Source organism: Sus scrofa, chromosome 6 (assembly GCF_054392235.1).
Source record: "Sus scrofa isolate SSC_HxYL_T2T_F1_AM1 chromosome 6, Sscrofa_HxYL_maternal_Yorkshire_Landrace_v2.0, whole genome shotgun sequence".
NCBI classification, from domain to species: Eukaryota; Metazoa; Chordata; class Mammalia; order Artiodactyla; family Suidae; genus Sus; species Sus scrofa.
The window spans coordinates 53,055,101-53,124,811 of NC_139388.1; the positions used below are offsets into that span (position 1 = coordinate 53,055,101).

Below are 69,711 nucleotides of genomic sequence, written 5' to 3' on the forward strand. Positions count from 1 at the left end.
TGGTTAAGACCATGTGTTCCGGAGGCAGATTACGTCTGTAAAAGGAAGATGATAAGACCACCTGCCAATTGGCCTTTTTGTAAACGATTAAATAAACTGAAAGGTCTAAATTGCTTAGAACGTTGTTTGACACATAGGGGTCTCTCAGCCCACATTTGTTGCTGTTTGCCCTGCAGCCACTGGCAGTTTTCAGCCTCTTTGTGAGCTGATCTCCTCTGTGGCTGAGAAGGCAGTAATGATTGCCATTCCCTTTTCGCCAAATAGAAAACTATTTTTCACAGAAGGGCCTAAGTTTTTTTTTTTTTTTTTTTTTTTGTCTTTTGTCCTTTCAGGGCCGCACCCCTGGCATATGGAGGTTCCCAGGCTAGGGGTCAAATCGGAGCTGTAGCCGCTGGCCTACACCACAGCCACAGCAACACTGGATCCGAGCCGCGTCTGCATCCTACACCACAGCTCACGGCAACGCGGGATCCTTAACCCACTGAGTGAGGCCAAGGATGGAACCTCCAACCTCATGGTTCCTAGTTGAAGTTGTTTCCGCTGGGCCTGAATGGGAACTCCCTGTTCTTTTTTTAAAAATTGCTTTTTATTATAGTTGATTTATAATGCCTGTTAAAGTTTTAAAAATCCTCTTAAATTGACCTGTACATGGATGGATAAGGTTGATTCTGACACTGGGTTTTTTTTTTTAATTTATTTTTTGTTTTATTGAAGTGTCATTGATTTACAATGTTAATTTCTGCATACAGCAAAATGATTCAGTTAAACATATATATATATGTGTGTGTATATATATTCTTTTTCATTTTCTTTTCCGTTACGGTTTATCACAGGATTCTGACTACAGTTCCCTGTGCTATACAGTAAGAACTTGCTGTTTATCCATCCTATGTATAATAGTTTGCCTCTGCTAATCCCAAACTCCCAGTCCTTCCCTCCCTTCCCCTTGGCAACCACAGGTCTGTTCCAACTGTAATTCTGCTTCTGTTTCTGGTTTCTGGGTTTTTTTTGTTTTTTTTTTTTTGTTTTTTTTTGTTTTTTTTTTTTTTGTTTTTAGGGCCGCACCTGCGGCACCTGGAAGTTCCCAGGCTGGGGTGGAATCGGAGCTGTAACTGCCGGCTTACACCACAGCCACAGCAACCCAAGATCCAAGACAGCATCTGTGACCTACACCATGGCTCACAGCAGCACCAGGTCCTTAACCCACTGAGTGGGGCCAGGGATTGAAGCCTCATCCTCATGGATACTAGTCAGGTTCGATAACCGCTGAGCCACGAAGGGAACTCCTTGTTTCTGTTTTGTAGCTATAAGTATTTGTGATACTGGGTTGTTAGTGTGTTTGTAATAAAGAATATGACCCTATGGATCCTTGTCCTCCTCCAGTGAGCAGGTGGTAGCCCATTCATGGAACCCAAGTCGCCGAACACAGATAATGGGAATGGAGAAACTTGAGAATCACAGCCTGTTATGAAACATGCAGGGTTCAAAAGACCAGATTTCCTCTTATTTGATCTCAATCAATTCTCCTTCATGCGGGGCCAGTACTGCGGGGGCAGTATCTGTGAAGCATTTAGGTGTAAAGTTAGTTTTTTTTTGGGGGGGGTGGCCTTTTTAAGGCTGCACCAGCAGAATATGGAAGTTCCTAGGCTAGGGGTCGAATCGGAGCTGTAGCCTCCGGCCTACACCACAGCCACAGCAATGCTGGCTCCTTAACCTACTGAGTGAGGCCAGGGATCGAACCCGCATTCTCGTGGATACTAGTTGGAGTCCTTACTGCTGAGCCACAAAGGGAACTCCCTAAGCTCAGATCAAAATCTAGATTGAATACAGAAATCTAAGCCTGATATGTATGAAAGTTCAGATTGTGCAGTGCTGAAGGATGCCACTTCTGTGATTTATTTATTTATTGTCATTTTAGGGCCTCACCTGCAGCATATGGAGATTCCCAGGCTAGGGGTCGAATCGGAGCTGTAGCTGCTGGCGTATGCCTCAGCCATAGCAACACCAGATCCAAGCCGCATCTGTGACCTACACCATAGCTCGTGGCAACACTGGATCCTTAACCCACTGAGCAAGGCCAGGGATCGAACCTGCATCCTTATGGATGCTGGTCAGATTTGTTTCCACTAAGCCATGATGTGAACTCCTTATTTATTTATTTAATTTATTTATTTTGTCTTTTTGCTATTTCTTGGGCCTCTCCCGCCGCATATGGAGGTTCCCAGGCTAGGGGTCTAATCGGAGCCATAGCCACCAGCCTACGACCGAGCCACAGCAACGCGGGATCCGAGCCATGTCTGCAACCTACACCACAGCTCACGGCAACGCCAGATCCTCAACCCACTGAGCAAGGCCAGGGACTGAACCTGCAACCTTATGGTTCTTAGTCGGATTCGTTAACCACTGCGCCACGACGGGAACTCCCTTATTTATTTTTTTAAATTTAAAAAAGATTTAGAACTTTTGGCTGAGCCTGAGGTGTGTGGATTTTCCTGGGCTAGGGACTGAATCCAGGCCATAGCAGGGACAATGCTGGATCCGTAACCCGCGGAGCCACCAGGGAACTTCTGAAGGGTGCCATTTCTAAGGGACATACACTAACTTATCTGAGAATAAGCAAGTGACTCAGAGACTCTCCGCAGGGTCGCGCTGCAGACCCCATCCACCAGAGAGAGCCCCGCCTTAAGAATTTCGTAGGAATTACATGTTCCTGCATAGGCTCAGGAGAATATGCCATCATACCTGCATGCCTGCAAGTATGCTGCACAGACTTGGCTGTGCTGTGACCAAACTTCTCCCTGCGCTCTGAAAATTTCCTCCCTCCCACTCGTTTCATTAAGAGCCTGCCTCTGATCGCACATCTTAGCCTTATCTGCTGGTGGGCAGGAAATATGCCCTGGCCTCCAAAGTGTGCCCGAGGGGGCAAGAGCCAGTGTGTAGCGAAGCCAGGTCAGCTGCCTGTCAGGGCGCTGGCAAAATGCCCTGGACAGAGAGCTGCTCAGGCTGCGGAATGAGATAAGACGTTGTGTTTTCATTCTGAGGAAGGGGTGCCTAACTTTAAGAAGCTCCCCAAAGGACTGTGGACTAAGTATAGCCATCCTTGGGCAGATCTGTGTTCACCTACTTGCCGAGTCCGAGCTTGTGTTCTGTGGGGCCTCGGATAGAGACCTAAACTTTGTGAGCCTCGTCTTTGTCACCTGTAAAATGGGCATGAACGCTGCTCCCCGTCACTTAGGTTTGGGAGTGTTAAGTGAGATGAGTGTGTGACGCTTTTAGCATAGAGCTGAACACAGTGCTTGCTCAGGAAAAAAACGTGTTATTGTTATTACTCCAAGCATCGTCTTAAAAAGAAGAAAAGTCTTCTTTCCCTCCCGCCGGGCCTCGGAAGACTCCATTTCTAGTAAAGTGAACAGCTCCTCCGTTCTGTTCCTTCCTCCTCTCCTCTCCACCCTTCCCCCTGGGTCCCCCATCCCCTGGCGTTAGCCCCGCCCCCTCCCCGCCCCCGCCCCCTCGCTCCTCCCCCGAGCCCTGCCCTGGCACAGCCCGGGCTCAGCGGGGCTGGAAGCTCATGGTGTAGGTCGGGGGGATGGTGGCGAAGCCCACGTGTTTGGGGGACACGTCGATGTCCTGGGGCAGCTGCGGAGACTTGAGGTGGAAGTTCTGCAGGATGTTGGTGAGGAAGAGGAAGAGCTCCATTCTAGCCAGACCTTCTCCGAAACAGTACCGCTTTCCTGAAGGCACAGCGTGGGAGGGGCAGAGGTGAGACCTCTTCTCACAGCTGCTTCGCCCCCAGACCCGACCCCCCCCCCCGCGTTTCTAGAGCATGGGAGGGGGTGCGCCATCCCAGGCTGGGGTAACGGGGCCTTCCGATGCCCCTTCCCCCGACATGCGCGCTCAAACACGGCTGCTGGGCTCTCCCTGCCTTGCTAGGAAGCCGAAGCACTTAAGGGACCCTGGGCAAGTCTCGGTTCAGTCTGGGCCTTGATTTTCCCCGTCTCTGAAGTGGGTACAGTCATCCTGTTTCTTTTTGTCTTTGGCCTGGGCCCACGTTCTTGGTGGTTATGGGGGTTGCAGCTGGCTGGTTGCAGGGTGGAGGGTAAGAGGGCTCCCAAGGTGGAGACAGACGCTGGGCTCCGCGTCAGAGATGAAGGCGGCCGCCGTTGGTGAGAAGGGCGGCTTGGCAGTGGTCTCTTACCGATGGAGAAGGGCACAAAAGCATCATTCTTCTTAAACTGCCCGTTCTCATCCAGGAAGTGCTGGGGGTTGAAGCCTCGGGGGTTGGAGAAGAACTTGGGGTCTCTCAGCACAGAGCCCAGCATAGGGAACACCTCAGTGCCCTGCGGAGAGGAGGGAAGGGACTTTGGGGGTGGGGTGGGGGATGGGTGCGCTGAAAGCCCATAGCAGGGGAGGGGGATTTGGGGGCCCTCGGTGAAGAGAAATGGGGGGCACGGGAGTTGGGGGTCCTCTGAGGGAGGAGCTCTGGGGGATATGAGATTCAGGTCCCTGAGATAGGAAGCCTGGCAGACTGGGGTTCACGTCCCCTGAGGTGGGACGTTTGTGTCCCCTGAGGCAGAGGGGTTTTTGGGAGGACATGCAGTTCATGTCCCCCAAGGCAGGAGGACAGGGGGGACGGGGCGGGGGCGGGGTCCTGTTGCCTGAGACAGGATGTTTGGGAGCTCTGGTGTTTGTGTCCCTCTAGGCAGGATGTCGGGCGGCGGGGGGGGGGGGGCACGAGAAGCAGAAGGTCTCAGGGAAGTGGGGCTCAGGTCTCTAGAGACGGGAAGTGTGGGGGACACAGGGTTCCTATTCCCTGAGGCAAGAGGTCTGGGAAGAGGCTGGATTCTGGAGTCTGTGAGTGGGAAGGTGGGAGGGACACGGGTGGCTGGGAGAGTCTTTGAAGGAGGGACACAAGCTTGGAAGGGAAGCTTCGAATGGGGGCGGGAGGCAGGGTCACAGGGAGGGGCTTGGAGTCCTCCCAGGTCAGGTGGGGAGGCACCTTGGGGAGGAGGAAGTCCCGAAACTTGGTATCCTTGGTGACTCTTCGGGCCAGGCCCATGGGGATCATGTCTCCGAATCTCTGGATCTCGTGGATCACGGCCTCCGTGTAGGGCATCTTGGCCCGGTCCTCGAACTTGGCCTGGCGGTTCCTGCCGATCACGCGGTCAATCTCCTCGTGGACTTTGGCTGCGGGAGGGGAGGAGAGGTGTTTAGGCATCGAGGGGTTGCAGGGCAGGGGCTAGAGCCCAACATGTGCAACTGCATGTATGCCAGGCACGATGTCCACGTGTGACAGGGATATTGACCATTTGAGTCAGATGCCGGCCACGGGCACTGTTGGCACAGGGTCCTGTTGACCTGATCCTGCCAGAACCACAGGGCAGGCGCAAGGGAAGAGTCTTGGGGGACGGTCTGGAGGAGCAGGCGGTGGGCACTTGGTAGTTTGGCACAGGAACCACGGGCCGGTCAATTCAGGGAGTTTCGGTACTTGAACAGCTAGTGACCCTCGGCTGGGGCCACTCAGCCCAATACCACCTCGTCTCTGGATAACAGGCCACGTCCTTGGCCCCTCTGGCCTTACCCTCCACATCCGGGTGCTTCATGAGCAGCAGGAAGCCGTAGCGCATCGTTGTGCTGACCGTCTCGGTGCCCGCGAAGAAGAGGTTCAGTGTGGTCAGAACCAGGTTCTTCCAATAGAACTCGGTGTCAGGATTCTTCTTCTCCTGCAAGGAAAGAGGGCTTCAGGGCTTCAGGCCAGGCCACTCCCGCATCCTCTCGGGGGGCCCTTCGTGGGGAGGGGGGTGCCATCTGGACCTGCCTCTTTTAGAGGCAGACCCAAGGTGGGAAGAGGGGCTCGAGTTCTGCCGGCTCTCCCAGGCCTCTGCCCAGGCTGCAGGCTTTGCCCCAGATGCCCTCCTCACACCCTGCCAGCTGAGCCCTTTTCTGATCAGCTTAGTTGTTGCTCTTTATTTATTTTTTTTAATTTCTTTTATTTTTTTTAAATGACCACACTTGGGGCACATGGAGGTTCCCAGGCTAGGGGTGGAATCGGAGGTGCAGCTGCCAGCCTGGACCGCAGCCACAGCAACTCGGGATCCAAGCCTCGCCTGCAACTTACGCTGCCACTCGAGGCAATGTCAGATCCGTAACTCACTGAGTGAGGCCAGGGATGGAACCCACATCCTCATGGACACTAGTAGGGTTCTTCACCCGCTGAGCCACACTTTTCAATGGCAGAGAGAATTAGAAAGAGGACAGAGAGAGGCAGTGAGTGAGAAAGAACGACAGGGACGGCATGACAGAATGAAGCAGAGAGCGGTAGAGAGAGTTTCTGAGACGCAGATGCAGAATTTTAAGCAACAGCATCCTACTCCTTCACTGAAAACCGGGCAGCCCGCTGTGCAGGAATCCCTCCTGCCCTTGAGCCTTTTGCCTTGAACCTCACTCTCCATAAAGCCCTGTCTCCTTTCATCCTGGAAGGGAGACTGACCATCCAGGTGAGGGTAGGGACCCTCCAGTGTCACACAGTAAAGCCAGGTGGCCTGTGGGGACCAAAAGGGAAGGGTGCCCGGTAGCTCAGGGCACCAGCTTCGAGTCCGAGAGACTGGGGTTTGAGCTAGCGTCCACGGCTTCCTCGCCGTGTCACCTCAGGCAGGCCCTCGAACTGGGGTCATAACAGAGAGCCGACTGCAACGGCCTGTGAGTGCTGTGAGGTCAATACCATAGAGCAGAGAACTCAGGGCCTGGTGCACAACAGGCACAGAAGTGCTTGCTGTGATGGGTCCTTGCACGAGTCCTGCCTCTGGGCCAGGGCTCAGTGGATGGAACAGGAACGGTTAATGACAGCAGGGATTGTGAGGGCGATTAGGATGGGGGATTGTTTGGATGGGCCCGACTTCCCTCTGCCTGACTTTGGACCTCTCGGTCCCGGCTGCTGGGGTGTACCTCCTGCATGCGGATGAGGAAGGAGTCGATGAAGTCTCGCGGGGAGTTGGGATCCAGCGTGCGCTGGTTGTGTTCCACCTTCCTGGCTATGAAGTCCTCCAGCCCCTGCAGGTCCTTAAATGCCTGTTGCTGCGGCCCTGGCAGGTGTTTCATCACCGAGTAGAACATCTCATAGAGCTGAGGGCGGGGAGGGAGGAAGGGACGGGAGGGACAGCTGTCAGTGAGCAGGACCCGATGGGCGTGGGACCTGTCTCAGGGCACGGAGGGCACTGGGTTAAAGGCACCTGTCTAGATGTTCGGGTCTTCCTTCCTTTCTCTTCCTTCCTTCCTTCCTTTCTCTCTCTCTTTCTTCTTTAGAGGGCAGCACCTGGGCCACATGGATGTTCCCAGGCTAGGGGTCGACTCAGAGCTGCAGCTGCCAGCCTGTGCAACACTGGATCCGAGCCGCATCTGCGCCCTACACTGAAGCTTGCGGCAACGCCGCATCCTTAACCCCCTGATTGAGGCCAGGGATGGAACCCGCATCCTCATGGACACTGGGTCAGGTCCTTAACCTGCTGAGCCACAGTGGGGACTCCCAGATGTTCAGGAATGTCCATGGGGCCGCATGGAAGAGATAGCTGTGCTCACGTGAGTTCCATGTGCGGGCCCCTTCCAGGAGTCACAGTGAGATGGGCTGGGACACTTAGCCAGGTTTCAGGTGTTCAGGGGGTGCTGGACTCAAGCACACATCTGGGTGTTCATATATTCGGGTGAGGGTGGTTTGGGAGACCCCTGTCCAGGTGTTTGGCTATTCAGGTGGGACTGGTATGTGGAGGTCAAACTGTCCAGATAGTTAGAGAGTCTGGATCGGAGGCTTTTGGACAGGTGTTAAGGTATTAAAGTGGGATGTCCCTGGTGTGCTGGGATTACAGTGGGAAGATACCCGATGGGCCAACAGTGGGCACTTCTGTAGGTGCTTGGAGCGGGGTTGGGGGGCGCTTTTTTGGGTGTTTGGGGAACAATCGATCCGCGTTAGATGTTTCAGGGTCTTGGTTGGGGTACCTGTATTGGGGTGAAGGTTCAGATATTTAAGTGAGCTGGGTAGTGGGGGCACCCATCTAGCTATTCCAGTGGGCCGGTTTGGGACACCTGTGTCGATGACAAGTGATTTTGCTGGGCTGCGTTTTTCAGCACCAGGTGTTGAGGTGGTCAGGATGTGAGCTGAGGTGGTCGCTTGTCCGGGCATTAAGAAATTCAGAGGGAGGAGTTCCCGCTGTGGCACAACAGGGATCGGCCATGTCTTGGGAGCACTGGGACACGGATTCTATCCCTGGCCCTGCACAGCGGGTTACGGATCCGGTGTTGCTGCAGGTGCAGCTTAGGTCATGCCTGTGGCTCAGATCTGATTCCTGGCCTGGGAACTCCCTATGCCGAGGGGTGGCCAAAAATGGAAGAAAAAAAAAATAAAAAAGGAAATTTGGATGGAAAGATGGACTATCTTAAGAGGGAGCACCTGTCAGATGTTAATAAGCTGGGCTGAGAACACCTGCCCTGGTGAGAAAGCTGGGTTGAGGACATGTCTCTTGCCTGTAGCACCTGAGTTTGTTTGTTTGTTTTTTGGTGAGGGGAGCATCTTTTGAGGTGGCCAGGCGCCCTCGGAGGCTGGGTGCTGGGCACCTGTCCTGGGTTTTGGTGCAACTCTTCAGTTGCCCAGGAGTTGGAGGGGGGGGGCGGCGCTGGTTTGAGGGCACTGGCTCTGGAGGAGGATGCGGTTTGGGGCAGCTGTGTCTGTGTCGGGGAGCAGTTGGCAGGCTGCGGTAGCGGCATGGTAGAGCCAGGCTGGGACGGGTTACCTGTCCGGTAGAGGTAGCTGTGAACTGAAAGCTTCCCAGCATCATCCGCAGCAGTGCGAGGAACTCTTTGTCCTCATAGTCAAAGCGGTCTCCGAAGACAATGGAGCTGATGACATTGGAAACCGTTCGGCTGAGGAAGTAGGTGGGGTCGATGAACGCGCCTGGGGGACACGGTGGGGTTGAGGAGAGACAGGAGTTGGGGGAGAGCCGACCTGGTGATCCGATGCCCCTCTGAGAATTTGAGGAGGCACGCAAGTGACGAGCCGAACTTCCAGCACCAGACCCAGAGCTGGGGGCCGGGTGGCTCCCCCTAACCTAGCCCCCCCGCCCCCGCGCCAGAACGGACGCACGTGCGTCCGCGTGGGGTGTCTTCCTCCTCCTCTGGCAAGCTCCAGGGTCCCCCGCTCACCGCGCGTGCCCCGGAAGGCCTCGATGAGGTAGCCCGCCTCCTCCTGGATGCGCTCCTCGATACCCCGCTTGCCCACGCCGAAGTCCCGCAGCGTGGTGATGGAGAAGCGCCGGAGCTGCTTGGCACGCTCGCCGTTGCTGAAGGCCACGCCTGCGGAGGGAGCGGGGAAGTGGGGTGGGGGGGGAGTGACGGGGGCAAGGAGGCCCAGGCCAGGAACACCCCCCCCCCACCCCAGCCTCCCGGGGCTCCCAGGAGGTAGAAGGGCCGAGAGAGGGAGAGGGAGAAATGTTTGTAGAGCGAGGGGAGGGGGGACAGACGGGGGCGGGGAAAAAGAGACAGAGAGAGACATGCAGCTCCAAGTCGGAGACATGCCCAGAGACACAGAGACCGAGCTGCAAGAGCAGGATCGGGAGAGAGGCCAGACGGAGGCCCAGAAAACCGGGAGGGACAGACACGCCCCCAAGAGGAAGCGACGGAGGGAAGGAGGGGAGGGAGCTCTGTGGAGACGCGGAGATGCGGAGGGTCTGTGGAGATGTGAAGGACCGGACGCCTGAGCTGGAGAAGTGAGAGAAAGGGAGAGGGTCTGGGAGGAGGAGAGACTGTTACCAGGAGGTGGGGGTTTGGGGCTTTTGAGGCGGAGACTAAGGGAGGAGGGGGCGGGAGAGAAACCCGGTGAAGCACGGAGGCTGAGAAGGGCGAGAAGACACGAGGAGATAGGGGACCAGGCTTTCCAAGCAGACCTGCCAAGAGCTTCTAAGAGACCCAGAGAAGGAAGAGACGTGCAGGTGGGGGAGGCCGGGGAGATGGGGCAGAGAGAGGCGGGGAGAAATGGAGACGCAGACTCGAAGGCAAGTGCGAGACAGGCCCAGGCAGCGAAGAAGAGCAGTGGGGATGGAGAGCAGCCAGAGGACAGGTGCGGAGCAGAAGGCTGGGGCCACTGCGGCCACTGAGTCTGCCTGAGCACATCCCCGCCCCCGCCCTGCGGTCCCCCTCACCATAGCCTTTGAAGAGCCAGTCGAAAGTGGCCTGCTCGCCTCGCCCGCTGAATTCCTCAGCCTGGTCCACCAGGGCCTCCTTCACCGCGTCGTATCCACACAGCACCACTATCCGCCGGGGCCCCAGGTGGACGGTGAACACAGGGCCATAGCGCTGGCTGATCTGACGGCGGCGAGTGGGCGTGGTCAGAAGGAGCAGCCCCGCCCCCGAAGCAGCCCTGGGCCCCGGCCTCACATACTGCGGGGGAGGCGTTTCCCCACGGTTGGGACCGTCAAGGAGCTGGACATCCCAGGAAGGGGTCTTTGCTGGCTGGGACCCTGATTCTGACTCTTCAGAACGCGCCTCTGCCACGCTTCGGGTCCAGCATGGTCAGTCCCCCAGTGCAGAGCGCCAGCCAAACCGGGCAGGCCCGCACCCCCATCCCGGGCCACCCATCTCCCTGCCTTGCGACACCTTCATGAGGGAGTTGTACATCTGCTCCGTGTTCAGCTGCAGGTAGTTCCCGATGAAGGGCAGCGGGGTGGGTCCGGGGGGCAGTTTCCCCTGGAGCTTCCTCTGGCGCCAGACGGACATCAAGACCATTATGGTCAGGCAGGTCAGCAGAGCCACGAGAAGCAAGCCTGAGGCCAGCATGGTGGCACTGCGAGGGACGGTCAGTTGGTGATGGGTTGGGATGGGTGCTTTTATACCGCCTGGGAGAGAAGGGCAGACTTTGGTCCTGATTATATAACTGTCTCATTTCACCTCCCAACTACACCCCCTGTGATGCTCCCCGCCTAGCTTGGGACACAGCCAGCCAGGAAGGAGGAGGGGGACCCCAGTTCAGATTAACAGGGAGTGTGCCCTAAGATGGAATTTGTGGTCCCCCAGAAGGGGCTAGTCTTGGCTTTGGACTTTGGAGGGGGCAGTAGATAAGTTACAGAACTGAAGACTTTGGACTAGTTGTTTTGGGGTGAACCCCTGAACTTTGGATTGGGAGTCTCAGAGGGAGAACTGACTCCAAAGTTGTGGATTTTGAGGTCTCAGGAAAGAAGAATTCAAAGACCTGGATTTAAGGGTATTGGAATGAGGCAGGATGTGTGGCTGCAGATTTGGGGATCTTTCAGTGAGAACGGAGGTAGATTCAAGGGTCTTATGCCTGGGGAGGGGATTCTAGAGAATAGATTTGAGGGTGCTGCAGTGAGAAAGGACCAGAGCTGTGGATGAGGGGTTACTGGGAAGAGAGTTCAGCTGGATCAGGGCGTTAGCACCTGACCCCAGATATTGACCTGCTATTATTTTGGACACAGTGCCGCCCCTTGATCCCCGGAATTGTCATTGGAACCTCAAAGCGAGGCCAGGAGGGTGTCACAGAATTGCCCAGGTCTGGTTGGGTAAGCGGTAGAAGACCAGAGCTGCATTTCTGTCCAACCTTTGACAGAACTGGAGAAGAATAACTCATGGTCTCAGCTGGCAGAGGGACTGGCCAGGGCTTGGGGAACAGGACTAACCGCCAGCCTGATACTGAAAAATCCCAACTGTGTCAAGGATCAGAACTCACAGAGGGCCATGCTCCTTCCCTCCCCAGGTCCTTAGGGAAGCCTGCTGGGTTGATGGGACCATTTCCATCAGCAGCAGCAGCAGCAGCATCACTGTTAGGATCAATGCTTCCCATTTGACGTGTGGGTGTGCTGAGGACAGAAGACAGAGAGTGGGCAAGGGGCACACGTGTGCCCCCTGTCTCTCCTGCTTTGCACTCGCCTTCTGGGGTCGAGTTTTCCCACCATGGAAAGGGAGCATTTGGGAAGAGAAGGTTGTATTTGAGGGGGTGTCAAGTCCCCTTTAGGGGTGATTCCCGGTTTGTCGGGGCTGCTCTTTGCAGGCAGAGGGAGCTATGTTAAGAGAGAAGTGGGTGGACTCCTGTGTCAGGAACTGAGGGGTCCCTGGGATGCTGGAAGTGGGTGCAGAAAGGAGGGGGGTGGCCCTGCTGTCCTCTCCCCACCCCATGTGCTTCCTTTAGAACGATGGTTACCCCGGGAAGCACTGCCTGTGAGGACTGAGTCTACATATGCGTGGCCTTATTGAATCCTTATGACAACAGGGCAGGTCCATCATCGGCTTCATTTTGCAGTTGAGAAGAGGAGCCTCTCTAAAGCCACTTGCTGGAGGTCACGCAGGGAGCAGGTAAGCTTAGGAGCTGGGATCTGAACCCTCTCTCCTTGTTCTTCCTCCAGTGATGGGCCTGGCCCATGCTGGGGGCCAAGCAGAGATCAAGTCCAGCAGCGGGCGGGTGCGGAGACTGGTGTGAGCATTGGACACAGGGACCACAGCAGTAGGCACCGCCCTTGGCATCAGGTAGGCCTGAGGTGAGAGTGGCGTCATGTTGGCATTGAGCCTGCCCCCAGGTAGACACTAGGATGGACAATGAGCTGCCACTGAGCTTGATACCAGGAACACAGTAATAGAGTAATAGAGCTACCTCTGTTGTCAAGAGGGCTCTGAGAGTAGGCACAGGTGGCCAGTGGAGCTGCCTTCAGGAGGGCATAAGGGTGGCACCATATTGGTCCTGAGGTGGGTCCCAGCAGGTTCTGACATGAACGACACCCTGTGGGCGCTGAGATTGGACCTATGTGGGCCGCAGGGGGGCCCCAGGTGGGCAGCGCACAGGCACTGCAGTCGGACAGCCCTGCTCAGGTGCCACCTCTAACCTTGGATGAGTGCAGGTGGGTGAGGGTGAGACTTCCAGGCCTGACATCTCGCTCAGTGGGCTCACCCTCGGTGGCTGAGCTTTGAGTCCTGTGGGGAGGGGACAAAGGGCAGAGCACAAAGCAGTTGTTTGTTGGTTTTGGAGCGGGAAGAGGAGGGAAGGGGGATTAGCTCAGGATAATCTCCATCACCAGCTTGCACCTGCCCTGGCCAGAAGCCCGGCCCCTCCCCTTGCCCTTGTTCCCTGAGGAGGAGGAATGTGCAAATTTGGGGAGTTTGTTTTGCAGGGAGGTTGGTGCCAGGCAGGGCACCGAGGGTGCAGACGGGCTGCCATGAGCTGATTGGGGGCGGGGGGAGGCCAGATCAGGAGAGCGCTTGCGGTTAAGCCAAGTTGGCTTTAGCGATGACCCTGGAGCATGGAATGAGAAGTCAGCGTGTGTCATCAAGTGCCAGAGGCCGGACACATGCCAGGGTGTGGTGGCCCGGGGCTTGGCTTCTACTTCTTCGAGTGGCTGTGGGTGAACCAGGAAAACGCTCCTCGCCGGGCCTCACTTTCCTTTTCTGGACAACAGAACAGGGGTTAAGTGAAAGATTACAACATGGATTGGAATCCCTTACCCCTTTCTTGTGAAATAATTAATAGTTTTTGTTAATTATAAAGAAAATTAAACTTTTTTTTTTTTTTTTTTTGGCTGCCCCACAACATATGGAGCTCCTGGGCCAGGGATCCAATCCAAGCTGAAATTGTGATCTAAGCTGCAGCTGTGGCAACGCTGTATCCTTAACCCACTGTGGTGGGCTGGGGATAGAACCTGAGTTCCCGTGCTCCCAAGACACCTCCGATCCCATTGCACCACAGCGGGAACTCTCCCTTACTCCTTTCTCATGTGTGACCTTGACCAGGTCTGGTCACCTCCCTGAACCTTATGGGGCCAATGACGATACCTACCTCTTCATCTATTTTGGTGAGGAACCAGCAGGTTAATGTGTGGGAAGTACATGGCAGGCAGCACCCAAAAAATATCAGCTGTTCTTGGATTGCCGTCGTGGCCCAGAGGAAACAAATCCGACTAGGAACCCTAAGGTTGAGGGTTCGATGCCTGGCCTCACTCAGTGGCTTATGGATCTGGCATTGCTGTGAGCTGTGGTGTGGGTTGCAGACACGGCTCGGATCCTGCATGGCTGTGGCTGTGGCTGTGGCTGGCAGCTGTCCACTTAGACCCCTAGCCTGGGAACCTCCATCGTGCTGCGGGTACGGCCCTAAAAAGCAGAAACTAATCGAAACAAAACTGTTCTCATCATTAATCCACGGGGTGAAGGCACTGGATGAGAGGTTCTGTGGAGTAAAGTCCCAAAAGGTCTTCCTTTGGAAAAGGATGCACAGAAAGTTTTGGGGGAACCTCCCTTCCCCTTCCTTCCTCAGCACAGCAGAGCTGCACCTCCTGGAGCTGTGCCTGGGAAATTGACCTTCTAGGTGCCTCCCGGAGGGCTGGGGGGTTAGGCCGTGTCTGAGGACGCGTGGGTCAGGATTAGACCCTCCGGAGGGCACAGAGCCCTGCCCGCAGCCCTGCCCATCCCTCTGGCTCTGGCTTTTTCTCTTCTTGTCTCCACCTTTCTGCGTGTCTCGCTTTCTCCTTCCCTGCAAGTCAGCCTGCCCTGCAACCCTCTTGGGTGCTTCTGGATCTCCCTCTCTCTCTCTTTTTTTTTAGGGCCGCACCTGCCACATATAGAGGTTCCCAGGCTAGGGGTCTAATTGGAGCTACAGCTGCCAGCCTGAGCCATGACAGCAATGCAGGATCCGAGCCACAGCTGCAGCACAGCTCCTGGCAATGCCGGATCCTGAACCCACTGAGCAAGGGCAGGGATCGATCCCTCGTGCTCATGGATACTAGTCGGATTTGTTTCCGCTGAGCTATAAGGGGAACTCCGGCTCTCTTTATGTTTGTGTCCTTTTGTCCAGTGGGTTCTCCTAGGTGCCTTGGTTACGTTTCTCCTTATGGATACATCTGTATGCGTGTGTGCTTCTAGATGCATGCTTGGAGTGTCTGTGTGTGTGCATGTGTGTTTCAGCATGCCCATGTTGAGAGAAGAATGTGTGCCTCTTTGTGGAGTGTGTTTGTGCTGGAGTGAGTATCCATATTACAGCTGTGCATGCACATCTGCCGAGTACATGATGGGATGTGCGCGTGTCTGTTGCTGGTGTGCATGCCAGGCTCTGTGTCTGTCTGTGAGTGACACGGGCTTGGGGATGCGTCTGTGGGAGGATATTTACATGTGTGTCTCTGGAGCCAGCCTGCTGTGGGACTGTGTCTTCACCTCTGTGTGTGTGTGTGTCCAAGTCAGGTATGTGTCCAACTCATGTGAGTGTCTGGATGTGTTTCGCACGTGCCTTCTGGTGTAGGATGTGGGTGTGGGGGCCATGTTATAAACACGGGACCGTCTGAGATCTGCCTGTGCCTGCTTGTATTTGGTTTTCAGCAGCCCTGACCCAGCTCCACTTCCCACTAGTTTCCTGCAAGCCCACTAGTTTCCTTATTTTTCAGGGTATTGCCTCCTTCAGTTTTCAAGGGTCATACAAGGTATACAAAGTCTCTACAGGACAGGTGTGTCCTGAGAGGCTTCCGAGGTAGGTCGTTCCCACTGCCTCAATTTCTCAGAAATTTCTCTTTCCTACGGTATTATCCCCAGGCTCCCAAACCATTTAGTGGAGGCGTTCAACCAGCCTGTGCCAGCTGATGCTGAGGGCACGGGGGACCAAGACAGCCCCAGGATCCGCCCTCGCTCCAGAGGAGGAGACAGATCAGTCACTGTAGGATGACAGCTCAGGATGGGTAGTGCTGAGGATGAGGTGGTCTGGGCATAGGAGTCAGGGCAGGGGTGAGAGAGGCTCAGGTGTCTTTGGAGCAGAGTCTGGAAAGAGCACTGATTCAACCTGGTAGGTTGAGGGAGAGCCACTAGAGGGCGCAGGCGGGACTTGGTGGAGCAAGGATGAGCTCTGAGAGGGAGCAGTCAGGCAGAGGAATCAATGATCCAGAGGAATTACCAAGAGAATCAGTTATCAGAGGAATCGTTATCAAGGCCAGAGGCCCTGGAACAGGGTGAGAGCTTTAGGGCACAGAGATGAGGGGCTGTGTTCACTGATTAGTCTGGAGCCGTGAGCAGGAGTCAGACCTGGTGGACCATAAGGACTTAGGCGGGAGGGGGAGGCGCTAGCAGGGTGGGGACAACTCTGCCCTGAAGCTATGGGAATTTACAGAAGGTTTTAAAACTTCTTTTCTTTTTCTTTTCTTTTTCACGGCCTCATCTGTAGCATACGGAAGTTCCCAAGCTAGGGGTTGAATCGAAGCTGCAGCTGCCAGCTTATGCCACAGCCACAGCAACTTGGGATCCAAACCACATCTGGGATATATACAGCATCCTGCAGCAGCTCTGGATCCTTAACCCCGGGATGGAGGCCAGGGATTGAATCTGTGTCCTCGTGGATAATAGTCAGGCTCTTAATTGGTTGAGCCACAATGGAAAGTCCACACTACATCATTTTAAAATTTATTGTGTTTATTCTTCATTGTCTACCCTCCCCGTTAGAAGTTCCATGAGGGCAGGAGTTTTGTCTGTTTTGCTCACTGATACAGCCCAAGTACCTGAAGAAGGTGCTGGCACATGTTGGGTATTTGATAAACATTAGTTGAAAGCCATGAAATAGGAGGGAGGGCCTTTATCAGCTGGGCAAGTCCATGGAGTTTCGAAATGGAATAATAGAGCTGTGAATTAAAGTCTTCTTCACCATGAATCGGGGAGTATTCGGAATTGGAAATTCTGATAAGAACAACCAGGAAACCAGGTTTAGAAACTCAGATGACGGGGACATCCAGGTGGCAAACCAGCAAGATGGTGGCCCAACCAGTGGGAAATCTGTGGCGATGAGCTGCAAGAAAGGACAGTTAGTAAACAAGTCAAAAAAGCCATTTGAAATTGTTGCAGGGTCCTACCAATGTCACACACAGTACACACACTTGCTGTGGCCAACAGGCTCCAGTTCTCTGTTGCCTTATTTGAGAGCGGTGACTATGAGAATGAAAGAGAAAGGATTGTGTCTCACATTTTGGTCATAATCAGGGAAAAGTCAAAGGAACAACATAAAGACACGAGGTCAGCTACAAGAATCTGGAGCAGACAGAAACTTAGCCAGATGTGAACAAAATGAACTTAAAATCTGCAAGTTTTGCCAAAGTCTTGAACAGGACGTTTCTTTTTTACTGGATGTGGAAGATATACAGCTCCAAATTCTGGGGTGATCCCTGCGGACCTGTGTCTCATGACAGTGTAATAGTGACTTCTCTTGGGGCTATCTTGAGGATTTAGGGGGATGACGAGGGCGGGTGTCCCTGTGCACACGGAGGCGGGTGCTGGGGGCTGGGGGATGAGGTGGGGGGGCATGGGGTGGGGTGGAAGGGGAGGTGGAGAGTGGGAGGAGCTCTGTCCTCCGTCGGTTCCTTCCGCGTCCAGCAGGGGGCGCTCAGCGGGCTATGAGGCAGAGCTCATAGGTCGGGGGTATGTTGCCAAAGCCTGAGACTTGGGGCGTGATATCGATGTGGGCAGGTGGCACCAGCGAGCGGAGGGTGAAGTTCTGAAGGATGGAGGTGAAGTAGAGAAAGAGTTCCATTCGGGCCATGGCCTCGCCCAGGCAGATGCGCTTTCCTGTGGGCACAGGAGGGGGCAGGAGGGAGGGTCACAGGGGCACTGGAATAATGGGGGGCGTAGAGAGTGTTCTGGACCCACCACCCCTCTGCACCTCAGCTGCGTCCTAAGCATCTTGGGAGTCATGATAATACCGATTTTTAGCGTTCTTATAAAGATGCAGTGGATTCCCACAGTTATGCTCGGATCTTCCACTTAAAGGGGCTCAGCATGTGGAAGCTACTTCTCCCATGGCTCAAATTCCAACAGATCCCCAGATGGAATGTTTCAAAAGGACACACAAATTTGGAGATTCTGTTCATTTCCAGTTCTTAAAGGTTTATGAATTGCCTACTAGGGGCCAGACACTGGAGGAGAGGGGGAAGCTCACACTTAAAATACTGCTTGCTGTTTGTCACTCACCCTTCCAGTGGTTTGGAGAGATTATTCTCCCTTTTACAGACAGGGTGCTGAAGTAACTCATTCGTGGCCCTACCGTTTGTAAACGATGAAGTTACATTTCCTAACCACTGCCCTAACTCCACGTTCAATGCGGCTTATACTTAAATACTACCGTTCTAAGATATTGAGTTACCCATCCACTGTTCCTTGAGCAAACATTCCCTGCTGCCTGTTTTGTCTGCAAACTAAGAATCTTTAAACATTTTTAAGTGGTTAAAAAAATCAAAGGACAAATAATATTTGGGGGAGTTCCCTTGTGGCTCAGTAGGTTAAGGATCCAGTATTGTCACTACTGTGGCTCAGGTTACAGCTGTGGTGCTGGTTTGATCCCTGGCCCAGGAACTTCTAAAATGCCATGGGCGCAGCCAGGAAAAAAAAAAAAAAAAAAGGCAAAGAGAAAGAAATTAAAATGAAGGTTTTGTAACATTTGAAAATTAAATGAAATTCAAATTTTGGTGTCTCTAGCTTTTTTGGCATCGCAGACATGCACATTTATTTATGAATGCCTATGGTTGCTTTTGATTTTTGTTTTCTTGGTTTTTAGGGCCTAACCTGCAGCATATGGAAATTCCCAGGCTAGGGGTCAAATCGAAGCTGCAGCTTCCGGCCCACGCCACAGCCAGAGCAACATGGGATCTGAGCGGCATCTGTGACCTACACACAGCTCACAGCAACACCGGATCCTGAACCCACTGAGCCAGGCCAGGGATTGAACCCTTGTCCTTATGGCTACTAGTTGAGTTCATTACCGCTGAGCCACCGTGGGGACTCCTATGGTTGCTTTCATAGCACAGTGGTGGAGGTGAGTAGTTCAGACTGCATAGTTCAGATGGAGACCATCAAAACCTACTGGGTCCTTAAAAAGTTGCAGATCCCCATCTAGGGTTATGACTTTTCTCATCATCAGATCAGTGGTTCTAATAGTCCATCGTTGTGGAATTCTGGACTTCTAGGATTTTGTGACTCTATGAACTAGCACTCAACTTCACATTCAAAGCCGAATGTCAAATACAGACCACTGGCTGGGGGACATATCTAGCATGTTCCTGGGGTGGGGGAGGGGACTCAGTCCATGGACACCTACCAGAGGAAAAAGGCACAAAGGCTTCATTCTTCTTGAAGCGGCCCTGCTCATCCAGGAAATGCTGGGGGTAGAAGGCATCTGGGTATCGGAAGTATTTGGGGTCTTTGAGGACGGAGCCAAGCAGAGGAAACACGTCGGTGCCCTGGGGGGAGGGGGCAGTTCGATGAACTCAGTGCTGGAGTATAAGTATGGAGGGAGTGCGGTAGGGAACCAGCAGGAGAGAGGGGTGGCGGACAGAGGAGTGACCATGAAGGCAAAGCTCTACCTTGGGCAGAAGGTAGCCTCGGAAATGAGTGTCCCGGATGACGTTATGGGGGACACCCATGGGCACGATATCTGTCAGTCTCTGTATCTCATGGATCACGGCATCTGTGTAGGGCATCTTGACCCGGTCATCTACACGTGGGATTCTATGCGGTCCAATCACCTGGTCAATCTCTTCGTGGATCTTGGCTGGAAAAGACCAGAAAACATCACAGGCAATGAAGCAGGAGGTGATTCTGGAGGCCAGGGTTGGGCCATGGGTTTGGATCTTCCGCACCTGTGGCCCCAAGGGACCAGGTCATTTGCATGTGGACTATCCCTTGGTGAGGCTAATAAACACTCCTCGGACCTTTGGGAGGCACCCAGCCTGGTGCCTGGAACGTCAGCTGGGATGTACTCCTCCCTATCAGAACCCCCTTCCGCCTACAGCCCTTTGAGGGCTGAGTTGAAGGGCACCATGGCCCGCCCCCACCCCCAACCCCCCAGCTCCCTGCTGTTCTCCTTGTGAAAACAAGAGCAGGGACAGGACTGCCTTAGAAATAATTTGGGGAGTTCCTGTTGTGGCACAAATGGGATGGGTGGCATCTTGGGAGCGCTGGAAGTCAGGTTCAATCTCTGGCCTGGCACAACGGGTTAAGGATTTGGCGTTGCTGCAGCTGCAGTGTAGGTCACAACCACAGCTTGGATCTGATCCCTGGACCGGGAACGCCACATGCCAAGGAGTGGCCAAAAATGGAAAAATTGAAAAAAAAAAAAGAATGAATGAATGAATGAATGAATTTAGGGTCTGCCCAAGCCCTGGAAGAAGACTGCAATGGAAGATGACAGGGCTTTCAAACCTTGACTTGACTTGGCGAAGTGGCCAGATGGTGCCATCTCTGATCTGGCATTGCCTGTTTGCCTGCTCTGCCTTTGATTTGATCAATTTTGGCAGAAAAGGGCTTCTGGAAGACTCAACTTCAGCTCTTATCCTTGACAGCTTGGTTCTTCTCTATACTTTCCTGCCACTCTGAATTGTTGAGCAGCTGTGAGGAGGCCGAGCAGGTGGAAAGCTCCAGTCAACAGTGTCTGATTTCATCAAACCTCTTTATGGGGAGTCCTGTAAAGCCATGCTTGGGAGTTTTTTGTTTTGTTTTATTTTTTTCAATGGTACATCCATATCACCACTTACAGAAAAATGAGAAAGGTCATTTTGGCAAATGTTTACACAGAGATTTTTGACAGGATGGCAAATAGGTAGCAAGGACAGGATTGAAGCAAGTGGCAGCAATCATGTGGCAGTGCTTGAGGACACCATTTGTGGAGTTCCCGTTGTGGGTCAGTGGGTTACGAACCCCACTCGTATCCATGAGGATGCAGGTTTGCTGGATCAGCGTGGCTGAGCTGTGTGGTATAGATCACAGACACGGCTTGGATCCCATGTGGCTGTGGCGCAGGATGGCAACTGCAGCTCTGATTCAACCTCTAGCCCAGGAACTTCCATATGCTTCAGGTGTGGCCCTAAAAAAAAAAAAATAAGAAGAAGAAAGAAGGAACACTGTTGATGCAGTTACTCCTCTCTGCACTTCCGGGATGAGCAGCCTTGGGGCAAATGACTTTACCTTCTGAGCCTGTTGCTTCATCTTCCAAATGGATGTTATATTCTACCAAGCTCCTAGAGTTGGTAGTAGCTTTCACATCAAATTCATCAGGCAAGCGATTAGGCTGGTGCCTAGCACATAGAAGGTGTCCATTAAATATTTGGTTTAGATTAGTAAAGCAGCTCAGACAGTGAAGGAGAGACTGACTCCATGAGTTTGAGTGGAAACCATTTAGTCTCTCCCTGTAACAAGAACAGTTGGTTGGCTCGGTTTGAACTGCGCTAGAAGGGAGAGAGGCCAAAAGTGGGGATTATCTTTAAGTGAGTAATGAGTTCCTCATTATGGGAGTTACCTAGCCAGACCAGATTGCAGTTTACTGGTGATGGATTGGACTCGATTCCGGCACTCTAGTCGGCTAAATCATGCATATCAAAGTTATCATCTCTTAATCCATCCCTGAACCTGTGAATGTTAGCTTACATGAAAAGGGCACGTTGCAGATATCATTAAGGATTTTGAGATGGGGAGATTATACTGGATAATCCAGGCTGGCCCTAAAGGTAGTCACAAGTGGCTGTATAAGTAGAGGCAAAAGGGTCAGAGTCGGAGAAGGAGATGTGACAGTGGAAGCAAAGAGAGACTTTGTTTTGTTTTGTTTCTGTTTTTTGGGGAGGCTGTACCCACAGCAGACGGAGGTTCCCAGGCTAGGTGTTGAATGGGAGCTGCAGCTGCCAGCCTTCACCACAGGCACAGCAACATGGGATCTGAGCTGCATCTGTGACCCACACCACAGCTCATGGCAATCCTGGATCCTTAACCCACTAAGCGAGGCCAGGAATCAAACCTGCATCCTCATGGATACTAGTAGGGTGTGTTACCGCTGTACCACAATGGGAACTCCACAAAGAGAGATTTGAAGATGCTGTGCTGCTGGCTTTGGAGATGGAAGGAGGATCGTGAGCCTGGGAAAGCAATAAAGACAGGTCTGGAAGCCGGAAAAGGCCAGGGATCAGATCTACCTTGGTTCGATCCAGTGAAAGCCTATTTGAACGTCTGAACTCCAAAACTGTAAGATAATAGATTTGGGGTTTTTTCTTTCTTTCTTTTTTTTTTTTTTGCTTTTTAGGGCCGCGCCTGTGGCATATGGAAGTTCCCAGGTTAGGGGTCAAATGAGAGCTGCAGCTGCCAGCCTGTATCATAGCCATAGCCGTAGCCATATCCACGCGGGATCCGAGCTGTGTCTGCCACCCACATCACAGCTCACAGCAACGCCGATCCTTAACCCACTGAACAAGGCCAGGGATCGAACTAGCATACTAGTTGGGTTCATAACCCCCTGAGCCACAACAGGAATTCCCAAGATAATAGATTTTTGCTGTTTCCTTTTTTCCGCTTTTATTTATTTATTTATTTTGGCCTTGCCCACAGCATGTGAAAGTTCCCAGGGCAGGGACTGAACCTACACCAAAGCAGTAACCAGAGTTACAGCAGGGACAACGTCATGTCTTGAACCTGCTGAGTCACCAGGGAACTTTGGTTTTTGTTGTTTTAAGCTATGAAATTTCTCGTAATTTATTACAGCAACTCTAAGAAACTATTACAGGCACCAAGCAGAAGATTAAATTAAATGGCCTGCCAAGCCAGAGATTCTGATTGTTGTTGTCATTGTCTTTTTTGTCTTTCGAGGGGCTGTACCCGAGGCATATGGAGGTTCCCAGGCTGGGCGTCACATGGGAGCTGTAGCCTCCAGCCCACGCCACAGCCACAGCAACGTGGGATCCAAGCCATGTCTGTGACCTACACCACAGCTCACAGCAAGGCTGGATCCTCAACCCACGGAGCGAGGCCAGGGATCGAACCCACCTCCTTGTGGAGGCTGTTCAGGTTTGCGAACTGCTGAGCCACGACGGGAACTCCAAAGCCAGAGATTCTGAGATTCCACATCCTGAGGGTCTCAGGTGTGAAGAGTCTAGAGCTGGCTTCTTTCCTTTGGGGGGAGGACCCCCAGGTAAGCAGCCCAGGGGGACACTCACCTTCCACCTCAGGGTGTTTCATCATTAGCAGCAGCCCGTAGCGCAGGGTGGAGCTCACAGTCTCTGTGCCAGCAAAAAAGAGGTTGAGAGTGGTGAGGACCAAATTCTTGAGGTTGAATTCCGTGTGGGGATTATCTTTATCCTGCAAACAAGAGGCATAATGCAGAGAATTACCCTCCCCTGCCTTTATCTTATTTTCTCCCTGTGTTTAAGGCTGGCCTTCTTGAAAACATGACACAGGGGTGAACCAGGTGGGTCTCTGGGCGAGGAACCAGCAGAGCAAAGGCGTGCCTGGGGTGGAATGACAGCATGTGCCTGGAGAGGAACAGCAAGGGGAAGGCCGGTATAATCGCCAGCGCAGCTGGAGTGTAGTGAGAAACAGGGAAAATGAGGGAAAAGAAGGTAGATGGTGTCGTGTCAGGTCTGAAAGTTCTAGGATGTTAGGGTACATTATTTATTTATTTTCATTTTTATTTTTGCTTTTTTAGGGCCGCACCCATGGCATATGGAGGTTCCCAGGCTAGGGAGTCTCATCAGAGCTACAGCCGCCGGCCTGTGCCACAGCCACGGCAACTCAGGATCCAAGCCCAGTGTTTGCAACCTACATCACAGCTCACGGCCACATCGGATCTCCGACCCACTGATGGAGGCCAGGGATTGAACTCGCATCCTCATGGGTACTATCGGATTGGGTTCCGCTGCACCACGAAGGGAACTCCTGGCGTACATAATTTAAAACAGCTGATTGCAGGGGTTCTGCAATAGAAAAATAGAAATTTCTAAATTTCTAGATGTTCTTTTGTGGCACAGCGGGTTAAGGATCTGGAGTTGTCACTGCAGGAGCTTGCATCACTGCTGTGGCATGGGTTATCCCTGGCCCTGGAACTTCCACATGCTGCGGGTGCAGCCTCCTCAAAGTCTCAAAATTTCTAAAATGTAAAGAATCCACAATATAGAAATATTAAACTTCTGACCTTCTACAACCACAAGACTTTCAACTTTTAACTTTAAAGTTTAAATTCAAAAGTTTAAAGACTTTGACTGTCTAAGCTCCTCAAATTCCAAGGCTCTAAAGAATCATTCTCCTTTCCTGTATTTGTAAATCTCTGGCATATACGATTAGAAAGGTGTAAGATTTTAAGTCTCCATGTTCATAGAATTTTAGAGTCAAAGTTTGTTTTAAGAGTGCAAGGTTTGGAGTTCTTGTTGTGGCACAGCGGAAACAAATCCGACTAGGAGCCATGAGGTTGCGGGTTCAATCCCTGGCATAGGCCGGCAGCTGTGGCTCCGATTAGACTCCCAGCCTGGGAACCTCCATGTGCCAAGGGTGCGGCCCTAAAAAGCAAACAACAACAAAAAAGGTGCATCTTTAACTAAAAGTAAACCCTGTGAAATAATGCCTTGTATCATCAACATGTTTATAGCTGAGTTTAAAGTTGTAGGCATTAGGGATAGAGGAGAAGAGAGGAAATGATTGGCGGAAGAGGTACCTGGTGCATCTTGATGAGGAAACAGTCGATGAAGTCCCGAGGGTTTTGAGGGTCCAGAGATGCTTCGTTGATCTTCACCCTGGAGGCAATGAAGTCCTTGAGCTCCTCTATCAAGTAGTAGATGCGATTGTGTCTTCCTGGCAAATATTGCATGATTCCAGAGTACATGTCATATAGCTGTGGGGAAGAAGCAAGGGGGGGTGTTGTCAGCAGTGGGTACCAGAGGCCAGCATAGGCTGAGTGTGGAGTCAGATAGCTGGGCCCCACATCCAGCACTGGATCTGAGACCTGCATGAGGCTCTTTGCTTCTTGGAGGCCCAGGAGATTTTGATACTTGCCTCTCAGGATTGTGGGGAGGATTCAGTGAGGTTTAGGCAGGGGCTTAGGGCACTGAGGTGGGGGGTGGGGGGTGGACAGAGAGGTGACTGGTGGGCACCTGGGCCCAGGGCGTGCTCATCTCGATGAAACTCTGGTTGATCATCTGCAGCAGCTTCAGGAATTGCTTGTCCTCATAGTCGAAGCGGCTTCCAAAGACGACGGAACTGATGACATTGGAGACGGTGCGGCTCAGGAAGAAAGTAGGTTCGATGGGGGCACCTGGGGGTTGGAAATCGTCTCTGTTGGAGGCCATGAGTAGGGACATGGGATGTGAAGTCATGCAGCGGCAGATATGAGTCCTGGCTCAGCTACTTAATAGCATGTGTTAGTTACTTCCTTCCTTTAGTTAGTTAGTTAGTCTTTTTAGGACCATACCCGTGGCATATAGAAATTCCCATGCTAGGGGTCAAATTGGAGCTGTAGCTGCCAGCCTACGCCATAGACACAACAACTTGGGATCTGAGCTACATCTTCGAACTGCACAACAGCTTCTGGCAACGTCGGATTCTTAACCCACTGAGCAGGGCCAGGGATCGAACCTACGTCCTCATGGATACTAGTTGGGTTCATTACTGCTGAGTCATGGTTACTTCTTTTTTATGTTTTGAATCTAGCATTCCCAATCTGCAAGCTTGTTCAGTAGCCACTTCACTGGTTCATGAGAATTCAGTATAGTTATCTGTGTGAAATGCTTAGCACAGTGCTGGGTAAACACTCCAGAAATGTAGTAAACATTCAAGAAATGCTGGTGGAGCTCAAGGTCTTTTGTTGGTGATGGTTGGTTCTTTGTTTGTTTTGTTTTGGCCTCGAGCACAGCTTGCAAAGTTTCCAGGGCAGGGATAAAAGGCCAGGGATTCAGTGAGGTATAGGCAGGGGCTTAGGGCACTGAGGTGGGGGGTGGGGGGTGGACAGAGAAGTGACTGGTGGGCACCTGGGCCCGGGGCGTGACAATGAAGACTCTTTAACCCAATGAGCTACCAGGGAACTTCTCAATCATTATTTTGTTGTTACTAGTATTTAATTGTTTGTACTCAAGAGACAGATTTATAAAAGAAGTGGTGGTAAGGAACACTTTTTTTTTTTTTAAGGGGTGGCTGGATTCTGTCTATTTCTACCAATTCCACCTGAGCTACTAAAAAAATCCTTCCTGGGAGTTCCTGTTATGGTTCAGTGGGTTAAGAATTTGACTAGTATCCATGAGGATGCCAATTTGATCCGTGGCCTTGCTCAGTGGGTTAAGGATCCAGCATTGCCAAAAGCTGTAGTGTAGGTTGCAGATGTGGCTCGGATCTGGTGTTGCTGTGGCTGTGGCTGTGGTTGGCAGCTGTAGTTTCAATTTGACCCCTGGTCTGGGAACTTCCATGGGCCTCGGTGTGGCCCTAAAAAAAAAAAAAATTCCTTCCCTTGGCTTCCCCTACACCATCTATAAAACAGGATCATGGTCAGGTCAGTGGATCTGGGGACAGTTTCTCCAGAACAATGTATATATTCACAAATATACAGTTTTGCAAATAACGTCTTGGTGTACGTGGACAGCGAGGGTCTTTATGCCTCCATGAAGCCTGGGGGGCTGGGGTAGGGGAACTCTAACTTAGAGAACTCTGTCTCTTTTTCTGTATCTAATGGATTCATCTTTGTGTTTCTTAGCCCTGTGTCTTTCTTTTCCTCAGACCCCAGCTGTCCCATACTTACAGCAAAAGGTATAGAGTTTCAGATTTGCAAGAAGAAAAAGTTTCAAAGCCCTTTTCACAACAATGTGAATATATGTAACACTGCTGAACTATACACTTAGAATTAGGGTGGCAAAATTTTATGTTATGTGGTTTTTACCAAAATTACGTGGTTTGGTTTGAGAATGTGTGAATAAATACCCAGATAGATAGATAGACAGACAGGCAGATAGATAACTGTAATAAAATTTAATCCTGTCACCAGAAAAGGTCACAGACTCACATATCTCCAAAGCCGCATGTGATATCTGGAGCTCAAACACTTCTGGAGATCCACTGATTAAAGTTTCTGGAAAAGTGGTCTCTAAGGGTCTTTCACCCTTTTATTTTTTTATTTTTATTTTTTTATGTCTTTTGTGTTTTTAGGGCCACACCCATGGCATATGGAGGTTCCCAGGCTAGGGGTCTAATCGGAGCTACAACTGCTGGTCTACGCCACAGCCACAGCAACGCCAGATCTGAGCCGTGTTTTCGACCTACACCACAGCTCACAGCAACGCTGGATCCTTAACCCACTGAGCGAGGCCAGGGATCGAACCCTCAGCCTTAGGGTTCCTAGCCGGATTGGTTTCCACTGCGCCACAACAGGAATTCCCATGTTAACTTTTAAACACGGAATCTGGCTGCAAATCTCAGTAAATCCTTCGTCTTTTTCACCTGTTCTCCCACCAAAGCCCATCTTCTCATGACTGAGCTTTCTACAACCCCCCAGGGCCCTGGTAGCCCGCCCCCTTGTGGCCCCAGTACCCTTGGTCTTTCGTAATTCCTGTAGTAAGAAGCCAGCCTCCTCCTGGATTCGCTCCTCAATGCTTCTCTTTCCCATCCCAAAGTCGCGAAGAATGGTCAGGGAGAAGCGTCGCAGTATCCTCCATCGGTCTCCATTAGCCAGGGCTACACCTGTCATGACAGCGTCTCAGTATCAGGCTCCCATTCCCCCTCCTTTTTTGTGCACAACTCTGTGCTGGTCTTGGGGGCGGGGGTTGCCAGAAAATGAAAGCTTTACAGCTTCCAACCTCCCAGGCTTAACAGGGAGAATAAAGTTGGATCCTCAAAAACTTAAGTCCAGGAGTTCCTTTTGTGGCTCAGTGGGTTAAGAACTGACATAGGTCCTTGAGGATGTAGTTTCCATCCCTGGCCTCCTCAGTGGCTTAAGGATCTGGCATTACTGTGAGCTGTGGTGTGGGGTCCCAGATGTGGCTCAGATCTGGTATGGCTGTGGCTGTAGTGTAGGCTGGCAACTGCAGCTCTGATTGGATCCCTAACCTGGGAACTTCCATATGACGTGGGTGCCGCTCTGAAAAAAATCATACTTGTACATCAATATGCCCACACAAAAGGAGTTGCCATGGAGTAAGAATTATTTAGAAATTTCCAGATGTGCATGAATTGCTGAATCGATGTTTGAAAAATTTTTTTTTGTCTTTTTAGGGCTGCACCCACAGCATATAGAGGTTCCCAGGCTAGGTATCCAATTGGAGCTGTTGCTGCCGGCCTACGCCAGAGCTGCAGAAACGTCAGATCCGAGCCTCGTCTTTGACCTACACCATAGCTCATGGCAACACCAGATCCATGACCCACTGAACAAGGCCAGGGATCAAACCCACAACCTCATGGTTCCTAGTCAGATTTATTTCTGCTGTGCCAAGACGGGAACTCTGATATTTAAAAAATTAAATGAAATGATTTTGGTAGATTGATGAATGGGAGGAAGAATTCATGATGAATGGATGGATGAGGTTTAGTGGATGGGTAAAGGGTTAATGAATGGGTAGTTTGAGATGTATGGATAAATGAATAAATGGTAGGAATGGTATGAATAATTGAAAGATTAATAGGTAGGTGAATGATGGAAGGATAAATAAATGGATGGATGGAATAATGAATAGATGGGTAAATGGAAAGTTAATTGGTAGAGGTATAGGTAAATTGAATGGAAAGATATTCATATAGAAAGTCTAGTGAATGGACGGCTCAATGGAAAAATGGATGAGTGGAAGGAAAGGTATAGGGATAAATGGACGGATGGAAGTATCAAAGGAATGGTGTGAGGCTGTTTGGAATTGAAGGATGTGAGCAGGTAGAGATGGATTTATAGCTAATATTAGAACGGTGTCTATCTAAACAGTGGGTGCCATGACCTATGGGTTGGGTGTGTGTATGTATAGGAAAATAAGAAGTAAGGTTGGCTATTAGGGCTTGAGTGAGTTCACAGGATGTCACTAATCCATTAAGAACAGATAACGCAGATGATGCTCTGGAATCAGGTGGTTTGGGTTCAAAATAAAATGGTTCTACTATTTACTGTTTTTTCCCCCTTTTTGGCCACACACATCTCAAACTATCCATTCATTAACCCTTTACCCATCCACTGGCATGTGGAAGTTCCCAGGCTAGGGATCAAATCTGAGCCTCAGCTGTGAGCTAGGCCAGATCTGCAGCAATGCCCGATCCTTAATCCATTGCACTGGGCTGGGGATCGAACCTACGCCGCTGCCACAGAGACAACATTGGATCACCAACCCACTGTGCCACCGCAGGAACTCCCATTTACTGTTGTTACCTAAACATTCTCACCCTTGACTTCCTCATTTGCAAAATTGGTAAGACATTAATAATTCTCTCAGAGGACTCCCTACAATATTCATTTAGAGTACTTAACAATGAACCTGGGACATCGAATTATATTATACTTCGGGATTACATTTTGCTGTCGTTGTTACCTACCGTGACCTTGGAAGTTCCGCTCTACTGAAGCCAATTCTCCACGGCCGCTGAACTCATCTGCTCGGTCTATCAGAGCCTCCTTCACTGCTTCATGTCCACACAAAACAACTACCGGCCGGGGACCCATGTACACAGTGAAGACTGGGCCATATTTCTCCCTGAGCTGTAAGTGAAGGAAAACACAGAGAGGGAAAGGTTAATTGGGGTAACGACCAACCAAGGGCTCAGGGGATGGAGATTTCAAGGAGATAGAAATGTGTAAATAAGAGATAAAGCTGAGTTCTGGGCTCAGAAAGACTGTTGCTAAGAAGGCAAAGGAGCCTTGGCCTTTGTGTTCCTGGGTGAGAGCCCTCAACAGCGTCACAAGCCTTGTTTCCGCATCCATAAAATGATCGGCCTGAATGAGATGGAGTTCCAAGAGCCATGCTTCTCCCTCCCAAGTGCTGCATTTCCAGAATCCTAAGATACTGCATCTCAAAGTTCAAAAGACCGACAGAGAGAGCAAGGATTCTCCTATTTAAGGAGAGAAGGTACTGTCATTCCAAATGCCTGAGGTTGTGAGAATGTGAAGTGCCAGTGTGCTAGGAATCTGTGTGTTCAAGAGTTTAAGATTCTGGAATTCCAGAAATCTAAGATTGTGTTTCCAAGAGTCTGCATTTTAGATGACAGAAATTTCAACCTTATCTGTCTATAGGATTAATTGCTTCCAGCTCCATGAGAGGAGTCGGCAGACTCACCTTCATGAAAGACTGAAAAGTGGCATCAGTACGGACTTGCAAAAGGTTTCCCAGGAAGGGTATCGGTGTGGGACCAGGGGGCAGCTTCCCGCCCTTGCTGATCCGTTTCCAGGCGATGAGGATGAGCAGACAAGACAAGCAGAGTGCCAGAAAGATGGTGAAGGCCCCTCCCAGCTCCATGGTGCCAGGTCGAGGGGTTGTGTCCAGGGGACCAGATCCTGCCTAAATACATTCTGGGAAATCAGCTGTGTAGAAATCTGAATACCCTGGGATTCAATTTTTCCGGGTATGCATGCCATCAGGGGAGAGATTGCTTTATCTAGGGCGTGGTTATATAACCTATAATCTCCCACCTGAATAAAGGATGGATTAAATTCACTCAGGGGAATCCATTGGGGCCATTCCCCTTTCTTCATATTTCTAGTTTCTCAGTTCTCCCTCAGCTCAGCCTCCAGCTCAACAGGTTTAGTTTAGTTTTTTTTTTTTTTCCCTGCTTTTTGGGTCCGCACCCATGGCGTATGGAATTTCAGATTGGAGCGTAGCTGCTGACCACAGCTCATGGCAATGCTGGCTCCTTAACCCACTGAGCAAGGCTGGGGATTGGAATCTGCATCCTCATGGATGCTAGTCAGATTTGATAACTGCTGAGCCACGATGGGCACTCCCCAGCTCAATATGTCTTAATAGGACATGGGAAGCAGTTGAACATAATTTTTAGGCTATTTCACTTAGGAATCATATAATCTGAATTCAAATTTCAGTGCCATCTTGTCTTCATTGGCGAGTCACCAAACTCTCTTGGACTCAGTTTCCCTGTCCGTCAAATAGGGTAACCGTAGTGTTTTAGAAAATCTTCATAGACAACAGAGTGGCTCCTCTCTCTTTGCCAGATGCTAATGAATCAGTTAAAAATATAAAGGCAGTAAGATGAAGACTTGGAATAGCAAAAGAAATAACTAAGGTGAAGAGATTTAATCAAGTTCTGTTGCATTTACTGAGATAATATCAAAGAGTAAAATCGGAGACTACCTGTGTTGGTTTATCGGAACTGTGCTGGTGTGTGTATGGTGTATGGTGTGTGTATGTGTATGTGTATGTATACACTGGGAAAGTCTAAGATGTAGGGACCACTTCTGAGCCCCAGTCTCTAGAAGGGAAGACAACTTCCAGAGACATGACCTAGTGATTTCTCTCCGCAGTAATCTAAATCAATGATTTTCAACCCTTTTTGCACCACATGTTTGTAAATCTACATTACTGACCTGAAACAAAATTCCTAGGTATTATATTTTACCTATACATATGATTAAACAAAATCCAAAAGCCCTTCTCATGTGCCTAATTCCCAGGCTTGGAAATTGAATCCCTTAGGAAGCCTGCAGGTTTGGAATAAGGCTTGGCTGCCTAGGCTGAGGTGTCCCAGGTGCAGAGGTGATAGGAATTCTGGGATAACTAAGTGACTCACACAGCACCACTTTCTTGATTTTGGATCTGCTGCTAGAATGTCTTCCAGGGAGGGGGAAGCGTCAGCTCCCATCTTTTGCCTCTCCTTTCCACTGTGACACTCTCCCAACACACTCAGCCATTCAAGATTAATCTCTTAGAGTTCCTGTCATGGTGCAGTGGAAACAAATCCAACTAGGAACCACGAGGTTTCAGGTTTGATCCCTGGCCACACTCAGTACGTTAAGGGTCTGGCATTGCTGTGACCTGTGGTATAGGTCGCAGACGCAGCTTGGATCTGGAGTTGCTTTGGCTGTGGTGTAGGTCGGCAGCTGTAGCTCCGATTAGACCCCAGCCTGGGAACCTCTACATGCTGTGGGTGCGGCCTTGAAAAGACAAAAAATGACCAAAAAAAAAAAAGGGAAGGGAAGACAGAATTGAATTTTTTTTTTCTAGGGAGGCAAATAAGTGAGTCTGGGAGATCTTCATGCACAGTCTCAGAAGACTCTTGATAGGTATTTTATGGTATGGTTCCAAAACTGCCTCCCCAAGGAGCATTTTTTCTGAGATTCTGTGGTTTTCCATATCTGTTGTTCTAATGTTTGAGGATTCCATAATCTTATAATATTAAGTTTTCAGTGCTTTGTGGATTCTTCCTGTTGGCAGTGGAGGAAAATCAGCTTTAGGAAAATGAGGAGCTGTGGGGAAGGGGGCAGGATGACACTTCACCGCTTCCTGCATGTTTTCAGTAGGAGCAGGAAAGTACTGCCAGTGCACAGCTGTTGCTCTCGGTTCAGAAAAACAAAACAAAACCAAAACAAGACTTGTAAAGTCTTAGGAACCAAATGCTGGAAGCTGAGATTGGCATAGGCGTCATTCTTCTGTTGGAGAGTGAAAAGGATAGTGAAGAGTGCTTCTAAATTTCTGCTAAGAAAAATGATCTAAAATGGGAATTAAAAGAAAAGTGATTATGGGATTTTTCATGTCAAGCTAAGTTCATTTTCTAACAGGTCTATCTAAAACTAATCTCATTTCGAAATAGTTATTTGTACAACTGATCAAGATCTAAGCATTTTACAGTTCTGTAAAACTGCTGACTCATGATGACTATCTTTTTCTGCTTGTTAGAGAAGGTGATCTTCCTCCAAATCAAAAAAAAAAAAAAAAAAAAAAAGCGTAGTTCCTACTGTGGTGCCACGAGATCAGTGGCATCTCTGCAGCATCAGTTCACAGGTTCTATCCCTGAACAAGAATGGTGGGTTTAAAGGATCTGGCCTTGCCACAGCTACAGCATGGATTGAAGCTGTGGCTCAGATCTGACCTCTGGCCCAGGGAACTCCATATGCTGCAGGGCATCAAAAAAAGAGAAAAAAACAAAACAAAACTCTACAACCAGGAACTCCTGCTGTGGTACAACAGGATTGGTGGCGTCTTGGGAGTGCTGGGATGCAGATTTGACCCCTGGCTAACCCACTGAGCAAGGCCAGGGATTGAACCTTCCTCCTCATTGGAAACTAGTCAGGTTCATTACCAATGAGCCATAACAGGACCTCCCCCGTACTTTTGTCTTTTCTCATCTTTTCCTCTCTATATTCCCTTTCTTTCTCCCTTCCTCTATCTCTCCTCCTTGCTTCTCTCTTTCAGAGACTCCCCCTTACATATTTTCCTTCTTTCTTCTCTCATTCTATCTTCTCCCACCACCTCTTTTCTCTTTCCTCTCTTTCCCTCCTTATTTATCCCCTCCCTTCTTCCAGGAAGATGAGCCCCCAGGATGTTTGGTTTTGAAGGCTTGGTGGGCTTACCTTCTGGAGAGCCAGAGAGCCATAGGACACAGAGACTCCACTCTTAAAGGGCACACATAAAATCTCATGCACTGAGGACCAAGGCAGCTGAGTAATTTGAAAGGAGCCTGTGTCAGACCCACCTGATGATCTTGGAGAGCCTCCTGGAGAAGCAGAAGGCAAATGGAGCCCACTCTGAGGACATAGACACTGGTGGCAGCCACTTTTGGGAGTTTGTTCCATGAGGACACTCATGCTGGCAAGTGACATTTTGAAGTCCTCTCTCTAGCTTATTAGCATCAGGATCCACCTCTGCCCCTGCCCACCAGACTTTAGGCACCATTACTGGAACTTCTCAGGCCAAGCAACTAACTGGGTGGGAACACAGCCCCAGCCATCAGCAGAATGTCTTCCATAGGATTCCCTGAGACCCCAGCCACTCCAGGACCCAGCCCCGCTTACCAGGGCACCAGTACTAGCTCCAGGACCCCTGAGACCCCTTGGCCAGCCATGAGGACCTTGCCACAACTATCACCAAGTTGACACCAACTCTGAGACCCTCAGTACCCTGTAGCCAGAAACCCTGGGACCCAACTCCACCCATCAGTGGCTGGCTCTAGTGCTGGGACTCCCGGCACCTGGCTCCACCTACAAACTTATGAACACCAGCCATAGGACCATAGCATCCCTGCAGCCTGCTCTGTCAGAACCCAGAACATCTGCCAGCAGGCTGGTATCATCCCAGGACCCCTACCTGCACCAGGACCCCCTGGGGCTCTGAACCCAGCCACCCTGTGTCTAGGCTCTAACAATTAGTGGCTAGCCACCTCCACATAAGACAAGGCTTGGCAACCAACCAGACCTGGGATAGGCACACCTACCAGACCAGAGTCCACTTCAATTAAGGGTCCATGCAGCAGCACACATAAGGATCACCCTTAGGTCGTACAGTCCTGGTGACTAGAGGGGAGGGTACTTCTGGGAGCACAGGACAGTCTACAAAAGGCCACTTCTCCAAGGTTGGGAAACATAATCAACCTACTAAGTACACAGAAATAAAAAGAGCAAAATGAGGCAACAGAGAAATATGTCCCAAATGAAGGAACAAGATAAAACCTCAGAACGAAGTGAAGTGGAGATAAGCAATCTAACCAATAAAGAGTTCAAGGCCATGATCATAAAGATGGTCACAGAACTCAGAAGTTTAGATGAATAGAACGAGAATTTAGAGATTTTAAACAGAGTTAGAAAGTACAAAGAAAACCTAGGGGTGAATAGTACAATAACTGAAATGAAAAATACATGAAAATGAATCAACAGTAGATTAGATGATACAGAGGAACAGATCAGCAAATTGGAAACAAAGTCGTGGAAATCGTTGAAGCTGAACAGAAAAAGAAAAAAATGTTTAATTGAGGACAATTTAAGAGACCTCTAGACTACATAAACATACTAATTTTTGCATTATAGAGGTCCCAGAAGGAGAAGGGAGAGAAAGGGGCAGAGAACATATTTGAAGACTGAAAACTTCCCTAACCTGGGAAAGAAAACAAGCATCTAGGTCCAAGCAGCACAGAGTCTCAAACATGGTCAATCCAAAGAGGACCACACTAAGACACATTGCAATTAAATTGGCAAAAATTAAAGGGAGAGAGAAAATATTAAAAGCATCAAGGGAAAAGCAACAAGTTACAAACAAAGTTACTCTCATAATGTTATCAACTGACTTCTCAGCAGAAATTCTGCAGACCAGAAGGGAGAGGCATGATATATTTAAATAATGAAAAGAGAAAACCTGTAACTAAGACTACTCTACCAGCATACCTTTCATTCAGATTTGATGGAGAGTTCAAAAGTTTCACAGACAAGCAAAAGTTGAAAGAGTTCAGCACCGCAAAAGCAATTTTACAAGAAATTGTTTTGTTTTCATTTTTTAGGTTCGGAAATCTTTATTAAAATGAAAAAACCAAAATGGCTATAAAATGACACAGCTAAAATTTAAAGTTAGACCTGTATTCTCTGAATCTCAAATTCATAAACATGCTCCTCCTGAGGGGTAAATATTAAGTCTATGTATTACCTGGATATGTCCCCTCATACATCAATGATCAGAGACCCTCTTTTCTTTCTTTCTTTCTTTCTTTCTTTCTTTCTTTCTTTCTTTCTTTCTTTCTTTCTTTCTTTCTTTCTTTCTTTCTTTCTTTCTTTCTTTCTTTCTTTCTTTTTTTCTTTCTTCTTCTTTCTTTCCTTCCTTCCTTCCTTCCTTCCTTCCTTCCTTCCTTCCTTCCTTCCTTCTTTCTTTGTTTTTTAGGGCCACATGTGTGCCATATGGAAGTTTCCAAGGTAGGGGTCCAATCAGAGCTGTAGCTGCCAGCCTACAGCAATGTGGCATCCGAGAGCTGCATCTGAGACCTACACCACAGCTTATGGCAATGCTGGATCCTTAACCCACTGAGTGAGGCCAGGGATCCAACCCACATCCTCATGGGTACTAGTTGGGTTCGTTACCTGTGACAGGAACTCCCTATTCTCATTTCAGTATGTTCACAAGTTGGTCTTTATGCCCAGTTTATCCTGACACAGGAGAATCTCCAGCTATGAAATTCATCCCCCTCTTCCCCTCAGTTTTACAGATCTGTTTCACCCATGTTTCGACATATACACAGGAAGTAAATTATCATATTCCCACAACCTTTTACCACATCTACTAGTGGCAGAGAACTCCAAATACCTCCCCTTCCCATGGCTATATTTGTCACAGTACATGATTAAGATACTGAACAGGTCTAGTTACACTGTCACAAATATATCTACAGCTCTCAAAATTATCTGCATTCTATTGGGATCACTTGCAACTACAGGTAAATTAAATACTCTGGAAAATAATTCAGAGTAAATAATTCCCTATCATGAAATCTGTGAATATTACTGCATTGCTAATCATTGGTGATGCCTCCTTTCTAAATTGAAAATCACCTCTACCTATGGCTTAATCATATTTCTTTTCTGCTTTCTCTCTTTTTTAAAAAAATTGAAATATATATGGTTTACAATATTACATTAGTTTTGGGTATATACTAGTCATTCAATATTTATATAGATTATACTCCATTTAAAGTTATTATAAAATAGTAATTATATTTCCCTGTGCTATAGAATATACCTTGTTGCTTCTTTATTTTTTAAAATTTTACTACAGTTGATTTACAATGTTCTGTCAATTTCTGTTGTACAGCAAGGTGACCAAGTCATACATATATATACATTCTTTTTCTCATATTATCTTCCATCATGTTCCATCACAAGTGACTGGGTATAGTTCCCTGTGCTATACAGCAGGACCTCATTGCTTATACACTCTAAATACAAGAGTTTGCATATACTAACTCCAAACTCCCAGTCCATCTCACTCCCTTCTCCTCCCCCTCCCCCTTGACAACCACAAGTCTGTTCTCCATGTTCATGAGTTTGTTTTATTTTTTGGTAGATAGGTTCATTTGTGCCATATATTAGATTCCAGATGTAAGTGATATCATGTAGTATTTGTCTTTCTCTTTCTGACTTACTTCACTTAGTATGGGAATCCCTAGTTCTATCCATGTTGCTGCAACAACAACAGCAACTGAAGTTCCTGTTCGACCCCTGGCCTGGGAACTTCCATATGCCACAGGTATGGCCCTAAAAAGATAAATAAATAAATAAATTAATTAATTCAACTTTTCATTCATTTACCATCTTCCCACTCATTTATCCATTGATCCATCCACATCCAGTGATTCTTCTCTCCATTTGTCCATCCACCCAGCTGAAGTTTTTTATGGCTGAGTAGCATTCCATTGTGTATATACACCACATCATCTTTATCTATTCATCTGTTAATGGATAATTTGTTCACTTGACTATCTTGGCTATTGTAAACAATGCTGCTATGAACATTAGTGTGTGTGTATCTTTTCAAATTAGTGTTTTCATTTTCTTTGGAATGCATACCAGGAGTTTTGCGAGGTCACAGAATATAGTGTCAACATGCAAAAGTCAAATATATCCTTGTATACAGCAATGAAAAATTGAAATCTTAAAAATTTTAAAATACTATTTGAGTTGCATCAAGAAAATGAAGTACTCTGTTCTAAATATGACAAAATCTGAAACTGCATGGAAGCCCATTTCTGAGTTCTATTGCTGTTTTCTCTCCATAAGGGCCCAGTTTATTGCTCCATTCCTTCCTTCCCTTTTTCTTCTGAAGTTGGACAAGGTGACCAGATCCCAACCTCTCCTCTCCTAAAAAAACTCAGAACTCATTGAGAGGGCTAGACAAGGAAGACATGAAATGAATCAATCAGCATGGAATTTCTTGATAAGCATGACATGGAGAGAGGAGAAAAGGATGTTTAGAAAGACCAAAGCCAGAAAAATGGATGAAAGTAAGAATTGAATGGGAGGATGTATGATTGAATGAAGGAAAGAAGAATGAATCAATGGGAGGATGGATAGATTAAGAGCTGGGTGGATGGACAAATGGAGAGAAGAATCACTGGATGTGGATGGATCAATGGATAAATGAGTGGGAAGATGGTAAATGAATGAAAAGTTGAATTAATTAATTAATTTATTTATTTATCTTTTTAGGGCCATACCTGTGGCATATGGAAGTTCCCAGGCCAGGGGTCGAACAGGAACTTCAGCTGCGGGCTTATGCCACAGCCACAGCAATGCCAGATCCAAGACACATCTGCAACCTACACCACAGCTTTGGGCAAGGGCAAAATCTTAACCCACTGAGTGAGGTCAGGGATTGGACCCACATCCTCACAGACACTATGTTGGGTTCTTAACCAGCTGAGCCACAAGGGGAACATCAAAAGTTAAATTTATTAGTGAATGGAAGGATGAATAAGTAAATTTACTGAAAGGTGGATGAGAAGATGTAACGATGGAAGAAAGAGCGGCTGGCGGGTTAAATGGATGCATAGTAGCAAGGAGAGATTGATGAATGTATCAGAGGACAAAGAATAAAAAAAGTGGATGCTATTGGGAGTGTACACAACTAGAGTTTGAAGTAATTTCCTGGTTGGATGTGAATAGATGAAAGAATACCTAAATGAAAGATCAGCTGAAGAAGGGAAGGCTGAATGAACAGCATTGGAGGAGGGAGAATTTTTTAAATTGGTGCATGGTTAGTTTGGGATGAATGGATGGATCTTTGCAAGTCTCTGTGAAGGTAGACGTGTATAGCTCCTAAAGATTTTCAGTTGAGGGGATGCTCAGTTAGGACCTCATAAAAGGAAGGGTGGTGTATCTGATAGTATCAGAGACTCCAAAAATAACAGTAACTTAAGTAAGATAACAGTTTATGTCTGATGTACTAGTCTGAGTGTAAGTAGTCAGAGGCTGATATGGCAGCTCCAGTGCCAAGAACCCTGGTTTATTCTGTCTTTAGCCCCACAATTTCCCAGGGTATTGCCCTGTTCCTCACAGTTGAAGGTGGCACTTCATGTCATGTATCTATATTCCTACCAGCGGGACGATGGGACACAGGAGCAGAAGGCACAACCTGGAAGTGGCAGACACCACTTTCTAGGTCACGTCCAGCTGCAAGGGAGGTTGGGAAATATAGTCTTTATTTTGGATGATCTTGAGCTCGGCTTAGATTTAGGTGTTAACCAAAGAAAGGAGGGGAGGGATGGATGTAAAGGAACAGCTAACAGTGTCTACCACAGGGACTGACTCGTGTTTGATAGGGAAACAAAAGGACAACACTGCAAAGAGCTGGGTTGATATTCAGCTAGTGCACTTGGCATTGTGCAAGTCTAGGCTGAGGAATGGGGTCCCAGTCAGATTCTCAGATGTGGCAGAGACAAATGCCTTTGGACATCTTGCTGCTTTTGTTCATGTGCTTCCATATGGTAAAGTCAAGAAGAGTTTCACCTCTCAGATCTCATGTAACCAGGAAGAAGGAACTGCCTTTGGCTGTGGGCCCTGGCTACAAAGATCCTAGGATTCATTGTCTTCGGTAACCCAAACACCTTCAGATTAAATTTCCTGGGAGTTGGATCCCCCTTGGGAGTTCGCCATGCTGTGGAGTTTATGTAACTCTAGTCCCCTTCTGAGCAGGTATTGAGTGCCAAGCTCATGAGGCTGTTCTCTTGTTTTTGTCCCATCAGCCTCCTCATTGCTCATGTCCACATCCTCCCACTTTGTCCTTTGAGAGCGCGTCCAAGGTCATAGAACACTCTAGGGTCAAGGGGAACGGGATCCAAGTTCTGCCTCTGCTACTTTCTTTGCGCACGTGCTCATTTCTTTGAGCTCCTGTTTCCATTTCTGAAACATGAAAATACCACTAACAGCACCTCCTTTGCAAAGTTGTTGTGGGGAGTAAATGTACTGAAAGCCAGCAACGTGGTACCGTGACTGTCAATCAACAAACCTATTCTCTAACCCAGGCTCCTCAGCCCTTCGACATCTGTTCTCAGGGAGGAATTTACTCTATAGGGGGTCAGGCTTAGGGCAGTTGGGCTAAGCATAGACTGGGGTTGATGGCAGATAGTGGCAGATGACAGTATGTGCTGTCAATTGGGTGCTGGACCGGCAGAAGAGGCAGGGAGAAGGAGGGTGAGGGGATTGCCCGATCCTGAGCCTCTTCTGTACGCAGTTCTGCGACAAGTTTTTTACTTTCGCACCCTCATGGATCTTCACATCGGTGGGGTCATCCCCATTTTACACAAGAACAGACTGAAACTCACCCGAGGAGGTCCCTGGGCTCTCAAGGGGCAGAGGTGGGATTAGCACGCTGATTTGCCCCTCCAAGAACTGTCTCCCACCAGTGACTTGCCTGGGGCTCCTTTTCTGGGGCTGCATTGTAGGGGCAGAGCTAAGGATGGGACGTGCTGGTGTGTATCAGGGAGGGCGTAGGAAATAGTGAGATGGTGAGTGGGGTAAGGAGATTCCCTGGTACTGAAGGGTTGGGAGGATGGAGTACTTTGTATTTTTCTCTGGTGTGTGGAGCAGTGATTTACAGAATGTTCAGGGGCAGCCTGGTGACCAAGAATCCCCAGGAAGGGGAGAGCAAAGCATTCTCTCCCATGCTGAAGCCCCAAACCAGTGAGGAGGGGAGCAGGCAGGCATCCTTCCTTCTGTCCTGAGTGGTCTCAGTTTTCAGAAACTGGGTATCCCTGGCCTCAGCCAGCTGGGTTGGATGGTCTCCCAAAGTTTCCATCATTACCCTATTTCCGTACTTCGCATCTTTTCCAGGGGCTGGGGTGGAGGTGGGGGGAGACCTCATGCCTGCCTGTCTCCCATGCTTCTCCACCAAGCCTCCCACCCCACTGGTCCTGTACTATTTCTTGTCTGGCCGAAACCAGGGGAGGGGGCCAGTTACCTGATCTCTCGCCACCCAATCCAGGAAGAATGGAGCTGGGAGAGGCATGACTGAGACCAGGTGGGTGGCCAGAGGCAAAAGCAGAGGGCTAAGAAGTGTGGGAAGGGAGAACCTGTTCTTTCCTGGCCTCCTCCTCATCCCTCACCTCCTTGAATTCCTAACAGTTACATAATCAGCTCCATTCTTGGGCAAGGAGCCTGGAGTGGGCGGAGGCGGGGGTGTGAAATCTGGGCAGAGAGTATGTGTAAGAAGTAAGAAAGCAGCAAGAGAAGGTCATTTCAGGGTGACCGAAAGCAAGGGACAGAAAGAGTGGCAGTGAGGGGGAGGCAGAGAGACAGCGCGAGATCCAAGGAGAGACAGAAAGAGGCAGTGTCAGAGAGACAGGCAAAGAGAGAAGTAGGCAGTCCTCTGGGAAGGGACCCCAAGAACAGGGAGAAGTCATCAGAGAAAGGCACAGGTAGAGGCAGAACCAGGGCGACGCGCACTCAGAGATCTGTCGACAGAGATAAAGACAGAGAGAGACCTATAGAGACCTCGAGAAGCGAGAGACAGATTTCCGAGGAGAGATACAGACAGAGACAGAAAGTCCCAGAGAGGGACAGAAAGACCCAAGTGAAGGAGAAACGCTCCAGCTAGGGAGTTGGTCAGAGACCTGCCCTGAGGCAGAAGGACAGCAGGGAGGAGAGAGCTAATCTAGTTGAAGGAGACCTGGCCAAGCCCACACAGTCAATATTTATCTAGGGTGTCTTAGGTGCCAAGGCCCTAACGGACTTGATCTCTTAATCCCCGTGATAAATCTCAGTGTCAATGACTCTGGCTAACACTTAGCCCCTGACCCTGTCCCCGGCTCGTTCTAAGTTCTTGGCACCTACCTTCCCCCGGGGCCCACAACAAGCCTATGTGGTAAGTGCAATGCCTGCCTCCATTCCACAGAGGGGGAGACGACGACATGCAGGGGGGTGAAGTCACTTCCCAAGGTCACCCGCTAGTAGCCAGGATGCCACACCTAGGCCATCTGGTTCTGGTCCATCATTTCAACACCTACATCATTTTAGCACTCCCGAGAGTGAGAGAGAGCTGGGGACTCTGCAGATGCCCCACACCCCCACCCCAAATTTGGAGACGTGAGGGTTCTTCACCTGGAGTCCAAAGATTGATGGTCACAGATGCCCTGCAATGATTGTGTAACGTGGCTATTGCGCCCACCTGGGGAAACTGTTCGCAAGGATTTTGCATCCCTGAAGATACAGTTTTCTTTCTTTCTTTCTTTCTTTCTTTCTTTCTTGCTTGCTTGCTTGCTTGCTTGCTTGCTTGCTTTCTTGCTTGCTTTCTTGCTTTCTTTGTAGGGCCACATCTGTGGCATATGGAAGTTCCCAGGCTAGGGGCTGAACTGGAGCTGCAGCTGCCAGCCTACACCACAGCCACAGCAACACCGGATCCTTAACCCACTGAGTGAGGCCAGGAATCGAACCCGCGTCCTCATGGTTACTCGTCGGGTTTGTTACCACTGAGTCACAACGGGAACTCCTGATTCAGCTTTTATTTATTCCACGCATGGTTGCTGCAAACCCTACCAGGTGCCTGGCACTGTCTTGGAGGATGGGGAATCCATGGAGAGCAATGCAGACGGTCACAATGATGAATAAATCAGTGAGGATCCCTGTCCTCGCGGAGCTGTTGCTTGGGTAGGAGGAGTCATTGTCAGAAGCATCGTCCGACAGTTCCTGGTTGGTCAAGCTTGCTCCCTTGGCCAGGAATACCGTCTCCCCACCTCTTCCCATAACTCTCAGAAGCCCCCTCCTCCAAGAAGTCCCCTCTGATCACCCAGCCTGAAGCAGCCCCCACTGGTCAGTATCCATCACAGTTCCTTGTTTAACCTGTTTCATGGTGTTTCTCACCAGCTGACATCATGTTATTTACTCAGTATGCTGCTTGCATTAAGTCTGTTAGAAGTTACCAATTCCATGATGGGAGGGACTTTGATTTTCTGGTTATCTGCCAGGGTCCCTGTGACCACATTAATAGGTCACACGAGCGCAGGAAAACTCTGTTGGCCAGTAATGACCCCTAACTCATGTATACGCTCCCTGAGGCAGATGTTCCAAGCTCCTCACATAACTCAGTTAATGTCCCAGTGACCCTTGGAGGAAGGGATTCTAGAGGGGGAAAGTAAGGACTGAGAGTTGAAGAAACTTGCTCAGACTCATGGTGCTGGGTGATGGCAGGGGTCATGATTGCAGCTCAGCACTTGTGGCTCAACCCTGTTCCTCACCCTGCTGGCCGGCGGGTCATCTGAGCCCATGCATTCTTGTCCTGCCGCCCACTCCCCCAGCCCTGATGTGATGGGGCTAGGCTCAGTGTTGTGACAAGATCAGATGCACCAGCCTCTACCGTTTTCTCATAGGCACCCGCGGGATTCTAAGTGATGGAGGTGACTGAGTGATAGCACGGAGAGGGGAGGTCAATGCCAAAATTTAACATGAGCCACATTTCCCCCAGGAATGAGAGGCCCAGCACACAGGGCCACAGGAAAAGGCAGCAGTGGAGAGTTCCCGCCGTGGCATCTTGGGAGTGCCGGGAGGCAGGTTCAATCCCCCACCCTACCCCTGGCACAGTGGGTTAAGGATCCAGCATTGCCACAGCTGTGGCTTAGGTTGCAACTGCAGCTTGGATCTGATCCCTGGCTTAGGAAATTCATATGCCCTGGAGTGGCCAAAACAAAAGGAAAAAAAAGAAAAAAAAGAGGCAGAAAGGAATGAGGGGAAGGCAGGGCAGAGTAAGCAGCCTGAGATGCTAATTTGAATCATTCCGGTGCCTCTGGGGCCTGGGGCTGTCCCAGTTGACCAGCACCCAGCCCTGGTTGATTTAGGGCTGAGAAAACACGGGCTTGACTGTCCCTCCTCCAGGGCAGGTGCCTCTCCTACTGGACTGTCTCAGTCTTTGCTGTGTCCCTGCCCCTGGAGATGCTGGTCAGCACATGTTTACTGAACGAGAACTTAATTAAAAAGAGAACAGACTACATCGGCAGTATTCTAAGGGAGAGGCCTGAGCTGGGGCTGGAGAAGTGTTGGGGGGTAAAGGCAGCTTCCTCCTCCTGGTCCCCTTCCTCCTCCTCCACCTCCTCTTCATTCTCCTCGCTGCTCCCTCTCCCCACCCCCCACCCCTTCACCCATGACTTGGCAGGACCTCTGATTGCATAACCTCTGGCTCATGCCTTTGACACTGTTCTTTTTTTTCTCTTTCTATCTTTTTGTTTTGCTTTTTAGGGCTGCATCCATAACATATGGAAGTTCCCAGGCTAGGGCTCGAATGGGAGCTGCAGGTGCAGACCCAGGCCATAACACGGGATCTGAGCTGCGTCCGCAGCCTATGCCACAGCCACAGCCACGTGTGATCCCAGCCATGTCTTAGACCTACACCAGAGCTTAAGGCAACTCCTGATCCTTAACCCAATGAGCGAGGCCAGGGATCAAGCGTCCTCATGGATGCTTGTTGGGCCTGTTACCACTGAGCCACAATGGGAACTCCCGACACTTTCTTTTTGAAGCGAAGCAAACACTAACTTGCCAAGGCTGGTCTCTTCCTCACCACACACAGATCTGGCCCTGGCAGGAGGGGAGCTGGTTCACCAGGGGTGGTGGGGTGGCTGGGCCGACAGCTCTGGCCAGATGCCCTGAGGTCCAAGCTGGTGGACCTGTGGACAGTATGTAGCTTGGGTCTGGAGCTGGTCACCCTGGCATTGGTACTCCCCCTGCTGGGCCAGGGGCTGCAACCGCAAGGCGGGGTTTAGGGGAGAAGGCCAGCACAGGCAGGTGGGGGGAGGAGCCCCAGATGCTGCAGCCCAGGCCCTTTCAGCCATACTCGACCTCAGACTCTTACTATTAGGCTCTCTCTCGCTCTCTTCTTTGTGTCTCTCACCTTCCCCGGCCCTCTCTTCCTCCCTCCCTCTCTTTGGGCAGGGTGAGGACAAAAAAACACTTCAGTGGGGCCTTAGGTTGTATAAAAAGAAAGCCTAAGACTTATTTAGCATCAGAAACACTTAAGCCAATGAGGAGGAAACATCTTGCGTAATAATATTTATCCCCTAGATATGACCCATCATAGTGGACAAGAAGCATCACCTCCCCCCAGGTGGGATGGTTATCTGCCTCCTTGAGTCAACCTCAGCTCAACAAAAAGAGCTGCTTGGAGGTGTTCTTTTAGGAGTACCCTCTGGCTCAGCGGGTTAAGGATCTGGCGTTGTCACTTCTGTGATGGGATTGACCCATGGCCTGGGAACTTCTGTATGCTGGAGGTATGGTTCCCTCCCCCCCAATAGGAGCTCTCTCTGTGGTGAAACAGGACCAGTGGTGGTCTCTGCAGCGCCAGGATGCAGGTTTAATTCCTGCCCGGTACAGTGGGTTAAAGGATTTGGCATTGCCACAGCTTCGCTGTAGGTTGAACCTGCTGCTTACCTCTGATCTCTGGCCTGGGCACTCCATAGGCAATGGAGCAGCCGAAATAGATAGATATAGAGAAAGAAAGAAGAGTTCCCATCATTGCACAGTGGAAACGAATCCGACTAGGAACCATGAGGTTGCAGGTTCGATCCCTGGCCTCACTCAGTGGGTTAAGGATCTGACGTTGCAGTGAGCTGTGGTATAGGTTGCAGATGCAGCTCGGATCTGGCATTGCTGTGGCTGTGGTGTAGGCCGGCAGCTGTAGCTCTGATTAGACCCCTAGCCTGGGAACCTCCATATGCTGCAGGTATGGCCCCCCAAAATACAAAAAGACAAAGAAAAAGATACAGAGAAAGGAAGGGAGAAGGAAAGAGAGAAAGAAAGGAAGAAAGGAAGAAAGAAGGAAAGAAGGAAAGACAGAAAGAAAGAAAGACAGAAAGAAAGAAAGAAAGAAAGAAAGAAAGAAAGAAAGAAAGAAAGAAAGAAAAGAAAGAAAAAGAAAATAGGAAAGGAAGGAAGGAAGGATGGAAGGAAAGAAAGATATTGAATAATACTCTCGAAACTGAGAAGAAATTTTGAGACCAAAAAAAGCGAGTGACTCCATAAAGTGTGATTATGAAGTTTTTTTGCAGATAACTTAGATCCGGGCAGAAAGGGTGGGACAGATGGAGGATCCAGAGGCATTCTTAGCTGTATCTGAGGTGCAGAAAGGGTGGTGGTGGTGGGGAGACTCAAAGGGGCCAAAGCCAAAAATAGAATCTGACTACCAAGTAAGTAGCATGTCCACACTGACTGGAACCAGGGTTTTTTCTCCCTCTGGGGTCTCATCACCATTAACCATCTTCTGCACCAGAAAAAAAGCACTCTCCCAGTTTTCATACCAGATGAAGGCAAAGATAGAAGTTGATAGAGAGCGCGCCTGGCTTGGGCATATTCCTGTGAACAGGCTGAAGCTCAATCACACAGAAAGGGGAGGAGGTGAGACTGTGAGCCTGAGAAGGAGCCGACAGAAAGGAGTCATGGCGCAGCCACACACAAAGAATCATCTAGATTTTTTCGGTGGTGAGGAAGCTCCTTGGGCAGGGAGAGGAGGGAGGAAAGAGAGAGAGAGGTTTGCTTTGCACCTCATTGTTACTGACCAGGGTTCTTGGACTCTTTTTATCAGTAGAAATTGATAAGAAGCCAGACGAGAAATTCAGGCAAGGCATTATAGGAACCTGCACTGCAGCAGGAGGCAGCAAAAAGAAGTAATAGGTTCCCAAGGTGGGTGGCAGTGATCTGGTCCCTTAAATGGGGTGAAGGTAGCAATGGACCCATGGATGGGGCTGGAGGGGTAGCTCAGGTGGTGCCCATGCCCTTGGTGGTGCTGTGTGCAGAGGTCATGCTCAGTCCAGTGCTTTTGCTTCTGGCTCCTCAGAAGTGGCAGTTGGGTTTGGGGCTTTTTGTATCTTGTTGTTCATAATTTGCCCTAACTGTGCCTGCACGCAGTTATTTTTAGTCCCTTGTTGTTTCTTTGTCGTCTGTTGCTCAAGGCGTTGTCTGTCCAGGTGCAAGCACAGCAAAGGGTCCCGGGTAACAGGTTCCAGGTCCCAGCCCCTCTCATCAGGATTAAGTCATTACCGTCCTTTACCAGGGTCCCTCCTGCATAATTCAAGCAACTGAGTTGTTCCTGGTCTATTCCCATTCCTCTTGCTGCAACCCCAGTAGAAGAAGGAAGGACCTAGAGTCCCAGAACAGACTTCTCTTCCCTGAAATCTGAACCTTGATTCTCCACAATAGAAAAAGAGGTCTCACTATCAGGATATTTATCACCATGAGTCATCAATATTAACAGGTCAAAGGGGAAAAGCCTTATGATCTTATTATGTGCCAGGCAGGGTTCCATGTCCTGGATAGACCACAGGAGCAACACCGATGCAGCTTCTGCTTCTGTGATGCTTGTAGCTTAGAGGAAGTAGACAATAAATGAATTAACGAGCAGATAAGGTGCTGGCTAGTGAATGTGCAACCAACCCACAAAACAGTGATAAAACTAGGAAGGCTACCTGACATAAATTGGTTCAAGGAAGGAGTCTTTGTCAAGAGGCCATTTAAGTAGGGATTTGGATGATGAAAAAGAAGCCAGGTGCTAAGTCCAAGGGGAAGAACATTGCAGGCAACAGGAACAGCAAGTGTAGCAGCCCTCAGGCTGGAAAGGGCATGGTGGGTCAGGAGACAGAAACAAGCCCCATGGGGTGGATGAGGGAAGAGATGACTCTGGAGAAGTGGGTGGACTCTGAAGTAGAGAGCCTTATGGACCATGTAAGGAGTTTGGGCTTGCATCTTTTACATCACTCCACTCAAAACCAAAATCCAGGCAGGGAGAATTTGATTGATCAAACCTGACTCATGTGACTCAGGGAAACTTGGATGGGACATCTTTTTTTTTTTTATTGTATGATTTTTATTTTATCCATTATAGTTGATTTACAGTGTTCTGTCAATTTCTACTGTACAGCAAAGCAACCCAGTCATATATATAGGACTTTCCTTTTTCTCACATTATCCTCCATCATGTTCCATCACAAGTGACCGGATATAGTTCCCTGTGCGATGCAGCATGATCTCATTGCTTATTGGATGGGGAATCTTGATTGACAGCTCCAACAATATTTCATCACTGGGGATAGCAAAATGCCCAGCATTAACTACCTGAAGAAGAGTGATGGAAGATGTGAGGGCAGAAAGAAAAGATATCCACTGCATGACCTCAGTGGCTTACAAGAGCCCCACCAAAATTTTTCCAGTGAGGGGGAAGAAAAAATATATATATATGTATATATATACACACACACATATATATATTCCTTAATAGTTGCAATTATTTGAAAATGAGTTCTATATGACTCTCTCTAGGTCTCTGTGATTCTGCCACCTCAACAGCTTTTGCATATTGTTTCTCACTCTGTCCAAGTGCCATTCCTCTCTTTCCTAACAACTCTCTCCTCTCTTGCATCAGATGCTTGGGAGAGGTTTGTGGCAGTCAGCTTTACTCCAGGACTGGGAGAAACAGCCACACCACACAGAAGAAAGACAACTGCTTCTCAGCATCAAGAACAGCAAGAACAGGAATTCCCGTCATGGCGCATCGGAAATGAATCTGACTAGGAACCATGAGGTTGCGGGTTCGATCCCTGGCTTTGCTCCGTGGGTTAAGGATCCAGCATTGCCATGAGCTATGGTGTAGGTCGCACACGTGGCTTGGATCAGGCGTTGCTGTGGCTGTGGCATAGGCCAGCAGCTACAGCTCCGATTGGACCCCTAACCTGGGAACCTCGGTATACTGCGGGTGTGGCCCCAGAAAGACAAAAAGACAAAAAAAAAAAAAAAAAAAAAAAGAACAGCAAGAACAGCAGCCCCTTGTCCTCCCTTTCCCTCCCAAGTATTTTCTTTTCTTTCTTTCTGTTTTTTTTTTTTTTTTTTTTTGGTCTTTTTTTGCTGCCTCTCAGCATATGAAGTTCCTGGGGCCAGGGATCTGATTCAAGCCATAGTCAAGACCTAAGCTGCAGCTGTGGCAATTCCAGATCCTTAACCTACTGCTGGGCCGGGGATAGAACCTGTGGCCCAGAATTCCCAAGAAGCCACCAGGCCCCTTGTACCACAGTGGAAACTCCTCCCTCCCAAGGGTTTTAAACTTGGCCGGTGGGAGGCAAGAATTGGGCACTGACATCTTAATGGGATGGAGTTTCCTTCTGGAGGAATGACAGTGAAAATATTTTGGAATAGATAGACTCGATGGTTACACAGTACTGTGGTTGTCCTGAATGCCATTGAAATGTACTCCTTAAAATGGTTACTGATTAATTTGATGATGTGTGAATTTTACCAAAAGAAAAAAAAGAAAGAAGAAAGAAAAAAAGCACAGCAGCACAGAGAGTCATTTAGTCCAGGAATAGTAGTGGGACCTTGTTTTGATCTCACTGGCTCGGGAGGATAAAATCAGAGGTAGGGAGATATTCTGGAGTCACACAGCACAGAGGTTGAGGGCTGCACTGGCCACTTCAGTTCAAGGAAGGAGGAGGAGGGCAGGGGTGCCGAGTGCAGATGTGGCCAAGGGAGGGAGGCAGGGATCCTGGGTAGGCTTGGATCTAAATCTTTCCTTCCTTTGGGGTCTCTGTGATCCTAACTGTGCCCGGAGCAGTGGTAACATTCAGTTGTTGAAAGTATTTCCCGACCCTGAAAGCCTCAGTCAACCGTTCAGGGCATCTGGGGATGAGTGGCAACTGCAGCAGGCTGGATGGAGGAGAGACTGCAGAAGGGACTTTCCACATGAACCAGTGAGCAGGAAGGCGTCAGGGGACTCGAACTCATGAATTCTGCGTAGAAATAGGGGCTGGATTCGAGGACTCTGAGGGGATCTGCATCTCTTGTCTCGGTTCCCTGCAGGGCAGGAAGCTGACCTGGACCACAGGGGGCAGCCTCCCCTGCCCGTTCGTCCTGGGTGTGAGGTTGATGTCCTGCAGGGGCTTGGGAGAGCCCAAGGAGAAGCTCTGGAGCACGGTCAAGAAGAGGAAGAGCTTGGAGCGGGCCAAGGTCTCGCCCAGACAGGCCGTTTCCTATGGGTGTAAGGGAAGGTGTGTCATTGGGAGAAGCCCTTGAGAGCTCTTGGTTGCCCCCCCCCCCCCCCGTCAATGCCGAGGTATATGCATGCTCATTTGCATAAATTTACATGTGAGGTATTTCTGATCCTCGGTCTTGTCCTAGTACCAATCACACCATCAAGTCTGTGTGTATGGGGTGTGTGTGGGGATGGGGGGGTGTCTTTGCAATTCTGTCTCCGTCCTGTCTCTTCTCGACCTATCCCATGAGGTGCCCTCTGTCCCTCCTGGTACAGAATCTTTTCCTATCTTTCATTCTCCGGCTTTCTCTATGTGTCTGTGTGTGTTAAGCACACTCTTGATTAGGCCAATTTATCAGAAATTGTGAAAACACTGGAGAAATCCCTGGTAGCATGCTCTGGGCGTTAGAACTGAGAGAGAGAGAGGAGCTGAAGCCTCTGGCCTGTCCTGGGTGGATATGCAGTGAGTGGGCCTTTGGATCTGGATGAAATATTGACCTACTTCTGGTCAGTTGATGCACAGCGTTTGTTCTAAGCTTCTGAGCGCCCCTACTCTTCTGGTCACCTGGGCCCTCCTCCCAGCCCCCTAGCCCTGCCCACAATCAGCAGCTAACTGTGTAAGCTTCCCAGTTCCCACACCCCAACCTGTGCAAGTTCTGACTATTCAAGGCCACATCATGCTTGATAAAGAGTTTGGTTTTTTGCCTTTTATTTGTTCATTTATTTTTTTTGCTTTTTAGGGCCGTACCCATGGCATAAGGAAGTTCTCAGCCTGGGGATCAAATTGGAGCTACAGCTGCCGGCCTACGTCATAACAACGTGGGATCCAAGCGGTGTCTGCGGATCCTTCACCCACTGAGGGAGACCAGGGATCGAACCCTCATCCTTATGGATCCTAGTCAGGTTCATTAACTGCTGAGCCACAAAGGGAACTCCCTTAGTAAAGATTTTGAATAGCACCCCACCCACCCTTGCCCCCATGTTTCTGACTCTCGTATCCCTCGCTCACATTTTCCTGCAAGATGAGGTCAACCATCCCCAAAGTGCCCCATCCAGGTGGAGCCCTGAGGATCCACTACTGACTTCAGCACAGGCTGTGGCCCCTGGAACAACCAAGGCTGGGACCGATGTGTCCTTGTGCTGGGCCACAGTTTGGACAGGATCCTGTTGACCTGGGGTGTCAGTGGAGTTCCCATTGTGGCTCAGTGGGTTATGAACCCGACTAGTATTCGTGAGGATGCCAGCTTGATCCCTGGCCTCGCTCAGTGGGTTAAGGATCTGGTGTTATGTTGTGCTGTTTTCCTTGCTTCTTCCTGTGTCAGGACAGAGTCTCATTAGCTTCCATCTCTACATGACCATGCTGGGCTAGGACGGGCATGTTGCATGAGCAGGAAAATAACTTTTTGGCTTTAAGTCAGGTTGTTTATCACAGCCTACACTGCCTGACCTACATAGATTGTGACTTCCTGCAGGGCCTTGGGCAAGTATCTCTGCCCTCCTGGGCCTCTCTTGTTCCACTTCTATAAGAGAGAGAATGACTCAATATTAAGATATCTCATTTCCTTAAGAGGTCAAAAGAGCAAAACAATCTGATCATTTGATAGGAGCTGAAAAGATTATTGAGAATACTCAGTATAACATCTTGATTAAAATTTTTCAAAAAAAAAAAAAAAAAGAAGAACCTGTTTGCAAAATAGGGAGAAAAAAGATCTTTTCTTAATTTGATTTAAAATGGAGAAAAATATATGGCTTCCAGGACTATGAGAAAATAAATATCTTTTGCTTAAGCCACTCAGTCTGTGGCATTTTCTGATGGCAGCCCAAGCTGAGAAAGAGGTTCCACAAACTATAGCCACGATCTCCTCCGGTATTTCTTAGGAATGAGTTTAGAAGAAAAATATGCAAAAATAAAAGTTCAAGATGCTACCAATGACACAAGAAGGACTAATTGGACACACTGTCTTTTTGTCTGTGATCTATCAAATATGTAGATTTGTCAAAGTGATCTGAATCGAACTACATATTTAGTTTAAGCCTAATAAAATCCCACTGGGGTTTTGAGGCTTTGATAAAATAATTCTAAAGTATGTTTGGAAGAAAAATAAAATGTGTTGAGTTCCCTGGTGGCTCAGCAGGCTAAAGATCTGGCCTGTCACTGCTACGGCTCAGGTTTGATCCCTGGCACGGGAATTTCTGCATGCTGCAGGTGTGGCCAAAACAAAAAATGGGTTAGAAGGAAAAAGAAGAGTAATGGAGAGAGACTAGTGCCTATCAAATATTAAAACATATGTGCAAGTATAGGGAGTTCTGGTTGTGGCTCAGCAGCAACAAACCGACTAGTATCCAGGAGGACTCCCATTTGATTCCCTGGCCTCGATCAGTAGGTTAAGGATCTGGCGTTGCCGCGAGCTGTGGTGTAGGGCCAGATGCATCTCAGATTCAGCATTGCTGTGGCTGTGGCGTAAGCCAGCATCTGTAGCTCTGATTTGACCCCTAGGCAGCAAACTTTAAAATGCTGCGGGTACAGCCCCCAAAAGCAAAAAGAATACAAGTTAAAATGAAAAAAAAAAAAAACCCCATGTGTGCAGGTATAATAATTCAAATAGTATTGTAAATCTAAAAAAGACAGAGCAGTGAATCAGTATGGATATGGGACAATATGAAAGAAACATAAGGAGTTCCCACTGTGGCTCAGCAGTAACCAACCGACTAGTATCCATGAGGACACGGCTTGGATGTGGCTTTGCTGTGGCTGTGGTGTAGGCTGGCAGCTGCAGCTCTGATTCAACCCCTAGCCTGGGAACTCCCACATGCCATGGGTATGGACTAAAAAGACAAAAAAAGAAAAACAAACAACAACAAAAAACCCCAAATAGGCCTAGAGAGATAAACATTTTAGATATGTTAAATTTCAAGCCAGTGGCTAAAAGTCAAATTATTTGATCGGTGATTGAATCAGAGCAACCTACAACCCTGAGAGAGAATATTCCTTAAATTTTTGTGCCCAAAATGCTTGCATTTTAAATATTAAACTGGCTAATAAATAAGTCAATGAATTTTCCTTCTTTCTCCTCTGTTTCTTTTCTTCCTTCTTGTTCTTTCAGCTTCCTACCTGTAATTTTTAAAGGATATCCTTTAGAATATTAATAGATCTGGTTTCCTAGTGATTTACTGGTGAGTTTTACTTTCAACTTTTTACTTCCTTGTTTGAATAAAAATTAGGAAAAAAAATAGTTATTTTAATTTTGAAAAAAAACTGTAGGCACCTTTTCCTGCTCTTGACACATAGCAAGTGCTCGATAATGGATCCTTTATCTGTCCTGTGCCTACGCGTGTGTGTCTGTGTCTCTCACTTGATCTCTATCCCTGACTTAGTCTCCATCCTCCTCCCCGTTGCACCTCCTCCCTTTCTCTGCGCCTCACATTATCTTTGTCGCTGTAGAAATCTTTCTCCTTCCTTCCAAAATGTTCACCCCGTGTTTGGGGCTGGACAAAGGGAGAGAGTCACACTCAGAGAGGGGGTGCAGAGGGTGTGGTTTACCCGTGGAGAGTGGGATGGAGACATCCTGCTTCCTGAAGTTGCCCTGTGGGTCCAGGAAGTGGCCAGGGGAGAAGACATCTGGCTTCTCAAAGTGGCATGGGTCAGGATGCCACAAAGTGGCGGGGCTCAGGATGGGGTACACGGTAGTGCCCTAGGAGGACGCCAAAGGCGAGGAGACCCACATGGCCATCAACAAGAAGTGGCTCCATCCATTATGGTATCTTCACAGCTGATAGCAAGCTTCATCCTCTTCACCCTCTATGGCTGGTGGCAGAAATGTTTAACTAATTCTGCCTCATGTGTATAACAGTTGTGTCCCACACTGCAGATATCGCCACCCATCTTCTTTATGATTCATCAACTAGATGTTTCACAACTGGCTCAGCAGAAGCCTCCAAGGAGCTGACTCCAGGATGAGGGCCAGACTCTAATCTGATGGGTGCTGCCCATTGGGTGATTAGACATTGTGAATATTACCCCTAGGTTAGGTACACCTATGCTCGGAAGATATGTAACCACAAAAGAATGAGTTAGAACCATAAGCAAAGACCCGGAAGTATATCTATAGGATACTTTTTTTTTTTTTTTTTAAAGGAAAGCCACACTCACAGACACAAAATAAAACGAGATGCAAATTGTGTTGGTATGAACATAAAGACAAAGGGGAAGGTGACATGCATACCAGACACACACGTTCTAAAATGATAGGCACGGTGTCAAACAATCTTTGTTTATATGGGTATATATGTTCATATAAACTGTAAGTGTGGAAGAAGAAACGTCACATTGGGAACATCTTATTTTTCCCCCTGTTTTTGCAGCACCCACTGCATATGGAAGTTACCGGGCCAGGGATTGAATCCAAGTTTCGGCTGCGACCTAAACCACAGCTGCGGCCATGCTGGAATCTTAACCCACTGCGCCAGACTGGGGATTAAACCAGCGTCTCCACAGAGACAAGCTGGATCAATAACCTACTCTGCCATGGCAGGAACTCCAGGGAACATCTTCTCATGAAGAAGGAAGGTAGAAGAGATGATAAAATGGCTCTTAAGAAAACAGCTCTATTGTATAACAAGCTTCAGAAAGTACACAGTATCTTTTTTAGCAAATCTTTTAAGGGTAAAAAGACAAGAACAAAAGGGAAAGGATTTTTCTCTACTTCTAAATCCCCCTTCCCTCCCATGAAAATCTGGAAATAAAAATTAGTATAATCCAACCACCAGACACATGAACCAGCAGACTCTACACAGGCAACACCTCCCAATCAAGATTCTGCAGCCCTGCTGGTCTCACTAATATCCTCAAAAATGAGTGTCCTTGATGACAGAGTGGGGGAGACCACAGGGAGTGATGTCACTAAATCTCTGGATTTTGTGGATGACAGCATCTGTATAAGGCATCTTTGCCCCATCTTCAAGGGCTGGGAGAAGCTGTGTGCCAATTACTCTGTCACTTTCTGCCTGAAACTTCTCTAAGAAAGGTTAGGGTGTGAAGAGGGTATATCAATAAATGACCGTAACAGTGGGATCAACCAAGTGACTTTAAAAATGATCTGTAGAGCCAGAATAAAAAAGGGTAAGTCAGAGAGTAACATGGTGTTGGTAGGGAGATAAGAAGACCCAGAAACTTGGGAGTTCCCGTCGTGGCGCAGTGGTTAACGAATCCGGCTCTACAGGGAGCTGATAATGGCAAAGATGTCATTCTGTAAATGTAGCAGCCTTAAGAATCTGGAGTCCTGGTAATTAAAGCTCTGGCCAAAGGCAATGGAGCAGATGATGTTGGCTGTGATGGAGTTAAGGAGGAAAGTGGGATCCAGAAAGGCCCCTAAGGAGGAGAGGTCTGTCATGGGGGGTCTTGGCCTTGTCCTTGTGGGTGGCTCTGACCTGGGTGATGTCGTCCCAGCTTCTTTGACTTGTGTCTCGGTCCTTCTCTTGACCCACCCGACTTTCATTGTTCCTCTGCATCTAAGCTTTGCTCTCTGAGGGTCTCCACCTCTGCGTCTCTTGGTGTTTTTCTTGGTGTCTGTCTTGGGCTGGCTTTGACTCTTTCAGACTCTTTCTTCTCTGTCCTCGCTCTGTATCCCTGTCTGCCTTTGTGCCTCCTCCCCCTCAGCCTCGCTGACACTGTGTTCCCCTGACTCTGTATCTTGTACCTTCACCTTTTCCTGGCAGTTTCTGCTCCCAGATTCATTTTGTCTGTGTCTTTAGTACCTCTCGGTCTTGCTTTCTCTCTGTTTCTCTCTGTCTCTGCCCTTCTGTCTGCTTTTTCTGCCTCTCCCTCTCTCCCTCCCAGCCTCTGTCTCTCTGTCTCTCTCATTCTCTTTCTCTTCTTCTGTCTCTGTCCCCTCTCTCTCTCCCCGAACCTGTCTCTGCATCACACTCTCCCTCTCTCTGTCCCATCTCATCCCCTTCCACCCAGCCCGTGCTCACCCTGGGTTTTCTGAAGTTCCTCCACCAGACACCGAGCCTCCTCCTGGATTCACTCCTCAATGCTCCGCTTCCCCATCCCAAAGTCCTTCATGGTGGCCAGAGAGAAGCACCAAAGAGCCTTCCAGGACTTTCCACTGGCAACAAACACACCTGATGTGACCACACTCCTGGTGAGGAGGTGAGGTTGGAGAATAGCATGAGAAGTTCCCTCTCCCTCTCCCTGATCCTCAGCCTCATGCCCAACTCACCAGTTCCCTTTAAGATGGGGTCAAGGATGGCGATGTGCCCTCGGCCAGAGAAAGCCTCAGCCTGATCCACCAGGGCCACTCTCACCACCTCGTATCCCGCCCAGGATGATGACAGGCCAGTCCAGGTGGATGGTAAAGATGCCACCATATTTCTCCTGCAGCTGTGGGGAGTGGGGCAGAGTCAGCATCTCACTCTCTGACTCTACGGGAGGGTCTCCATGCTCACCCGTGATCACACCTTCCAGGGAAGCCTCACCTGCTGGCTGCAGCCCCACCTGCTGGCTGCAGCCCTGTCAGGGAAGAGCAGAGACTTCCCCAAGCCTCACATGTTCGCCCTCGCCCCAAGCACCCTACTCTCTTGATTTGCCCAGAGCCTCCCAGCTTTGGACTTGAGAATTCCAGACACTCCCCATATCCCACACAGACCACGGCTCAGTCCCATGTCTCTCGGGATTTCTCTCTCTCCCCGCAACCTTGCCTGCATCCCTTCCAATAGGGCCCCTCTTAAACTTTTGTAGGGCATCTAGGGCCAGATCCTGGCTGGAAGAAGATGATCCCCAAGGTGGCCTGTGAAATCCCACCCCAAATGTCCACCAGCGCCCTTGCTTCCTGTGAGCTGTGGCCCAGCTCCCACCTCCTGCTTCTGCCCCCTTTGCCTTTCTCATCTCACCACCTGGAAGGACTTGAGAAAGCCCTTGTGGTCCATTTGCAGAATGTTCCCCAGGAAGGGCAGAGGCCAGGGTCCAGCGGGGAGGTGTCCCTGGGAGCTGGGGTGGCCCCAGAGGAGCAAGATGCCAACGAGGACTATGCGAAACAAGATGGCAGAGAGCACCATTGTCCTCACTGTGCCCACCTTCCATCCTGCTGTAGTAGGTTGGTATGTTGTTTGTTTTTCCTGCCCTTTAGGGCGAGGCCTACCTGGATCTCACGTTGGCAGATCTCCTCCTCCCTCTCCAGGGACAACAGGGAGCCCAAAGTTGGTAAGTGCTGCGGAGGTCAGGCAGTTCATCATCTCAGATGGATCCTGAGCCCACTTCACATGGGTCCCTGACTGGCTGGAGAGATCTTGGGGGGCAATGCCCTTGAAAAGGGAGCATGTCCCTCAAGAAAGGCAGGTGGGGTCACCTGGAGGAATATGTGGAGGCTGGAGTTAGGGGAGTGGCCCTGCCAGGGTGGTTTTCAGCCAGTTTTGTTTGAGAGTGGCATTGTAGCATGAGGGACTGAGGTGAGCTGGCCAGCAGATGGGAGGCATCCTGTGCCCACTGGGGATGGGGATTTATCTGGGTATCTCTGGAAAGTGAGGCATAGTCTGATGAGGAGACCTAACTTCATGTTATGTGGGTTTGGGGGTGCTCATTCATCCATTCATTCTTTCATTCATTCCTCAGCAAATATTTGGCATATTGTCCCATGACCCCCACTGCCCAGGTGCTGAGAGTAGAGCGATGAGCTAGACAATATATATTACATGTATACATTAAAGTCAAGAGCGATGAGCTAGACAATATATATTACATGTATACATTAAAGTCAAGAGCCAGGTTTTCCTTCATGGAACAAGCACTGAGGTGAAAGAGAAGTTCTCACCTTCCAGAAAACTCCTTAGTGACCAGACAATACGTGGGTCACATGTAAACTGGCGGGGGTCACGCTCCTACACCTGGAGGTGAGGTCTCAGATGTTTATTTGAGTTGGGACACCAGGAGGGGAACATCAGGGACTCCAAGGGCCCAGGGTAGAGGCGCACTGCTCAGGGGTGGTGGGCTGAGGATCTGTCATCGAGGGAGGAAGTGGGGGGAGTCAGATGAGGATGAGGGAGGACTGGGCTGTGGACCACATAGATGAGCCTCCAAACCCTCACGAGACGCAAAAGAAGCCAGACAGCAACCACCACACACTGTACGCTCCATTGAGGTGAAAAGGGCGGAATCGGCAAATCCACAGAGAAGGAAAGGGTTTGGTGTGGCCAGGGGCTGGGGGAGGGAGGATGGGGAGTGACTGCTCATGGGTCTGGGGTTTCCTTCTGGCTGATGAGCATGTTTGGGTCTAGAGGGAGACGGCGATGGCCCATCATATGCAGGGACTGAATGCCACGACATGACACATCTAAAATGGTTAGTCTTTCCATGGGAATTTCATCTTAACTTTAAAATGTAGGTGGGGGAGGCGGGTAGGAGCTGTGGGGAATTTAAAGTCAAGAGCCAGGGAGACAGGCATGAGGAGATTCCTGGGCCAGGGGGTGAACCTGTGCCACAGCAGTGACAACGCTAGGTCCCTAACCATTGAGACACCAGGCAACTCCTTAGTCTCATTGTCTACACACACTACTTCCAGAATTCTGTTAACAGGGGAAAGGAAAACACCTCTTTGAGACTTCAAAAGAGCTACAGAAGGATGGAGGGAAGTTAGGCTGCAGGTAGGACTTTCCCACGAAGGAGGCATCTCAGGAGGGGAAGGATGATGGCTTCTAGCACGTCTCTCAGAGGCAGAAAGAGAGGGAAGGAGTCAAGGGGCCCTTCTCCACAGAGGTGGGACATGCATGACCCTGGAATCCCTGGACCCCCTTCCCTCAGCTTCTTTGGCGGGGCAGGAACTGGATCTTGTAGATGGGGGCACTCTGCCCATCCCGCTCTCCCGGGGTGTGAGGTCGATGTCCTCAGGGGCCACGGGGCTGGCCACGGAGAAGTTCTGGAGGATGGTGGTGAAGAAGAGGAATAACTCTGCTCGGGCGATGCCTTCACCAAGAAAAATGCGCTTCCCTTTGGACACAGAGGTGACAGTGTGGACGCGGGGTGAATGCACATTCTTTGCCCTGTCACATCCCACAGCCCAGACACCTGTGTTCATATCAATCAAGTTTGCATGGGATTGGCCTTTGACCTGCAATTCAGGGTGGATTCCTGGAGTATTTCCAAGCCCTGTGAAAGCAGGTGCAAATTGTTGGGTGGATATGCTTTGCACATTTTTCCAGGAGAGAGTTGGTAGCTCCTATTAGATTTCTCAAGCATTCTGTGGCCTTGCAGAGTATAAGGAGCCACTTTTGCTTGGATGTGTTTGTGTGTGCATGTTTGTGTGTATGTGTGTGTAGGTGTGTGTACATGTGTGTAGGTGTGTGCATATATCTAAATTCATTTGTTTTCTTTTTAGGGCATACAGCAGCATACTCAAAGTCCAGATCCCTGACCTATGCCTCAGCTTTTGACAATTCCAGAACCTTAACCCATTGAGTGAGGCCGGGGTTGAACCTGCATCCTCGGAGAGACAGCATCAGGTTCTTCATGGGCTGAGCCACAATGGGAACTGATTTCATTTTTTTTTTTTTTACAGGTATTGAATTTTATTTTATTTTATTTTTTTTTTATTTTCCCACTGTACAGCAAGGGGGTCAGGTTATCCTTACATGTATACATTACAATTACATTTTTTCCCCCACCCTTTGTTCTGTTGCAACATGAGTATCTAGACATAGTTCTCAATGCTATTCAGCAGGATCTCCTTGTAAATCTATTGTAAGTTGTGTCTGATAAGCCCAAGCTCCTGATCCTTCCCACTCCCTCCCCCTCCCATCAGGCAGCCACAAGTCTCTTCTCCAAGTCCATGATTTTCTTTTCTGAGGAGATGTTCATTTGTGCTGGATATTAGATTCCAGTTATAAGTGATATCATATGGTATTTGTCTTTGTCTTTCTGGCTCATTTCACTCAGGATGAGATTCTCTAGTTCCATCCATGTTGCTGCAAATGGCATTATGTCATCCTTTTTTATGGCTGAGTAGTATTCCATTGTGTATATATACCACCTCTTCCGAATCCAATCACCTGTCGATGGACATTTAGGTTGTTTCCATGTCCTGGCTATTGTGAATAGTGCTGCAATGAACATGCGGGTGCATGTGTCTCTTTTAAGTAGAGTTTTGTCCGGATAGATGCCCAAGAGTGGGATTGTGGGGTCATATGGAAGTTCTATGTATAGATTTCTAAGGTATCTCCAGACTGTTCTCCATAGTGGCTGTACCAGTTTACATTCCCACCAACAGTGCAGGAGGGTTCCCTTTTCTCCACACCCCCTCCAGCACTTGTTATTTGTGGATTTATTAATGATGGCCATTCTGACTGGTGTGAGGTGATATCTCATGGTAGTTTTGATTTGCATTTCTCTTATAATCAGCGATGTTGAGCATTTTTTCATGTGTTTGTTGGCCATCTGTATATCTTCTTTGGAGAAATGTCTGTTCAGGTCTTTTACCCATATTTCCATTGATTGATTGGTTTTTTTGCTGTTGGGTTTTATAAGTTGTTTATATATTCTAGAGATTAAGCCCTTGTCAGTTGCATCATTTGAAACTATTTTCTCCCATTCAGTAAGTTGTCTTTTTGTTTTCTTTTTGGTTTCCTTTGCTGTGCAAAAGCTTTTCAGTTTGATGAGGTCCCATGGGTTTATTTTTGCTCTAGTTTCTATTGCTTTGGGAGACTGACCAGAGAAAATATTCATAATGTTGATGTCAGAGAGTGTTTTGCCTATGTTTTCTTCTAGGAGTTTGATGGTGTCCTGTCGTCTATTTAAGTCTTTCAGCCATTTTGAGTTTATTTTTGTGCATGGTGTGAGGGTGTGTTCTAGTTTCATTGCTTTGCATGCAGCTGTCCAGGTTTCCAGCAATGCTTGCTGAATAGACTTTCTTTTTCCCATTTTATGTTCTTGCCTCCCTTGTCAAAGATTAATTGACCATAGGTGTCAGGGTTTATTTCCGGATTCTCTATTCTGTTCCATTGGTCTGTCTGTCTGTTTTGGTACCAGTACCACACTGTTTTGATGACTGTGGCTTTGTAGTATTTCTTGAAGTCTGGGAGAGTTATGCCTCCTGCTTGGTTTTTGTTTCTCAGGATTGTTTTGGCGATTCTGGGTCTTTTGTTGTTCCATATAAATGTTTGGATTGTTTGTTCTAGTTCTGTGAAAAATGTCATGGGTAATTTAATAGGGATTGCATTGACTCTGTAGATTGCTTTGGGTAGTATGGCCATTTTTACAATATTAATTTTCCCAATCCAGGAACATGGAATATCTTTCCATTTCTTTACATCTTCTTTGATTTCTTTGATTAAAGTTTTATAGTTCTCGGCATATAGGTCCTTTACCTCCTTGGTCAGGTGTATTCCGAGGTATTTGATTTTGTGAGGTACAATTTTAAAAGGTATCGTATTTTTGTATTCCTTTTCTAATGTTTCATTGCTGGTATACAGAAATGCAACTGACTTCTGAGTGTTAATCTTATATCCTGCTACTTTGCTGAATTTATTAATCAGTTCCAGTAGTTTTGGGGTTGAGTCCTTAGGGTTTTCTAGGTATAGTATCATGTCATCTGCATACAGTGACAGTTTGATCTCTTCTCTTCCTATATGGATGCCTTTTATTTCTTTTGTTTGTCTAATTGCTGTGGCCAGGACTTCCAAAACTATGTTGAAGAGCAGTGGTGAGAGTGGGCATTCCTGTCTTGTTCCAGATTTGAGTAAGAAGGCTTTCAGTTTTTCCCCATTGAGTATTATATTTGCTGTGGGTTTATCATAAATGGCTTTGATTATATTCAGGAATGTTCCCTCTATACCCACTTTGGCGAGGGTCTTGATCATGCATGGATGTTGAACTTTATCAAATGCTTTTTCTGCGTCTATTGAGATGATCATATGATTTTTGACTTTTTTTTTGTTAATGTGGTGTATGATGCTGATTGATTTGCGTATGTTGAACCATCCTTGTGAACCTGGGATGAACCCAACCTGGTCATGGCGTATAATTTTTTTGGTATGTTGTTGGATTTGGTTGGCTAAGATTTTGTTGAGAATTTTTGCATCTATATTCATCAATGATATTGGCCTATAGTTTTCTTTTTTGGTGGTATCTCTGTCTGGTTTTGGAATGAGGGTGATGGTGGCATCATAGAATGTCTTTGGGAGTATTCCTTCTTCTTCAACCTTTTGAAAGAGTTTAAGGAGAATGGGCACCAATTCCTCTTTATATGTTTGATAGAATTCACCTGTGAAGCCATCTGGTCCTGGACTTTTATTTGTAGGGAGTGATTTTATGACCTCTTCAATTTCATTTCTAATGATTGGTCTGTTCAGTTGGTCTGTTTCTACTTGATTCAGTTTTGGCAGGCTGTAAGATTCTAGAAAATTGTCCATTTCTTCCAGATTGTCAAACTTGTTGCCGTATAGTTGTTCATAGTATTCTCTTATGGTTTTTTGTATTTCTGCTGTATCCGTTGTGATTTCTCCTTTTTCATTTATAATTTTGGTTATTTGGGTTCTTTCTCTCCTCTTTTTAGTGAGTCTGGCCAGGGGTTTGTCAATTTTGTTCACCTTTTCAAAGAACCAGCTCTTGGTTTTATTAATTTTCTCTATTGTTTTTTGAGTCTCTATTTTATTGATTTCTTCTTTGATCTTTATAATTTCCTTCCTTCTGCTGGCTTTAGGACTTTTTTGTTCTTCTTTTTCTAATTCATTTAGGTGGAGGGTTAAGTTGTCAATTTGGGATCTTTCTTCTTTTTTGAGAAGGGCCTGTATTGCTATAAATTTCCCTCTGAGCACTGTGTTCGCAGCATCCCGTAGGTTTTGAGAGGTTGTGTCTTCATTATCATTTGTTTCAAGGTAGTTTTTAATTTCCTTTTTGATTTCCTCATTGAACCATTGGTTTTTTAGTAGCATGTTGTTTAGTCTCCATGTAGTAGGTTTTTTCTCTTTCCTTTTCCCATGGTTGATTTCTAATTTCATGGCATTGTGGTCAGAGAAGATACTTGAGATAATTTCTACACTCCTAAATTTATTGAGATTCGCTTTGTGTCCCAATATGTGGTCGATTCTTGAGAATGTTCCATGAGCATTTGAGAAGAATGTGTATTCTGATTTTTTTGGATGTAGTATCCTGAAGATATCAATTAAGTCTAACTTTTCTATTGTTTCCTTTAGGATCTCTGTTGCTTTATTGGTTTTCTGTCTAGAGGATCTGTCCATTGATGTGAGGGGGGTATTAAGGTCTCCTACTATGATTGTATTCTCATCAATATCTCCCTTTATGTCTGTTAATATTTGTTGTATGTATCTGGGTGCTCCTATGTTTGGGGCATATATGTTGATGATAGTAACATCCTCTCCTTGGATGGATCCCTTAATCATTAAATAGTGTCCTTCTTTGTCTTTCTTTATGTCTTTTGTTTTAAAGTCTATTTTGTCTGATATGAGTGTTGCGACTCCTGCTTTTCTGTCTTGTCTATTGGCGTGAAATATTTTTCCCCACCCTTTCACTTTCAATCTATATGTATCCTTTGTCCTAAGGTGAGTTTCTTGTAGGCAGCATATTGAAGGTTTTTGCCTTTTTATCCACTCAGCCACTCTTTGTCTTTTGATTGGGGCACTCAGCCCATTGACATTTAAGGTGATAATTGATAGATGATTATTTATTGCCATTTGAACCTCGTGTTCCAGTTGATTCTATGGTTCTTTCCTTTCTTTCTTTTTTTTTTTTTTTTTTTTTTTTGGTTGGATGGTCTCCTCTTGTTATCTGCTTGAGTGTATTTTTTTTTTCATTTTTTGCAAATGCAATATTTGGTTTTGGCTTGTGGTTGCCCTGTTTTTTAAGTATGCTAACCCCTTTCCATAATTGTGTGTTTTAGCCTGATGGTCCTGTAAGTTCAAACACTTCATTACTATATTAAAATTAAGAAGAGAGACATACAAACAAACAAAAAGGGTTATTTACTTCCTAACATCCCTTGCCCACATTTTATGGTTTTGATGACTCTTTTTTATTTTTTTCTTTTTAATTTTATTTTTTTTGAAGCATGTTCATGATTAAATCTGTATGCTGGCTTATTTGAGTGACTGCTCTCTGATTGCAGTTTCCTCAGTCCTAGTTCTTCCTCTTCGTCTTCTTTTTTTTTTTTTTTCTTTTCTTTTTTCTTCCCTTTCCTTCCTTTCTTTTTGGTTTAGAGAAGCCCTTTCAATATTTCCTTTAACCTGGGTTTTGTGTTGCTGTATTCTTTAAGTTTTTGTTTGTTGGGAAAAATTTTTATTTCCCCTTCTATTTTAAATGATATTCTTGCTGGATAGAGTATTCTAGGTTGCATATTTTTTCCTTTTAGCACTTTAAATATCTCTTGCCATTCCCTCCTGGCCTGTAGTGTTTCTGTAGAGAAATCAGCTGATAATCTTATGGGGGTTCCCTTGTAGGTAACATTCTGTTTTTCTCTTGCTACCTTTAGGATCCTCTCTTTATCACTAACTTTTGCCATTTTTATTATGATGTGTCTTGGTGTGGGTCTGTTTGGGTTCAGTTTGTTTGGGGCCCTCTGTGCTTCTTGTATCTTGAATCCAGTATCCTTTAGATTTGGGAAGTTTCCATCGATAATTTCTTCAAATATATTTTCCATTCCCTTATCTTTTTCTACTCCTTCTGGAATTCCTATTATGTGTAGATTGGCCTGCTTTATATTATCCCATAGGTCTCTTATATTGCTTTCCAGTTTTTTGATTCGGTTTTCTGTCTGTTGACCGGATTGAGTGATTTCCATTATTCTATCTTCCATATCACTGATTCGTTCTTCTGCATTATTCATTCTGGTTTTTACTGCCCCTAGTTCAGTTTGCATCTCTGCAAATGAATGTTCTAGTTTTTCTTGGCTCCTCCTTATATTTTCTAGTTCCTTTCTGAGGGTATCTGCATTATTGTTCATATCTTCTCTTAATTCCTTCAGTATTTTCACTATTTCTCTTTTGAACTCCAGGTCTGTCTGACTGCAGAGATCTGTTTCATTGTTGACTGTTTTAGGTGAGTCCTCCTGTTGGTTTGACTGGGGGTGGTTTCTCAGCTTCTTCATCTTGCTTGTTGTTTTCTTTCTCCTGAGGGAGTTGTACTCTCCGTGATCGGGCAGTGTTTGCCTTGTCACTGCCGTGGAATATTTCCTGAGGGCTGGCGTTGTTGGTCAATCTTTTTTGAGGCAGTGTGGCTTTTCTGGAGTGTTGATGGGGCTTTGAAGCAAAGGAGGACTTCCTGAGGGCAGACAGGACTGGGAGGTCCACACCACGATGGTAGCAGATTTCACTTGGTCATGCAGAGCTTGCTCTGGTGTTTTTAGGCTGTGGGGTTCTTGCAGGGGGTTGGCGGTGTTGGGCAGCTGCTCCTCAGGAATGCAGCACCCCCTGGGGGCTGGAGCAGCTATCTGCATCACTGAGAACCTAAGAGGCTCTTCCCTAGGGCAGCCCAACTCAGAAGGACAGCCTGAGAATGTAGGCGGATCTTTTCACAGTCTGGCCAAGCTTGTTGCAGCTTTTCTGGGGTGCAGGGGCTCTTCCAGGGGGCTGGTGGTGCTGAGCAGTTATTTCACGGGAGTGGGGCACCCCCTGGGGGCTTGGGCGGGTAGCAGAGCCGTTGGAGACCCAAGAGACTCCTCCCCAGGGCAACCCGACTCAGAAAAACAGTCCGAGAATTATGCCGATCTATTCACAGCCTGGCTAAGCTTGTTCTAGCTTTTCTGGGCTGCAGGCCTTTTCTCGGGGGCTGGTGGTGTTTGGTGCTGCTCTGCGGAAGTGTAGCCCCTCCAAAGGGCAAGCAGGCCTGTGCAGGGACAGCCCCTGCGGTGGTAGGCTTCAGGCAATTGTTGAGGCCAGCCCTCCTGGATGGCAGGCAGCCCCAGGTCCGGTGAGAGCGTAGGGGGTGGCGGGGGTGGGGGGAGGGGATGCACTGGGAAGCACAGCTTTCAGCTAGCTAGCGGGCCTGTAAGCTTGCTGTGGCATGGGGGGTATTCTATGGGGACCCACCCCTTCTTCTCTCCCCTCCCCAGCAGGGGCGCAGACCAGGCTCTTCTTCCAGGTTCCCTCTGATGCGGCTTTCCACTTCCCCGCTCCTAGAGTATTGTTCCCTTCCTCTGCGACAGCTTTGTTTTCTAATCTCCCAGGCAGTCTCTGCCCCATCAAATGGTTTCTAGACCTCCCAAGCAGTTTCCGCTCTGCCCCACCCCCCGCAGCCCGGGGACTAACAAACCTCTGCCACAGCAGTGCCAGTGCCAGATCCTTAGCCTGCTGAGCCACCAGAGAACTCCTCTACTTCTTTTTATAGAAGTCCTTATTTGGTCTCTGATAGATGCAATCAAACCATTCAGAAGTTCTTATTGTGGCTCAGCGGTAAGGAAATCAACTAGTATTCATGAGGATGAGGGTTGGATCCCTGGTCCTGATCAGTGGATTAAGGATCTGACATTGCATCGGTCCCAGATGCATCTCAGATCTGGTGTTGCTGTGGCTGAAGCGTAGGCTGGCAGCTGCACCTCCAATTTGACTCCTGGCCTGGGAACTTCCATACTCAGAGAGTGTGGCCCTAAAAAAAAAATGGTTTCCCTGAACCCAGTTATAACAGGCTAATGTCTGAGTTGATGCCTTTGAGGTGTCCTTGACACTGACCTCCCTGCATCTCTCCTGCTCCCCGTGCTTCTCTCCTACTCAGCTCTGCCAACTCTGCCCCCTCTCTCTGTCTCTCATCCTCTGTCTGATGGCCTCGCGAGCTGTCTCTCTCTATCTCTCCATCTCTTCCTCTGCCCACACACATGCCTCTGCCTTCTGCTGCTGTGCACCCACAGATGCACTCAATTTCTCGCCGGCCCCTGCCCCGGGCTCACCCTGGGATTTCCGCAGCTCCTCCACCAGACACTGGGCCTCCTCCTGAATCCGCTCCTCCATGCTCTGATTCCCCATCCCGAAGTCCCTCATGGTGGCCAGAGAGAAGCACCAAAGGGTCTTCCAAAGTTCCCCGTTGGAAAAGGCCACGCCTGGGGGTTGAGGAGAGGCTTGGGATGCAGAGGAAGTTGGAAGCAGACTCTGGGTCCCCCTAAACCCCCTCTTCTCCCCTCCCAGACACACCCTCCCCAATCCCCATCCTCCACCCCTGCTCCCCTCTCGGCGTCTCTGAGGGCCTTACCATATCCCTGGAAGATTGGCTCCAACACAGCGATTTTCCCTCGGCCAGAGAAGGCCTCAGCCTGGTCCACCAGGGCCTCCCGAATGGCCTCTGTCCCGCATATCATGACCACTGGCCTTGGCCCCAGGTACATCGTGAATACATCCCCGTATCTCTCTCGGAGCTGCCAATATACCCACGCCCAATGTTGCCATTGGTCAGTATGCACCTTAGGAGCCATCTCAGTTGTTAGACCATGGAAGCACTTCCGCAGAGACTGGGAATTAGCCGCTGCCCCAAGACCTTCCACCCCAGCCTGCCTTCCCACTTCCCAGGACCCAGCCACTAAAGGATTAACCCATGAGTGAGCCTCGTCCACATGATCTGTTGGTGGCCTAGGCAGTACAGATAGTAAATGGCCCTAAAATCTCCCCTGACTAGGGATATTCGTTGAGTCTGCCTTCTCAACAACAACAACAATAAAACCCTGTCTTTTAATGCATCAACCACTGCCTGCCTCCTGACAGTCTCCCTGGAGGGCACCTGGAAACCATCCACCCACTGAGGGGACATGAAGGGAAAGAGATGGCTTTTTGTGGGTGATCCTGAAATTTGAAAAGGTGTAACATCAGGAGAGTCACTAGGGAAAATGTTCAGAAGCATTTACTGTACACTCAGTGACTCAGCAACATTACTCTCAGATACACACCCAATAGAGATGTATACACTTGTTCAGCAAAATAAAGAACAAGGAGAGTCACAGATGTTCAGCAATAGTAGGTAGAGAATAAATAAGTAGTGGTGTATTGCTGCCATGAAATAACATGCAGCAACGAAAAAGCACAAACCACCCAACACAAAGAATGAATTCCACAGGTGTAAACTTGAGTCAAAACAACTAGACCCTAAAGAACACACATGTCATAATTCTTTCTATGAAGTTCAAAAACAGATAACAGGAACCCATGGTGTCTGAATAATGGGAGAGTCACGACTGGAACGGGGACTTAGGGAGGGTTTCTGGGGACAGGCTGTGTCATTACTGATCTGGGTGTCAATTACTTGACTATGTTCATTGGAGAAAATTCACCAAGCGGAGCACTTGGGATTTGTGCACTTTGACCCTAGACGTTAAGTTTCTACATCTTTCCTAGTTGTGGAAAGATCTCTCACACCGATCTTAACTAAGCTTTCTCACTGGGTTCCCTACTACCCTTCCCCGTGCTACAATCCCTTCCCTGTCCCTACAATCTTTTCACCACCCATCCCACCCCACCCTGAAACCAGAGCAGTCCCATCAAAATGTAAAGTAATGACAATCCCTAACCTGCTCCAAACCCTCCAGGGCTCCCCCTACCCTGAGTATAGGACCCCAGGTCTCCAGCATGGTTGACACAGCCCTGGGTGACGTTGCCCCAGCACCCCTCTGACTTCTCCTCCCACTCATGCCTTTGCTCACACTGATCCAGCCTTCTCCATGTCCCCCAGAAATGCTAAGCTTGCTCCTGGTTCAGGGTTCTTGCACTGGCACCTGTCTGTCTCTCTGGAAACCTCCACCTTGATTTTTCAGGGTGTCTGCTCAGAAACAAGGCAAGACACAGCCTTTCCTGTACCACTCGGGCTAAAGCAGCTCCCACTACTTCCTTAAGTATCACTCTCTTTAATTTATTTATTTAACTCCTTCTTAAGTTCTGCACCCTTACCATATGGAAATTCCCAGGCTATGGGTCGAATCTGAGCTGCAGCTTCCAGCCTGTATCACAGCCAGAGCAACACCAGATCCAAGCCGCATCTGGGAACTATACTACAGCTCCTGGCAACACCAGATCCTTAACCCTCTGAGCAAGGCCCATCCTCATGGATACTCTTTGGGTTCATTACCCTCTAAGCCACAATGGGAACTCCCATCACCCTGCTTTATTTTATTTTATTTTATTTATTTTTTTGTCTTTTTTAAGGCCGCTCCCGCAGCATATGGAGGTTTCCAGGCTAGGGATCGAATCAGAGCTATAGCCACCGGCCTACACCACAGCCATAGCCACGCGGGATCTGAGCCCCCTCTGTGACCCACACCACAGCTCACCGCAACGCCGGATCCTTAACCCACTGAGCAAGGCCAGGGACCAAACCCGCAACCTCATGGTTCCTAGTCAGATTCGTTAACCACTGCTAAGCACCAGGAACTCCCACCCTGCTTCATTTGAATCATAGCTTGTGTCAACGTAATATTTCCTTGTTTACTGTGTGTGCCCTGTCCCGTGCCACATCACCAGTGCCCAGCTGAGTGCCCGGCAGAGAGAATGAGTGGAACAATGAAGGAGTGGATCCAATTAACCTCCAGCGAATGAGCGCTTATCTACACCAGGCTCTGTGCATATCCCGGTTGGTCCTCACGACGGTCTTATGAGAGCTGCCTTCTTATCATCAGCAATTCATTCTATGGAAGAGACGCTAAGTTTCAAAGAGAAGCAGTTGAATCTGGAACGCGAGCCCGTGTCTGTCTGACTCCAGCAATGTTACTGAACAGGCTTTTGGGCCAATTTAAGCAACAGAAACTGCTGAGAGGCCAGTCAGGAAAATTCAGGCAGGGCTTTCCTGGGGCCCCTGCTGCAGCAGGCAGGGTGGAGGTGGGTAGTGAAAACCACAAGCTGGTTCCCCTGCTTGTTTACTGGCTCACGGAGGGGGGCGAACTGGTTCCTTATATGGGCAAGGGTAGGGGTGGATCCAAGAGTGAGGCCAGAGGGGTGGCTTCGGTGGTCTGTCCACCCCTCTGGTGGTGCTGTGTGCAGAGGGCATGTCTAGTGCCCTGCTTTTACTCCCGACATCCTGCTTTTGCTCTGGGCTTTTCCAAAGAGGCAGTTGGGATGTTATTGTTTTTGAATCTTCTAA

The 69,711-nt window shown here is 48.6% G+C and overlaps 2 protein-coding genes and 1 long non-coding RNA gene across 6 annotated transcripts; 1 reads left to right on the plus strand and 2 right to left on the minus strand.

The window, feature by feature from the left end:
- Positions 1–3,296: 3,296 nt before the first annotated feature.
- On the minus strand, positions 3,297–10,841 carry CYP2A19 (cytochrome P450 family 2 subfamily A member 19). Of its 2 annotated transcripts, XM_084958683.1 has the most exons (10): positions 10,636–10,841; positions 10,182–10,344; positions 9,187–9,336; positions 8,778–8,938; positions 6,943–7,119; positions 5,579–5,720; positions 4,997–5,184; positions 4,196–4,337; positions 3,635–3,731; positions 3,297–3,473 (listed from the first exon to the last, which is right to left on the minus strand). In XM_084958683.1, the coding sequence occupies exons 1-10, from the start codon at positions 10,813–10,815 to the stop codon at positions 3,398–3,400; spliced, it is 1,476 nt and encodes a 491-aa protein (XP_084814809.1). In that variant the 5' UTR covers positions 10,816–10,841; the 3' UTR covers positions 3,297–3,397.
- LOC110260991 (uncharacterized) lies at positions 3,625–48,902 on the plus strand. Of its 2 annotated transcripts, none has more exons than XR_014805083.1 (3): positions 3,625–3,759; positions 12,396–12,516; positions 48,066–48,199. It is a non-coding gene; the product is annotated as an uncharacterized LOC110260991 (long non-coding RNA). The 2 variants fall into 2 exon arrangements; XR_002344661.2 differs by lacking the exon at positions 3,625–3,759 and adding an exon at positions 9,675–9,749 and having other exon boundaries at positions 48,066–48,902.
- Positions 16,404–30,206, minus strand: CYP2G2 (cytochrome P450 family 2 subfamily G member 2). 2 transcript variants are annotated; one of them, XM_084958839.1, is made up of 9 exons: positions 29,658–29,847; positions 29,290–29,452; positions 27,313–27,462; positions 24,894–25,054; positions 24,458–24,634; positions 22,968–23,109; positions 19,356–19,543; positions 19,091–19,232; positions 16,404–17,565 (listed from the first exon to the last, which is right to left on the minus strand). In XM_084958839.1, the coding sequence occupies exons 1-9, from the start codon at positions 29,760–29,762 to the stop codon at positions 17,384–17,386; spliced, it is 1,410 nt and encodes a 469-aa protein (XP_084814965.1). In that variant the 5' UTR covers positions 29,763–29,847; the 3' UTR covers positions 16,404–17,383. The 2 variants fall into 2 exon arrangements, with proteins under 2 accessions (XP_084814965.1, XP_020950070.1); XM_021094411.2 differs by lacking the exon at positions 29,658–29,847 and adding an exon at positions 30,027–30,206 and having other exon boundaries at positions 17,242–17,565.
- Positions 48,903–69,711: the final 20,809 nt, after the last annotated feature.

What these genes read in the sequence shown, in the direction of transcription:
- CYP2G2 (XM_021094411.2), bottom strand. Translation starts at nt 30,206, where the DNA reads ATGGAGCTGGGAGGGGCCTTCACCATCTTTCTGGCACTCTGCTTGTCT. An exon ending in TGAGCACGCCCTGGGCCCAG is followed by an intron (nt 24,635 to 24,893) that starts GTGCCCACCAGT and finishes TCTTCCCCACAG; the next exon opens with CTATATGACATGTACTCTGG. An exon ending in GAGGCTACCTTCTGCCCAAG is followed by an intron (nt 19,233 to 19,355) that starts GTAGAGCTTTGC and finishes CCCTCCCCCCAG; the next exon opens with GGCACCGACGTGTTTCCTCT.
- CYP2A19 (XM_084958683.1), bottom strand. Translation starts at nt 10,815, where the DNA reads ATGCTGGCCTCAGGCTTGCTTCTCGTGGCTCTGCTGACCTGCCTGACC. An exon ending in CTGGCTCTTCAAAGGCTATG is followed by an intron (nt 9,337 to 10,181) that starts GTGAGGGGGACC and finishes CTCCCTCCGCAG; the next exon opens with GCGTGGCCTTCAGCAACGGC. An exon ending in GGCCTTCCGGGGCACGCGCG is followed by an intron (nt 8,939 to 9,186) that starts GTGAGCGGGGGA and finishes CGTGTCCCCCAG; the next exon opens with GCGCGTTCATCGACCCCACC.